General features: G+C 37.4%; 2 protein-coding genes across 11 annotated transcripts; both read right to left on the bottom strand.

Moving 5' to 3' along the window:
• Positions 1–16,027: 16,027 nt before the first annotated feature.
• LOC113322530 lies at positions 16,028–24,917 on the bottom strand. Of its 8 annotated transcripts, none has more exons than XM_026570632.1 (3): positions 24,599–24,917; positions 24,409–24,466; positions 19,973–24,330 (listed from the first exon to the last, which is right to left on the bottom strand). In XM_026570632.1, exon 3 carries the CDS (start codon positions 23,798–23,800, stop codon positions 22,823–22,825), a length of 978 nt encoding a protein of 325 aa, XP_026426417.1. In that variant the 5' UTR covers positions 23,801–24,330; positions 24,409–24,466; positions 24,599–24,917; the 3' UTR covers positions 19,973–22,822. The 8 variants fall into 7 exon arrangements, 4 of the variants coding, with proteins under 4 accessions (XP_026426417.1, XP_026426421.1, XP_026426418.1 ...); XR_003347202.1 differs by adding exons at positions 18,318–18,484; positions 19,268–19,352 and having other exon boundaries at positions 21,471–24,917; XR_003347203.1 differs by adding an exon at positions 16,028–17,046 and having other exon boundaries at positions 21,471–24,917.
• Positions 24,918–59,000: 34,083 nt separating this feature from the next.
• Positions 59,001–68,200, bottom strand: LOC113323001 (EH domain-containing and endocytosis protein 1-like). 3 transcript variants are annotated; one of them, XM_026571224.1, is made up of 18 exons: positions 67,758–68,200; positions 67,357–67,575; positions 67,160–67,252; positions 66,552–66,604; positions 65,546–65,642; positions 64,983–65,056; positions 64,132–64,246; positions 63,418–63,528; positions 62,560–62,636; positions 61,781–61,847; positions 61,315–61,380; positions 60,898–61,005; positions 60,661–60,791; positions 60,416–60,482; positions 60,183–60,250; positions 59,931–60,024; positions 59,691–59,761; positions 59,001–59,557 (listed from the first exon to the last, which is right to left on the bottom strand). In XM_026571224.1, exons 1-18 carry the CDS (start codon positions 67,905–67,907, stop codon positions 59,269–59,271), a joined length of 1,950 nt encoding a protein of 649 aa, XP_026427009.1. In that variant the 5' UTR covers positions 67,908–68,200; the 3' UTR covers positions 59,001–59,268. The 3 variants fall into 3 exon arrangements, with proteins under 3 accessions (XP_026427009.1, XP_026427011.1, XP_026427010.1); XM_026571226.1 differs by lacking the exon at positions 67,758–68,200 and having other exon boundaries at positions 67,177–67,252; positions 67,357–67,499; XM_026571225.1 differs by lacking the exons at positions 64,983–65,056; positions 65,546–65,642 and having other exon boundaries at positions 67,758–68,198.
• Between the last annotated feature and the right edge of the window lie 3,889 nt (positions 68,201–72,089).

Below are 72,089 nucleotides of genomic sequence, written 5' to 3'. Positions count from 1 at the left end.
AGATCGCCGTACAAAATAAACTGGGTACCATACTAAAACGGTTGTATAAAATAAATTAGGTATGACATTCCATGGTTGTTTTTAAAATGATTACGAGACTGTAATTAAAAAGAACCTACAGCAGAATTTAACTGTCTTAAAATAATTTCTGATCACTCAAAAGTTAGACTAAAGCACCATCAATAACCCGCTTTTGACATTGAATCATCCAATATAGTTTCATATCATAAACCAAAATGTATGTGTGTTCTTGATGCTGACCAGTGGGATTATGTACTTGGGCATTTCAAGGTTCCATGAACTATTCTATGAGAAGCCATTAGATCTCACTAACTGAAGAGTGCAATTATACTGGCAATGATTAAAGTTTGGGTTTTCCCTAATTTGGTTTATCTATCTGTTAGTTTCAAACCAAAATCAGTCGATCAAAGATTCATGGTGCCCTCTAAATGCAAGTTATTTCTCTAAATTTTTAAGGAACTTCTAGTACAGTTCTCTGAAATAGCTTGAGGCATCTGATTCTCCATCACATATGTTAAGGAACTTCTAGTAGACTAGTACTAATAAAATTCAAAAGTTTTGCCAACTACGGGATTGAAAGGCTTAGTTGGCTAGCTTAATGCAAGATAGACAATATTAGTGTAATCAACAACTACAAGTTACTCAAAATTTATGCCAAGCAGATGGAATAAATTCTTTAAAAAAGATTCAAGAAACACTTACAAGCCATCTTATATATTCAATCCGCAAATAAGGATCCTCACATACATCTGCATGATCCAGCAAGTGAGAAGAGTGCGCGATTAAAATTCCAATATAGGTCTTACACATACACTAAAAAAAATCAAGCTAAGTTGCGTTTCCATCTTATGATATACCTTCTAGTTATCTCACACATTACATTGCCTGGCATTATGATAATTTTTCAGTAATTTATTCAAATTGGACGAAATTGAATTCTGGGTTTTGCTAAAAATCATAACGAAATCGTGAAACTTGATAAGAATTCGAAGACTGGGGTTTTTATAAATTACCCAGACCTAGTTAATCCAAGAAAGAAGACAAAAATGAGTAGTTGTATAAAATCCTTCTAGTAAAGGTAAGATATAGACACATTTCATATCAAGATACACATGATAATACTCCAATACTAAATTTAGGTTACCTGAAATCGGTTCCCCTCTCATCGCACTCGAAACTCTATGCTAGATTTTGAATCCATGGAAGAATAAGAAAAAAAATGAGGGAGCAACGAAGAAGAAGACCGATAAATAAGTTGTCAACGAAAATTGCGTATACTTCACCCGTTCCAAATTTGGTTGAATCAAGGATGGAGGGAGACCAACGTAACTTTATCACGATTCAGTACTAACCAGGTTTGACGGATTCGACACTGTCCATCAAATTTGGTTGACTGAAACTTTGTCCCGACATAAGAAAAAACTGAAATCTTTCGATTTTAGTGATGTCTCAAGTGAAAACTATTAGTATGAGAGTGAATGTGTTGTGCACACGTGTGAGCTGAGAGTTGTGAGTGTGTGCAACACACGAGAGTTATGGGGGTCGAAAGATATAAAGCAGTCTGTCCTGTAAACACAAAATTATCTTTTTCTTAATCAATCTATTGATTCAAATCGTCTCCAATACAATGTAGACATTCAATTCTATTGAATGTTAGCATGGTATCAGTCCTGAAAAATCAATTTCTCAGGGGTATCGATCCATAGATTCCACTGTTTTTCGTCTTTGATTCATCTTCAAGAATTTTGTTCCTTAATATGATAAGGTTTTCAAGAAGTGAAGATATACAGGAATTGGTGAGGTGTTGGATTTGATCCTGATGCTTACTGCAACATCGTCAATTAGGATCAAGCATGTTTTTAGATCTAAAATTCAGTGTTAGGGTTTGAGCTCTTGGTATTTCAATTTCCTGTTGGTGTTGGATTGAAATCTCTTACCTCATCAACTATCATCTGAATCTCTGCTGGTAATCTCCAATTTCATGTTTAGATTACTTTAGATTTGATCTCATGTGTTCAATTTCTACATCACTATCTCAATAAAATTCAATTTTGTCTGCAAATTTTGTTTTCATCACAACTTGGTACGATTTTGACCTAGTTCTTTTATCAAATCCTACTGGTACTGATTCCTGGATCTATTCCGTCTGAGCATGCCTATTTCTGCTACAATAATTAGTTAGGAAGAGGTTTAATTTTGTTCCATTGAATAGTGGGGAAAGATTCTTCTTAAATCCAGTAGAATGTTGGGGTACGTGTGTGTGTTGATTGTTTGTTGCACCACTGAGTGCTTAATTTTACTTCGGTTAGCTCCTCCTCTCACAGTAGTGGTATGTGAGTGAGTTGGTTTGTGTGTGTGTGTAATGATGGAACTGAGGATGCTGTCTCGGGATTGAAATTGGTGAGATATATAGGTACAGATTGAAGTTCTCTTTGATGAGTCTACATTCAATTCTGATGTAGCCTGCTTTAGTTATCTTTCCTATTGTTTTTCATGTTGCTGAATAATGCCAGACTATCTCTTGTTTGCTGGTTTCGTTATTTCTTCGATTGCGAATAATATGGGTACTTTAATAAGTTCTTTCAATAAGTTGCTTCAGCTTTAGTTTGCTGAAATCAGTTGCAGTAGAGAGAGTAGAGGATCTCAATGAGTTACAAGATGATCAGGTGTTGTCAAATGTTGCAAGAGGATGGAATTTTCATTGTATTTCTTATTCTAATGCTTCTTCAGCCTAAGTGAAGAACCTACTTTTGATTTGGCTACCTATTGGTTCACACATTTCAATTATCTTGCAAGCAGTAATGTGCTGGTGATGGTCAAAGTGCATTCTTATATCAGCTGCCGCATCATACAATTGGTTAGCATGAGAGTGAGTGCGTTGTGCACACGTGTGAGATGAGAGTTGTGAGTGTGTGCAACACACGAGAGTTATGTCTATATTTATAGTATCTTCCAGTCTACATATTTTATATCATCTACTGCACTTACTGCGGCTACTGTGACATAATAGTATTATCTCTGTATTTTATGCCTGGATATCTTCACCAACAACTGCTATCGATGCTGTCTGCCTACTTCTGTTTTACTATATCACTTGCGTCGTCTCAGCTGAAATGTTATGCTTCAAGTTACTTAGTGGACAACTCAAGTACCATCTAGTGCTTCTACCAAGATTTTCAAGGCGGTGCTGGTTACAACAGTTCTTGTTCTTCATTTTACTATTGCATCTCCTGTTACAATCAGTATATCACTATGATCTGAAATACCAAATTGTGTGGTACCGGCTTGTAAAGGTTTGTCTCCCACTCATTTCTGCTTAGCTGGCGACCTTTCTTTTCCAGTCATGTATGGTGCCTGCAGTTTCTCTTTTGGTTATTGCTTCAATTTGCTGCACTTCTAGGAGTGCGTGTACTGCGGCATCACCTGCTTTTCATGCTCAAATATTTTGCTGGCGAGAACTATTCATCTTGGTTTTCTAGTTTGGTCCTTTTCTGCAGCCACTACCTTTTGCTTATGCTCTGCAACTGTTCCTGCATCAATAATCTTTGCTTTTATCTACAACAACTAATTGTAACCTGTTGTGACCAGTGCATCTCCTGTTTTCGCCTCCTACACCTACTCTCTTGTTGGTCTGCGCGATGTAGTCATCTTAGTTATGTCTACTTCTGTTGTTCTGTGCTTGTTTGTACTGAGAGTGTGAGCTGAGAGTTTGCAATCTCAAGTCCTCTGTTTTACATCCCACTTGAGATTGAGGGAGGGTATTAGCATGAGAGTGAGTGTGTTGTGCACACGTGTGAGCTGAGAGTTGTGAGTGTGTGCAACACACGAGAGTTATGGAAGTCGAGAGATATAAATCAGTCTGTCATGTAAACACAAAATTATCTATCTCTTAATCAATTGATTATCAAACCGTATTCAGTAATCATGTAGACATTCGATTTATCGAATGCTATCAAAAACTTCTTACAAAAACAAAAAAATAATAATTGGAAGTGATAAAGTTTATTGTGTCTAAGGAGATAAAGCTTGAACGGAGAAGAAACCAAAGTATAAGAGAAAGAGAATCAGTAAGTGTTTTATTCATTCTTTTGTTTCTCTTTAAGTACACAAGACAAAGAGGAGATGCAGGAAGTAGTGTTGCTACATGTGTTGGTGGTAATAGAGATAGTATTACATGTGTCAAAGCATGAATATAAAAGTACATGCACAATTCCACCTCAAGTGGTCAACCACTCATATTAGTACAACACTCCCCCTTGGATGACCACCATTATAAACTCATTGCTTTGTGAAAACCTTCCCAGAAAATGTTCGTTGATGAAAAACTGGTCGAATGAAAAAAGACACTTGAGCGTATGAATGACGTTGCTTGTCAAGAATTATCTCCTTTGTAGAACCGTGTCAGGAAAAATATTTTGCAAAAAAAACCTGAACACTCGTAAGGAAAAAAAACAACCTTAGCCGAAGTTGTATTTCTAGTGTTTTTGCTGTCTCATTAAAAACCTTGCCGAGTAACAAAACCCAGTGAAAAAAGTAACATCGGTGAAGGAAAAGAGTACAACACACTTTTGGCATCATCATTGCATCGTTGGATACTCCCCCTGATGATGACATATCCCCATGATTGAATTTCTTGTCTCAGAGTTGTCTCATTAAAAACCTTTCCAAGTAACAAAACCCTATGGGAAAAAAGTAATCTCGGTGAAGGAAAAGAGTTCAACATTCCACTATATGCTTTCCCTGACATATGACAATTCATTTAGTCCAATACATTTATGGCATCTTGGACAATACCATTAGTCTTATATGGTCGGACTTTTCCTTTTCCAATACATTCAGACATTTCCTTTAGTCTTCTGTATTCATGCAATCATGGGAGTCAGACAATTACTTTAGTCCGGTGCATTTGGTAAATTCCTTTAGCCCTCTTTATGTCAACATCACATCATTGGATACTCCCCCTGATGTCGACATCTCCTCATGATTTGCATTTATGGTATTACTGTTGTGTCGTTAAAAACCTTGTCGAGTAACAAAACCCAGTGGGAAAAGTAACCTCGATGAAGGAAAAGAGTTCAACATACCATCATGTGCTCTCCCTGACGCAGGAAAATTTCTTTAGTCTAATATAAATCATGGGAGTGGACAATTCCTTTAGTACCATGGAGTCATGGAAGTTCGGACAATCTCTTTAGTCATATACTTCTCACATGTTTTTCAAATGTGGACTTAAGTAATGACTTAGTAAATAAGTCTTCCACATTTTCGTCAGATTTTGCTTTACTGACTTGAATGTTTAGAAGACATTGTTGTTGCTGATTGTAAAAGTACTTCAGTGATATATATTTCGTATTATCACCCTTAATATACCCTTGCTTCATCTGTTCGATGCAAGCTGCATTATCTTTACAAATGCAAGTTGGCTCTACAGTGGTAGAACTCAAACCACGTATCCCTCGAATATGTGTAATGATAGACCTTTACCATATACACTAACAAACTGCCTCATGTAGGGAAATGATCTCAGAGTGGTTCGTGGAGGTATCCACAAGGGTTTGCTTGGTTGATCTCCAGGATATCGATGTATTCGCAATATTGAACACGTATCCAGTTTGGGATCGAACTTTGTGTGGGTCTCAGAGGCCCAACATCATCAAAACCAACCAAAACATTATTTGCGATTTCGGTGAAGGAGGCGCAATTACATTAGCAGCTCTCCTTTCGTCAATCACGGGGATAAAACAAACCCAAGTCAATGGTTCCTTTTAGGTATCTAAAGATATTCTTTATACCATTCCAATGACGCTGCGTTGGTGCTGAGCTATATCTAGCTAACAAATTCACTGAGAATGAGATATCTGGTTGAGTACATTTTGCTAAATACAATAATGCACATATTTTACTTAGATAGGGACATGCTTCTCCCAATACCTCTTCGTCACCTTCCTTTGGACGAAATGGATCTTTATGTACATCTAAATTTCAACCATTAATGGGAGTGCTAGCCGGCTGCACTTTGCCCATACTAAATTGCTTGACTATCTTATGGACATATGCAGACTGGTGAATTAATATTCAATAAGCTCGATGTTCTAGTTTAAGTCCTAGACACATCTGAGTTTTCCCAAGATCTTTCATCTCAAATTTGGATTTCAAATAACTTGCGGTTTCTCTTATTTCATCAAGAGTACCTACTATGTTCATGTCGTCGACATAGACATCTATAATAGCAAATCCGGAACTTGTTTTCTTTACAAACACGCAGGGCACAATTCCTTATTTGTATATCCCTTACCAATCAAATAATCACTTAAACGGGTATACCGCATCCGACTGGATTGTTATAATCCATAAAGTGAGTGTTTCAACTGAATTTTCAACACACTCCGTGGTTTAGAGTTACTTGATTTTGGAAATGAAAGGCCATCTATCACTTTCATGAATATCTCTGTATCTAGATCCCCATAGAGATATGACGTAACCACATCGGTAAGCTTCATTTCAAGCCCTTCTGAAAACTTCCAAGCTCATATAATTAGCAGAGCATTATGATATTCACTACACGAGAATAAACGATCCAGGGGTTTGTGAGAAACCTCGCGCCAAAAGGTGAGTCTTTATACTTTAAGACATCATTCCTCACACTACGCTTTGTGATAAATAATCATATCTCTCCCACAGGCTTTACACTTGGTGGGTTAGCACTACCATATAAAATACCTGTATATTTGTCAAAGAACTAAGTTTTTCATGGATTACGAAGGCCAAATATGCTCTTTTTGAGATTAATCAATATAAAGCATGGTTCGATCTTATTGTGCTCTACTTTTGGAGCAACTATGTATGAATTATATCATCAACATCCATGCATGATACTTCCATTGACTCATGCAATTTCTCATAATCCAATAGGACTTCATTGTTCTCTAGAACCATTTAGAACTTCAGAGCGTCCTCTAGTATGATTTATGGACATATTTAGAGACAATATCATGAGATGATTGCTGATGATATAAACATTATATTTTGCCTTACTCATCCACTTCCTTTCTAGGTGAGCATTAGTCGAACCTGGTGGTCTCTCCAACTTCCTTTTTGGAGCCACGGCCTCAACCACACTTCCATAAAATGTAGTTGCAACATCTTAGTTTATGGTGTATATCCTAGATTAAGGATTTCTAACCTTGAAGGTATGCTTGTAGTTGGTATGTGTGTTCTCGTCACTTTAGTGATATCAATAAATGTATCAGGTAATAGAACCTGCCACATTCAATATATTGATAATTCTTTTCACTTCACTTTCACAATGCGAAGTGTGGAGATCAATATGAGACAACGTGGGAACACACCACGAAAATTCCTGTCTTTCCCTTAGGAAATCCTTTTCCATTTCTCCCCCTAAAGACGGGAAGGCTGTCTCATTAAAGTGATAATCCGCAAATCTAACGGTAAAGAAAACGCCTGTTAAAGGTTCTAAGTAGTGGATAATTGTTGGGGATTCGTATCCAACATAAATACCTACTCGTCTTTGTTGACCCATCTTTGTACGCTGTGGGGGAGTAATAGGCACGTATACGGCACAACCAAATATGCGTAAATGTGAAATATCAGGATCATATCCAGTTACCAACTGGTACGCAGAAATAGGTTGGCTAGCAGTGGGCCTAAAGCGAATAAATAATGCTGCATGCAATATGGCGTACCCATGGGAAGTAATAGGTAGGTTGGAACGAATAACCAATGTCGTAGCTATCATCTGTAACCTTTTGATGGTACCTTCTGCGAGACCATTTTGAGTGTGTACATGGGGTACGGGATTCTCTACGTCAATTCCATTAGACATACCGAAATCATCAAATCCTTTAGATGAAATTCTCCATCATTATCAAGTTTGATAGACTTGATTATATAATCAAGGTAGTGAGCCCTTAATCGTATGATCTGTGCTGGGAGCTTTACGAATGCAACATTTCTTGTGGTCAACAATGCAACGTGTGACCAACAGGTCGAAGCATCATCTAGAACCATAAACTACCTTAATGGCCGCATTCTGGATGTATACGTCCACAAATATCACCTTGCTTTGTAAAAATGGAATATTTTGTTTGGTACCTTTAGCATAGGATGGTCTCGATCCTATCTTTTGCTAAAGAACAAGCTTTGCAGAATGAGCGATGTGCCTTCAATGAGGAAATCGAAGAAGATTGGGACAGGGGGTGCGCTTCAATTACTTTTGAAGACGCAGGTTGCGCTTCTCTTACTTTAGAAGGCATAAAATATGCATCATTTACTTTAGAATGCACATCGTTACTCTGCACTGTAACAATCTTTTGTCCCATTTTATTTTTCATTCGAAAGAAAGGATATACGTGTAAGTTCTTAAACGCACGGAACATCATATCATGACCTGGGTTCCTAGTCGATCGTGCCAAAGCTTATATATCTAAGTCACTGGCCAACAGTTCCTTGTTGGCAACCACATGGGATTCGATAATCCTAATAGTGGTGATATACAATCCACTAGAGTGACTCATTAGTTTCTCTAAGATGTGCTTCCTTCCGCATTCACTAGAGGTCACATGTATGTACTCAATTCCATTTCCACATTGAGTTTCCAAGTGATAACCATTTGCACGGATATCCTTGAAATTCAACAAAGTGCGGTGAGTTCTCGGTGCATATAGAGCTTTTGTGACTTTAATCATTGTGTCATTTGGCAACAATAATTGAGCAGTACCTCGCCCAATTATTACTTGTGATGATCAAATCATCATAGTCACATAGGTATTACAAGGAATAAGATCAACAAATAATTGTCTATTTCTTAGGATAGTGTGGGTGCTTCCACTATCACCTAGACATTATATTTCTCCTTAAGACATTCCTACAAGTACATTATGCAGGAATGTTATAAAAAGGGACAATTTATCTCACTTTCTTTAGAGATATTTGTCCCATTAGAATGATGTCCTTTCCATTCTAATATACATGCTAAACAATAGAATATCATAAAAAAAGTAAAATTCTACACAATAGAAAAACAAGTACTTATAGATAAACTACACATGCAACATTAAACAACCATGGTCTAAGACAACATAAAGTACAAGAGGCTAAATGTATTTAGGCCCAAGAAAATTCAGGTACTTCAATTGCTGGGGAAAAGTTCGAATTTCCCAGGAAGTATGAAATTGTGAGGTTGACTTCAGGGTTAAGATTATTTTCGTCCGTGTAGTGAACTTCTTGCTCGAGAGTTTCCCGGTACATTTTGTAGCTCGCAGCTATGTTGACACTAGCCTTACATTGATTTTATCCATGTCCTATAAATCCGTACTTGTAACAAGGCGCATTTTCATCTGCGGCCTTATTAGTAGAGGGATTCTTAGGTGTTTTCTCGAACTTAGGCTTACTAATACTATGGCCAGAATTTAATTCTATGTGCCCATTAATATGGTGCTCAAGTCCTTCTGAGTCCACAAAAAACGGCAAATTCCGGTACCATCTTCCCGTAGCCAAGTTTCTTTATGGATGAGAAGGATTATCAAAATCAAATTCCCTTATGGTTATGCGGGTAACACATATATGTCATAGTTCAATTTCTGATCATAACCTAGTCAACAAAATTAAATAACCAAATTTCTTTATGGTTATCAAAGGTGTAAAGAATAAAACAAATTTCGTTATGTCTATTAGAAGCGCAAACCATAAACCAAATTTCGTTATGGTTATTGAAGGAGCAAACCCGTAAACCAAATTTTGTTATGGTTATTGGAGGTGTAAACCGCTTGTAAAACAAGCGCTCCGTTTGCGAACCAATTTTCTTTATGGTTATAACAGGGACCAATTATTTGCTAACCAACTTTCTTTATGGTTTAAAAATTGCAAACAATTTGATAATAAGGATAACAAAATAGTCAACTGAAAATAACCAACTTTATTTATGGTTTATCATTTACATGTGCATAATTATTAGGATTTAATTTGCAATCCGTTTGCATGTTTTAGTAGCAAACCATTTGCGGGGGAAATATTTAAAGAAAAATTGATAAATTATTTTAGGTTAAGATTTGGAACATTCATTATTAATATCAAACCAAGATATAAAAATAAGCATAAAGTACATGTCGTGAATTACAAGAATCATAATATCACATCATTGTAAAGCATAACATATGACGGAGAAAATAACATGCATACATACATACATGAAATATATTTGATGGATAAAAGAAAAAGGTAAGATATTCATTGCATGCTTATAAAATGTAAAGGAAGTAGTAGTACAATAAAAGAATAGTACAACTTTCTTCTTTTTTTGGTCAAAAACAAACGATTTTAATTAATTAATTAATTAATAAAAATTATTTTAAATAAAGGTAAATAAACTTTTGTCTATTAGGATACATTAAAATGTTTCATGTGACAAAGGAAAGACATGTGATAAAAGTAGAAGAAGACAATCTATCATTATTAGGAGACAAGAAAGGCAATACACGTCATTTTCAAGATATGGACAAGCATGCATGTGATAAGACAAATAATGATTTTTATTTATTTATTATTTTTCAAGTTAGGAGACAAGCATGTGATATGGATACAAGACAAAATATCACTATCAAGAGCAAAACAAATTTTCATTTATTATTTTTCATTTGACAACGTGATAAAGTTTATTGTGTCTAAGGAGACAAAGCTTGAACGGAGAAGAAACCAAAATAGAAGAGAAGGAGAATCAATAAGTGTTTTATTCATTCTCTTGTTTCTCTTTAAGTACACAAGACAAAGAGGAGATATAGAAAGTAGTGTTACTACATGTGTTGGTGGTAATAGAGATAGTATTACATGTGTCAAAGCGTGAAGATAAAAGTACATGCACAATGCCACCTCAAGTGGTCAACCATTCATATTACTACAACAAGAAGTGCAATCTGAGACTACCTGACATCCTTTAACTAGAGCTACAATATCCCAATGTCTCTCATTTTGGAGTCTAATAGATCAGTTCATAGATATTATAGATATTATTATTATCAATGGAAAGAGCCATATGAGCGTAATAATATTAAGAAAAAGAGACAAAGCATTACAAAGGAGCAGTTGGTAGCCTAGCAACAAGCTGCGCACCAACCAAACTTAGCTTATGAAAAATAAAACTGCCATGACCACTACAAGCATCAAGGTTAGTCTGGAAATTCTTAAGTCTCTTCAAAAACACTACAAATTCCTCACCAAGTTCGCCCAAGGTAGTGAAGGCTAAAACCCCCAAACCATAACCATGAGATGCACATTTATCCAAATATTTTGTACGCTTACGCGAAACAACATTGGCAATGGCTTGACCTGGTATGAAGACATTCCCAGCAGCGGTATTGAAAGGTGAGACACCAGTAACATCGAAACACACATAATGTCCATTCTCCCAACCATAAACAAGAATGTCCATGGGTTTCAAGGTTTTTCCTTCTGAAAGAAAACCCAAGGACACTTCTTTTCTAGCATGCATACCAGATTTATAACAAATGTCAGCAACAACATCTCTAACAAGATCATGACGACATTTGAGCCCAATCACTAGCACAGTGAATCGCATGATCTCCAAAAATGTCCATATCTCGCTTACAACAAGAACACAAACCATATTTTGGAAAAAGCGGGATACCAAGTCGATAGCACAACACAGCTATGAACTTCCTAGGCCCAAGACACTGATGAAGCCTACTAAATAGGTAAAACCAAAAGGTACTCCTGCGCATGCTTAATTCTGTTAGATTTCCACAAAACTGAATCTCTCTCAGACATGATAAATTGGTTCGGGATTTTCTTCTTCACATCATCAAAGTAGGTAACTGCCAGGGTATGCATGGAAGGGGAGGAAGTTTCTTCAATACCAAAGGAAGAAGGTAAATCACAAACCCGAATGAAGGTCTGTAGAGATTGCTGGTAGGTATGACGCTTTATAACAACATACGGAGTACAGGTTGTTGAGTATTATACTCTGCACATACTTGGTCTGACTCTGAGAGGAGAGGTAACAGTAATGGCTTGTGTCCGACATCGTGTAAATCCCCAAACCCCCATCTTTAATGGAAAACGTGGAGATACGTTGTTGCAAAGGGCCAAAACCCGCACCATCTCCAGTCACGTTACTATTATTATTATAAAATTGAATTTATTATTTATTATAATATTCCGTATTACATTAACTAGTTGGAAGCCTAACAAGCTAAGGTCCAACAACGTACTACTACATTAATTGAACAGGTTGTCGTGCTAGCCTACCAGCGAGCCTTATGGGTAACCTAGCCAAAGGAGCCGAAGCGGATGGGGGGATGAGATTGTGTCACAAGTGGAGCAAGCTAACTCTACCTTCCATGTTAATTCCTTCAATATTACGCCATTGGGGGCTCGAACCTGGGACCTCCTGGAGCGCATGAAACTTTGGGAAACGGGCATGACCAACTGAGCTGGGTGCCCGTTTTTACGCCATTGACCAATGTAGTTTTAATTTATTATTATAATTTTTTATAAAAAGGTACCTCTGAGGGCATTTATTGAAATAAATATAGATCCGTTTATACAGAGTTTGTTGGTAGTCTAGCCACCAACTGGGCACTAACGCCTTTTTGAATTGCAATTCATATTCTATGAAACAAAAAGCAACCATTGTCACAGTTTGCATTGTTGTTGGCGAGGCAGTTCTTCAGTCTCTTCAAGAATGTGACTGTGTCGTCGCCTAATTTACCTTGGGTGGTGAATGCGAGAATACTTAACCCATATCCATGCGTATCACAAGTGTCCAGGTATTTATTACGCTTGCGAAGAACCGCTCTATCTATAGCTTGGCCTGGTTTGAAGTAACAGATGTCACCAGTGAACGGTGAAACACCGGTGATATCTAGGAAAGTGTCCTTTCCATTCTTCCAGTTATAGACGAGCAAATCAGCTGGCAACAAGGTTGTGTTGTTGTTGGAGGTGAAACCCAGGGCTGCTTCTTTCGTTACCGTAACAGCAGCTCGAAAGCATATATCAATGAAGACGTCACGTACAAGGTCGCCGCGGAATTTATTGCCGACTTCACTAGCGCGGTGAAGTGTATGGTCTCCATAGATGTTCATATCCCGTTTGTAACTGGTACAGTTACTTTATTCTGTAAAGAGGGAAATACCAAGCCGGTAAATGATTACACATCGAAATTGCTGTGGATTCAGCGCTTGATTAAGGCCACTAATCGGTATCGCAAATAGGTAATCCTGGGCATGTTTCATCTGGTTGCTCTGCCAAAGTACACTATCTCGAACTGACATAGGGAAGGTGGTTGGTAGTTCCTTCACAGCCTCAAAAAAGTTACGGCTAGGGTATGCTTTGAATGCATGGGAGGGGGGCAGCAACGTTAAAGATGAGTGGTGAAGATTCAAGCCCACACACCTGGATGTAGGTTTGCAAAGCCTTCTGAGTTACGATAGCGGGGTCTGTCGGAGCTATATTGTGTAAGATGATGTGCTGAACTGCTTGGGTTTGAGATTGCGATGCCAGTTAGCAGTATTTCAAAGTGTCTGACATAGTGTAAACTCCTAGTCCTCCGTCTCTGATAGGAAGAGTCGCCAAACGAAACTGCAATGGGCCAAATCATGCGCCATCAGCCGTGATTAGAAGCCGTAAGTATCGATATAAGTGAGTGTCAAAATGAGAAAATGCATGTTCCAATGCATCTGGGCATGTAGTCCGCATCGTGAAATATAGTTTATACACACCACAACAGTTACGTAATAGCAGCAGTTCACATTGGGGATCTTTGAGCTTCTTGACAGCGGTCATGAGCTTTGTAGTCTTCTCAACTCTTTGTAGAACCAAGTCTTTGCAAAATTTTAAGTCCAGGATAACAAGGACGCCCAGCAGTTTAACTCTTGATGATGGTCTACTAATATTGATGGGAAGACGTCGGGTTCGTAGCTTCTAGGGTCTTCAACCGGCCATAAAACTTCAGTCTTATGAACGTTAAAATGAAGACCCCTTGAAGTTCCTTCCGTCTGAATAATTTGTAAAGCTCTGGAGACCTCGACAGTGTCGCCGATAAGTGTCCCGTCGTCCAGGTAGCAGGCCTGCAGGTCCAGTTTGCAGTTGGCGACGACGTTTTTCACTATAGGATGGAGCGTGAGTGCAAAAAGCAATGGTCTCAAGGGGTCGCCTTGTTGTACTCCCTGTGCCGATGAAAGAACGAAATCATTGTAGTAGAGTCTGGCAGGGGTTGCGTAGAAAAATTCCACCCATTGTGAGATGGCCGGGCACTATGATCGCACTTCCTTAACCATTGTGGTTTTATCCACCAAGTTGAATGCATTTGTAAAATCGACGAGTAGCATAGTGGTACCGGGTTCGTGGCCTTTCATCTCCATTATCTTGTTGATAGAATGGAGAATGCCTTCTCCTCCACAAGGAACTCCTACTCCAAATTGGTAGTCTCCCATGTACATAGACATGTCTTTCCCAACTTTGTTGGCTGCCAGTTTAGAGACTAATCTCCTCCAAATGGTTCCTACGACGATTGGCCGAATGCCACTAACGGGCTTCTGTAGCGGGGTGAGAGGAGCGCTAGCTATGAATTTACCAAGCATAGATGGACACTTACCCGATAGCCATATATTAATCACCTTAGTAATTGATGATAACAGTTCATCCGCAACCGCGTTCGCTGCACCACTCATAGCATCGAGGAGATGTTGTGCACGCAAGCCATCTCTCCCGCACGACGTTCCTTTGGGAAAGCTTTTAATAGCTTTGAGGACTGTCGTTGTATCCACAGTAAGTGCATCACAAGGAATAGTATCGACTGGAATGGTAGGTGATACAGCAGTGGGGTGCTTGTCTGCTAATTCCATAAGAGTAGCCTCAATGCATGGGGCTATGCCATTTGATGAAAGCACTTTATTTGTTGCAGTATAGTGACCATGTGAGATCTTATTTCGACATGCTTGTAGAGTGGAAGCGTTTTGTGATTGCTTGCTCTTCGTTTCGCTAGGCATTTTGCGTTTTGGAATTTCCAGTAACTTGGCAATTAAGGTGAGGCAACCGTTAGATTCTCGCCAATCTTGTAAGGCTTGGTGAATAGAGGAAATTTGTAATTTTTTCTTGTTTCTAGACCTTTCCTCGGAAGAGTTTTTAGGGAGATATAGATTGAGGTTATAAATGGGAAACAACAAAAGTTTAATCCATGTAGATATATCTGCAGGGTTGTGAATCACAGCATCTAAGCAGGATGTAAGTGTTCTAGAAAAACTTAATATGCAAGGTGGAGGAATGCTGGAGATTGTAGTGAAGTGCCTCTGAAAACGTCATTCAGTAACTCCGGTGATAGAGATACAAACAACGTATCTGTCTTAGTGATTGGTGTATCACTGACTGTGGTTGGAGGACTGGGAATGTCTGAAATGAGAAATTTAACGTGTCCATCTTTGTCAACAGGCCCTGCTATGATCACGTTATTTTGGCTACAGGTTTTATTCCAAGCATGTATGATCATACAGTGACTACACAACCAACAACGCATATGTTATAGGACTGCTTCCCAAGCAATGTATGTACCCCTGTCTGTGGCAAGCCTTTCTCTGCATTGTTGCTTGGCCTGATCGGTCGGAAAATGCCTATTATTAAGATGTCTTTGGAAGGAACTGCGAACATATCCTCTCCCATTAATTCCATTTCCGCATTCATCATAATCCTTGAATGGACATGGAATCCGGCCATCTTTGTGTATAGGTGGTCTCGATACAATATTGTAAGGAGAGTGTGATCTAGATGTGACAGAATAAGACGCTGATGATGATGTTGTAGGTTGGGGTGAAGAAGAACACGCTCGCGTTCTGGGCATCGTAACTGCCAATAACTGCCTCAAGTTTATAGGAATAGTGAAAAAGAGGACGCCCAAAGGCTTTTATTAATCATAATCGAAATTAAGAACAATATCGATGGAGGGTAGGGTTGGGAGCCTAGCAACAAATTGTGCCCCAACACCTTTTTGAATAGCTACTCCAATCATTTAAAAAAGAGAACTTCATATCTTATAGTTAGCATCATAGTTAGATAAACAGTTCTTCAATCTATTTAGAAAAACAATAAAATCATCTCCCAACTCACCTAGTGTTGAGAAGGATAAAACACCAAAGCCATAACCATGAGTTGTGCATTTGTATAAATACTTGGTGCACTTACGACTAATAGCAGCAGAAATAGCACGTCCCGGTGTGGAACTACGAAGGCCATCGCCCGCAAAAGGTGAGACTCCGATGACATCATGGCAAGTATCTTGACCATTTTCCCAATTATATACAAGAATATTTGCCGGTTTTAGACCATTTTCATCATCCAAAAAGCCTAATGAGACTTCCTTTCTATCGACAACAACAGCTTTGTAACATATATCTATAACCACATCACAAACTAGATCATGTCTAAATTTAACACCAACCTGATTCGCACAATGCATGGCATGGTCGCCAAATATGTCCATGATACAGCTACAACATGGGCACACACTGTCCTTTGGAAAAAGAGGGATACCCAAACAATATTGAAGAATAGCGCGAAACTTTCGAGGGACAAGGTTCTGGTTAAGGCCTGCGATGGGGATAGCCTTGAGAAAGTCCAGCGCATGGGCCATCTGATTGCTCTGCCATAAAATCGCTTCTCTAGTGGAAAATGCAAAATTGTTGGGCAAATCTCTCTTGACAACAACAAAGTAACGTACTGCCAGTACTTTCATAGGTTGTGGGGCAGTATCTTGGATGTTGAAATAAGAAGATGTAAGTCCACAGGTTCGCATATAATGATTGAGAGCCGACTGGAAAACTAAGCTCGAAGATAGCACTTCTGTGTTGTTTAGAATAGTTTATTGCAAAGCTTGATACTGAACGCATGATGCTAGGTAACAGTATTGGATTGTATCAGCCATAGTGTATATGCCCATTCCGCCATCTTTGATTGGTAAGGTAACTAACCTTTGCTGAAAAGGTCCAAACCCAACAACATCACCTGTAATAAGATGTTGCAAGTATTTAAAGAGGTGATGATCATAGTGGATGATTGCAGGACCAAGGACTCGAGGGTTGGTAGTGCGAAGTGTAAAATAGAGCTTGGAAACGCTAGTGCAGCTGCGCAGGAGAAGAAGCTCGCATTGCGGGTCTTTTAATTTCCGAACACAGTTCATTAGGTGCACAGTTTTATCGACTCTGGCCAACACAAGCTTACAACAATATTCAGAATCAATACTGACTGGTCCACCCAGCATCTTAACTCCCCCATTGGCTCTACCAATATTGCTTGGAAATACACCATCAGCAAAACTCCTAGGATCCGGCGTAGGACAACAAAATCTAGTCACTAGCTGGGCCCCTATACACTTTTGAATAGCTATACCTATTCTATGGAATAAAAAGAAACCGGTGTCGCAGTTTGCATTGTTGTTAGCGATGCAGTGCTTTAGTCTTTTCAAGAATGTCACTGTGTCTTCACCAAGTTATCCTAAGGTTGTGAATGCTAGAATTCCAAATCCATAGTTGTTGGTTTCACACACATCTAAGTACTTGTTTCCCTTGCGGAGAACAGCTTTAGCAATTGCTTGGCCCAGAATGAAAGTGGGAAAATCACTTGTGAATGGAGAGACACCCGTAACACTAACAAGAAACTATTAAATATTTTTATATTATTGGATAACGATTATAATATGAAACTAGTTGGAAGCCTAACAAGCTAAGATCCAATGACGTACTACTACATTAATTGAACAGGTTGTTGTGCTAGCCTACCAGCGAGCCTTATGGGTAACCTAGCCAAATGAGCCGAAGCGGATGGGTGGGGCTGAGATTGTGTCACAAGGGGGGAAAACTAACTCTACCTTCCATGTCAATTTCTGCAATATTACGCCATTGGGGGCTCGAACCTGGGACCTCGTTCCCCAAAGTTTGGACGCATGAAACTTTGGGGAACGAGGATGACCAGCTGAGCTAGATGCCCGTTCTTCTTATTATTATTATAAAAAGGACACCCCAATGGTATTTTATTAAGAATCGGAATCGAAGTTACAAGAAATGGTTGGTAACCTAGCGACCAGCTGGGCACCAATACCTTTTTGAATAACAATCCCTAACCTATGAAAAAGAGAATTTCCTATCTTAAAATGTGACGCCCCAACTCTTAAACCTGTTTAACTATAGGATTACAACCTAATTGAAGTATCGAATCCAGATTATCAATCTTAAGAACCATATTCACATAAAGTGCTAACAAATAAACCCAAACTCTCTGATACAATATGTTTGAAAGTCTCTCATGTTATATAAATGTATAAATGTGTTGTTTACAGTATAAAGAAAGAATAATAATACAGATACATGACAACACTATATTCTGTAGAGCACTAAGATACGAAAATGGATATCTTCGCACGCTTCATTCTTTCTGATTACTGAAACTGAAGTGGGAACAAGTGAGCACATCGTCCCAAAGGGTGCCCAAAGAAAACATATAACTTCCAAGTAATCACTAACATGTTCCACAGTTCTAAGAACAGAAATTTAAAAGAAGAGTAATGAATCTAAGCATTCATCAATTCATGCAACAAGAAGCAAGTGTTATCCTAACCTCGCCAAACTCATTGGAGAAGACGACACAAGAACAACCTAATCAATAAATAATAACATCATCCACACAGAGTGCCCATACAAACTATGATTCAGAATATTACCATCAAGATCAGAAAGTTAGACAAACAAGTATAATATGCACACGAGTGATTTCCCTCAAATAAAATAGTATATATAATATCATAACGGATGAATTACCGCCCTACTAGGTAATATTCAAACGGATGAGTTACCGCCCTACTATATTAATAAGCAGTACTACTAAGACGGATGAATTACCGCCATACTAATGAAATAGTTATAATACTATTAAAACGGATGAATTACCGCCCTACTAGGTAATATTGTCGACGGATGAGTTACCGCATTACTTAACTTAGCTAAGAGCCGTGGGGAAACACAGACACTCCTCGCAGGGAAATCTCACAATGCATATCATAAAAATACATAGAAGTAAACATCGTACATACAAATACAACATATACATCATACTCAAAGATACATGAATAGTACATCAAAGAACATGTAATCATGCACACTGATAGTAAGGACTCATCATGCTCGCAGCTAAAGAAATCTTAATGATTACAAGAAGGTTACAGAGTTCCCACCTGTTTTGATGACAAGCCACGCCTACCTTGAAATCCACAATCCACTAGTTCATCCTTTGAATCGTTCGTTGTTAATACAGACTAACTGTTAGTCACATAAGCACTCTAAGAAGTTACCCAAAAGGCTCACACAAGGTTCGTAACATAATCTCAAACAAATCTCTAGTTATAGGCTAAGTGAACTATCTAATGATTCTAAGCCCATTTATGGTTCTACACCTTTCCTTTTTATCATCTATCTTTAGTACATCTAAGAGTTTACTAATCCAATTGGGTTGATTGTATAGTCCATTCGGCAGATCTTATGAATATCTACAACTTGTAAAAGGAACCAAAGGTTAATTCGGACTATAAAGGGTCCAAACATCAAACTAAGAATACATGACACTATGCTTAAGTCCACTAAACTCGGACCAATACACAAGGCCCAGTCCACTCGGTCAACTAACGGTCTATAACAGTCACAGGGTCAATTAAAAGGTGAAGGTCCAGTCAAGGTCAAGTTCTGGTCAAATAGGAATCGGTCAAGGTCAACTCGGTCAAACTAAACAAAGTCTGGTCAACAAGTTAACTCAGTATACTAACTGAGTCAGGTGAGTCACTACTGAGTTCAACTGATTCAACTCAATCAGACCAAACCAATCAAATAAGTCAGTTTCGCTGACTAAGATGACTAACATGCATACTTCTAATGCACGAACAATATGCAAACAATCTTAGAACCACTCTAACTGTAGCCTTCAATATCAACCATCAATTACAGTTGCAATTCCAACTTCATTTTATTTCATTCAACAACCATAATCAATCTTCTTACAACTCTGTAATTCAACTACAGTCTAGACTCAACCATTACAAAGATGTTCTAAGCCATAACTCCCTCACATTTAAATAAAACTTCTACCATATCCTCTTATCCTCAAAATAACATAGTATCTCAACTTCTCTTCATACAGACCACTCCAAAACCATCTGCACTAACATTTCAACTGCAATTTCACCCCCAATAGCTGCCATCACAGCTACATAAACAACACCATCTCTAGTACCAACTCCCACTGCCATAGCTACAACCCCATATCATATGTAAATGCATACTCAGAGCATAAACCAAATGCACCTACAATTACCCTTACAATCTATACTACATCATTTTCACTTGAGCCACAACACCTTTATATAAACAAAGTAAACTCAATCTCAACCGCCACAGTTCAACTTATCCATTTCAGGTCCACCATCTTCGTATTTGAAACTTCAATTTAACCTCAGCAACCCATTCATATTTCTAACTTTCTCCTTCCTCAGAAATCACCACCAGTTCAAACCACTAACAAAATACATAGTTCATCTTATATCTTCAACACAGCCAATTTCCACAGCAACTATGTGCAATTCCAACACCAACTCCACCTATGTACCATCTCCCCTAAGTCTACCAGTTACACTCAATCTGCAACATTAGAAATCTTGTTTACTTGCTCAACATCAACACATCTCTTTCTCAACTCTACTGACAATCCCATCGCTAGTTCACTCCAAGTATCTCAGACCTCTTCCCTGCATTTATAACACTAATTCTTCTAATTCCCTTAACCTAATTCATAAACCATATCCATTTCAACTACCACTGCATATCACCAGCACTGGTTCATAACCATCACCTTCATTATCATTATCACAATTTAAAACAACTCAGCAATCATTTCAGCATCAAAACAAACCTCACTTAAATATCTTTATTTCTTGTAACTTGAGTTTCATCAACTTCATTACAACCAATCACTCCACTGCTGCACATCCTGCAACCCTTTCTACTTTCAGACTTATACTCATATATATCAACTACAACATCATCTTCATCTCCACTGCAAACCCATATCACCAATTCAATTCAAAATTAAACTTCACATCCCCTGTAACTCAACAAGACTTAAGCTATAAACACAACTCCATCTTTTCCGTTCTACAATTCTCATCTTCACTCATCTCTATCCAATTCATCTCCTTCATCTGTAATCTCCGACTCAAACAAACTAAATTTCATGAACCTTAATTTCAGATTTGATTAACTAAGAAACTAAAATTGAACTCCATAAACCTATCTATACTTCAATTAACAGCAAACCCATCACTATAATCAATTAATTTAACATCAAATTATACAAAACATCAAATCAACAGAAACCCTAATTTCACTTACCACTTCTCTGCTTTTCCAGAACTAAATCAGCTTCGGTAACCTCGTCTTCTCACTTAGTTCATTAAGATAACAAGGTTTAAAAGAATTTCTCGAACCGAAGAGGTTCGAATCTCTGAAATTGAAATCAACAGAAAGGAGAAGAGAAGAACCAGGGAAAGAAGAAAGAAGAAGGAAAGAGAAGAAGAAAATAGAAATGATTTTCTCTTCGGCACATTTGGTGATAAGACCAGCGAATATTACTGAGGTGCCAGGTCGGTTTAAAATAAAATTACTATTTTTCCCTTCATACCCATCCGATGATATCTTTCTCGTCCGGTATCCGAATGACACGATCGAGCAGTCCATCTCGCCCAACTTTTCAAGATTTATCTAGTGGTACTAGTTTCGTATCCAAATCGTTATCATATTAATTTCTATTCATTAACATCTTTGTAAAACTAATCGAATGATTAACGAGTAATCATCTCTTGATCGTTTCTTGACCGGTCAAATAGCGTTGACAAGCTTGGGGGTCCTAACATAAAATTAGCAACGTGTCTAGCCATACAATTTCTCAGTATCTTTAGGAAGGATATGATATCAACACTTAGCTCACCAAAGGTGGAAAATGCTAGTACCCCAAAACCATAGCCGTGTGAAGTACATTTCTTTAGATACTTATTGTTCTTGCGAGTGACAGCAGCAGAGATAGCGTGTCCTGGTGCGAAGTTGCGAGTCCTAGCACTTGTGAAAGGAGAGACACCTATGACATCCATACAAACATCTCTGCCATCTTCCCAGTTGTAAACCATGATATCTGCCGGCCTGAGCTCATTGTTGTCATTAGAAACAAGCCCCAAAAAGACTTCTTTTCTAGCTACAACACTTGCCTTATAACAAATATCAGCCAAGATATCTTTGACCATATCATGTCGAAATTTAAGCCCCACCTCACTAGTACAATGAATAATATGGTCTCCAAAGACATCCATTAGCTTCCCGCAACAAGGACACTGACTGTTTTCTTCAAAGAGAGGAATGTCCAAGCGATATTGCAAAACAGATTTGAACTGTCTTGGTCCAACTACCTGATTAAGTCCAGGTATCGGAACCACTTTAAGGAAATCCATTGCATGATATGCTCGATTGCATTGCCATATGTTAGACTCGTGTACAGATAAAGAAAAGCAAGAAGGTAACTTTTCCTTAACAACACCGAAATAAATAACTACCAGAGACTTCATAAAATGGGGGGCAACATTATTGATGTTGAAACCAGGTAAAGGAAGACCACAAGCTTTAGTGAAACCCTGTAGAACATGTTGAAAATCGTGCGAAAAATATGTTGTTGGTGGCAACTTCAAAATTGAGTTCTACAAATGCTGAGTCTGGGCTTGGGATGCTAGATAACAGTACTTCATAGTATCTGCCATAGTAAGAATACCAAGACCCCCGTCTTTCATGGGAAGGGTAGGTAATCGTTGTTGAACCAAACCAAAACCAGCACCATCTCCAACCACTAATTGACGTAGATAACACATAAGATGTTCATCAAAACGAGATCCAGCAATCTGAAGCGCCTCAAGGCATGTTGTACGAAGAGCAAAATATAACCTAGAGACCTCAGTGCAACTACGCAAAAGTAAGAGTTCACACTGGGGGTCGTGCAATTCTTGAATTTTATTCACGAATTGTATGGTTTTATCCACCCTGTTTAAAACAATGCCACTGCAAAAATCCATATCCAAACTGACTTGGCCACCAAGAAGTTTAACACCACCCACCGGCTTGCCAATATTGGTAGGGAAGACATTATCCACATCTCTTCTCGGATCATAAGAAGGCCAAAATATTTTCGTCTTCGTGATGTTCAAATGCAAACCACATCTAGGACCATCTTCTTGGAGAATTTTTAGAGCTCTAGATACCTCTATGGTATCCCCTGCAATGGTGCCATCATCTAAGTACCAATCATGTAGGTCTAAAGTGCAACTAGCGGAAATCTTCTCAACAAGTGGATGAAGAACTAGAGCAAATAATAGGGGACCAAGGGGATCACCCTGTTGAACACCTAAAGCCGAATAAAGAACACGATCCTGGTAGTATAGCCTGGTTGGTTTCGAATAACAAAACTCTACCCAATAAGAGATGCTAGGACAATGAGTTCTCAGTTCCCGAATTATAGTGGATCGACTAACAAGATTGAATGCATTTGAAAAGTCTATCAACAACATAGTCTTTGTATTATCTTCCCCTTTCAACTCCAATAACCTATTGGCAGAGTGCAAAATACCCTCCCAACCACAAGGAATGCCAACACCATACTGATAAGTCTCCAAGTAAGTTGTCATTTCCTTATAAACAGAAGTGGCGGCTAGTTTCGAACATAGCCTGCGCCATATGGTGCCAACAACAATTGGCCTCAACCCACCGCCGGGTTTGAGTAAGGGAGTTAAGGGAGCACCAGCTACAAACTCACCAAGAGTAGGAGGGCATTTACCTGCAAGCCAGAGTTTAACAACGCAGTAATAGTCACCAACAAGTCGTCAGCAACAACAGCACCGGTACCACTCATAGCGTCTAACAAATGCCGAGCCCTAAGACCGTCCCTTCCACAAGAAGTGCCTTTAGGAAAGCTTTTGATAGCAGCAAGAACATCCTTCACCACAACAGATAATGCTGGTGCTGAGATATCTTCACTTGGTATAACAGGGGGCCGATCAAAGGGGTACTTTTGTTGAAGTTCAAAAAGAGTATCCCGAGTTGGAGGGGCAATGCCATCAGACGAAAGAATACGGACATCTGCATTGTAATGACCATGACTCATCTTCCTTGTACAGGCCATCAAATTCTTGTTCTTCTTTTTCTTACCCGGTGGCCGCTGTTTAGGGGTTGTTTTAGTCAGTCCAAGAAAATGTTGAGCCAAAGTTAAATATCCTGATGTTTCTTTCCAACTCACCAAAGCTGTGTCGATTGCAGCTGCCTGTAGCTTCCTTCTACATCCAGAACGTTCCTCCCTGGAGTTCTTAGGCACATACAAGTGTAATGTGCAGGCAGGTAATAAAAGTAAACGAATACAAGAAGCAAGATTCATCGGATTGGAAAGAATAGCATCAAAGTCAGATTTCAGAGTGCGAGAGAAAAGTAACCTGCAATGTGGTGGAATGCTAACAGTCGTGACAATCTGCTTCTGCAAAATTTTGTTAAGTAAATCCACCGTGAGACCTGCAGCTTCGTCATCAACTGAACTCGGCTCAGCATTGTCAATTGCATCAGGAATCACAACAAGTGGTTTCTCAGCACATGAATGAGAAAGTCTACCCCTACTCCATTGGAAGGACCTGCTATGACATCTTCCGGATGAACTTTGGATCTGCAAGGAATTTTCCATGCATGAATTGGCATACATTTAATGCAAAGCCATCCCTGCATGTCCCGCAAAACACTTTCCCATGCAACAAAGCAATTCTCTATAGTTTTTATCCTCTCTCTGCAAATTTATTTGTCACACTCAGTTGGAAAATTTTGATCTGTCAGGTGTCGATAAATGGCACTCTTAGCATAGCCCAATCCTCCCCTCCCTCCCAAATAGCCACCAAAGTTTTTAAACGGACAAGCAATCTTGTCCCCCTGAGAAGAACCCTGAGATGATGATGGACCTTGAGAGGAATCCTGAGAGGAAGGACAAGAGCCAAGAGAATCATGGCCATGGTGGGTACGAACCGATGATGCAGCAGATCGGCGAGTTCTAGCCATACTTCCTCAGAGCAAAGCCTGTATCAATGAAGAAACAAACCCTAAAAAGAGAGAAGCGATTGCCAGAAGAAGCATCCCTGAATGCAGATAAACAATAAAACGGATAGGAAATTAGGATGGTGCAGTTGAAATCACGTGCAATAGGGTGAAAATGAATCTGGTTTTCAATCGCCAGAAATCGCCATTCCTGTCGTCGGAGCTTTTCTTTCCTCTAGGGTTTATTATAATTTAAAATGTTTTTTTATTTTAGATAATGATTATTACATGAAACTAGTTGGAAGCCTAACAAGCTAAGCTCCAACGACATACCACTACACTAATTGAACAAGTTGCCATGCTAGCCTACCAGCGAGCCTCATGGGTAACCTAGCCAAAGGAGCCGAAGTGGATGGGGGCTGAGATTGTGTCACAAGAGGGGCAAGCTAACTCTACTCCATGTTAATTCCTGCAATATCACGCCATTGAGGACTCGAACCTGGGACCTCTTGGAGCACATGAAACTTTGGGAAACGGGGATGACTAGCTGAGCTAGGTGCCTTCTTTATTATAAAATGGATGCCACAAGGGCTTTTATTATTATTATTATTATTATTATTATTATAAAGAAACTTTAATCATAAGATAAAGGAATTTACACAGAAATTATTGGAAGTCGGGCAACAAGTTGTGCCCCGATGTCTTTCTGGATAGCCAACCACCCTTTGAAAAACAGAACTACCTAATTTGCTATTAGCATCGTAACTAGCTAAGCAATTCATCAATCTCTTCAAGAAGACAATAAAATCATCACCCAACTCACCCAATGTAGTAAAAACCAAAACGCTAAATCCATAACCATGTGTGGTACATATATCCAAATATTTAGTATTTTTACGAGAAAAAGTTATAGGAATAGCACGACCTGGAGTGAAGCTTCGAGTACCATTTCCGGAAAACGGCGAGGTCCCCGTGATGTCAAAACATGTATCACGGCCATTCTCCCAGTTGTACACCATTATGTCTGCGTGTTTCAAAGGAACGTTCTGATCTGACAAGAATCCTATTGATACTTCCTTCTGGCAGCAACACTTGCCTTGTAGCATATATCCATCAACACGTCATGTACTAAATCATGACGAAATTTACCCCCAACTTCACTTGCGCAATGGACTGCGTGATCACCGAAAACATCCATATGCCGCTTACAGATTGTACAAATTCTTTCCTCGGGGAAGAGTGGGATTCCTAGTCTGTATTGAGTGACATCACGGAACTGTCTGGGAACAATAGTTTAAAAGTATTACATTAAATAGTTGGAAGCCTAACAAGCTAAGCTCCAACAACGTACTACTACATTAATTGAACAGGTTGCTATGCTAGCCTACCAGCGAGCCTCATGGATAACCTAGCCAAGGGAGCCAAAGCGGATGGGGGATGAGATTGTGTCACAAGGGGGGCAAGCTAACTATACCTTCCATGTTAATTCCTGAAATATTACGCCATTGAGAGATCGAACCTGGGACCTCCTGGAACGCATGAAACTTTGAGAAACGGGCATGACCAGCTGAGCTAGGTTCCCGTATATATATTATGAAGGATGCCATGAAGGCTTTTATTGAAAACCAAGAGTGAATTTACACAGAGATGGCTGGGAGTCTAGAAACAAGTTGCACCCCCACACCTTTTGAATAATATTAATGCATTAATTTTTTTTATTACAATATGAATAAATTAAATATCAAAAAACAAAAGTTTGATTACACTGGGTTTGATGGCAACCTAGCCACCAATTGGACCCCAACACCCTTTTGAATAACCATTCCTAATCTATGAAATAAGAGACATCCAGAGTCGCAATTTGCGTTGTTGTTAGCAATGCAGTTCTTTAGAAGCTTCATAGAGTTCTCCTAAGGTGGTGAATGCAAGAACTCCAAATCCATAGCCGAGAGTTGTACATGTGTCTAAGGACTTGTTTCGCTTACGGATAACAGCTCTAGCGATTGCTTGGCTTGGAACGAAATTGTGAATGTCACCCGTGAAAGGAGAGACCCCAGTAACATCTAGGCACGTGTCCTTCCCGTTCTCCCAATTATAAACCAATAAATCAGCCGGTAGCACAGTGTTGTTCCCATCTGACCGGAGACCAAGTGACACTTCTTTTCTAGCTGAAACACCGGCGCGAAAACAAATGTCTACATAAACATCTCGTACAAGATCATGTCTAAATTTCAGACCAACCTCGCTGGCTCAGTGTAGAGCATGGTCTCCAAAAACATCCATATCCCTATTGCAAGTCGTTGTACTATTATTTATTATTATTGCTATTAAACAGAAAAATCAATATTACTATTAATGTATTACTTTTTTTTTAATGTATTACTTTATTATTATTATTATCAAAAAGAGCCGCCGAGGGCATATTATTGGAAAACACAGAAGATTCATTACACAATGGTAGTAGGAAGCCTATCTACGATCTGTGCGCCTACACCTTTTTGAATAATAATACCTAGTCTATGAAATAGAGAATTACCAAATTTAAAATTAGCATCATTGTTAGATAGGCAGTTTCTCAATCTTTTGAGAAGCAAAACTAAGTCTTCACCCAATTCTTCTAGGGTAGAAAAGGCTAGGACTTTGAACCCATAGCCCAGGGCAGCACATGTATCTAAGTACTTGTTGCATTTGCGGCTCACAACAACATTGATTGCATGGCCCGGTGTAAAACTACGGGTTCTGGCAGTGGTGAACGGAGAGACTCCCGTGACGTCAAAGCATACGTCTTTGCCATCTTCCCAGTTGTGGACGAAAATGTGTGCCGGTTTCAGATCTTTTGCATCCGTAGAGCGCAATCCTAGGGAGACTTCTTTCCTTGCCGGTATCCCCGCCTTGTGGAAGATATTTATGCTGTCGTACCGTGCCAAATCATGTATGACCTTCAAACCCACCTCGCTTGCACAATGGACTGCATGGTCTGTGTAGATGTCCATAGGTTTGCGACATGCGGAGCATGTACTGTTGGCCTCAAAAAAGGGTATGCCTAACTTGTACATGAAAATGGAACGAAACTGCCTCGGTCCAACTATTTGGTTTAACCCGCTAATAGGTACAGCCTTGAGAAAGTCCATAGCATATTCTCTACGATTACATTGCCAAATAAGTGTTTCTCGGTCATTCATGTTGAAGCAATGAGGAATGTTCTCTTTGACAGCAGAAAAATATAACATCGCCAACGATTTCATGGGATGGGGGGCGATATTTTTTACGCTGAAGTTGGAGGACGATAATCCATAAGCTTGCATGAAAGTGTGAAGAGCATGGTCGTACCTGGGGCTCGGATCAGGTGGATATGGTCATTGTAGAATAGCCTCTTGTAAGTATGTAGTTTGAGTGTAAGAAGCTAAGAAACAATACTTGGAGGTGTCTGCCATTGTGTAGATGCCGAAGCCACCGTCTGTGAGTGGCAAGGTAGCCAATATTTGTTGTACCAGGCCGAATCCTACACCATCACCAACCGTCAGTCGTCGCATATATTGAAGAAGATAGTTGTCGTACCGACTGGTGGCTTCCTGTAATGCATTAGAGATAGTAGTGCGGAGTGAGAAGTAGAGTCTCGAAACACCGGTGCAGTTCCTAAACAAAAGTAATTCACACTGAGGGTCTTTCAGCTGCTGTACTTTTTCCATTAACTGGACAGTTTTATCTACCCTGCTTAGCACGATATCACTGCAAAATTCAGGATCTAAACTGACAGGTCCTCCGAGAAATTTTACACCCCTAGATGATCTGTCAATGTCTGCTGGAAAAACACCTTCTTGACAGCACCTTGGATCCGGTGATGACGTTTAGGTCCTTCCGACTATATGAGTTTTAGTGCCTTAGCCACTTCTAGTGTGTCACCTGCAATGGTGCCGTCATCCAGGTACCATGCATGGAAATCCAAGTTGCATTGTGCGGAAATCACGTTGACAAGAGGCTGCAGAGTTAGTGCAAATAATAGGGGACCAAGAGGGTCTCCCTGTTGTACACCTTGAGTAGAGAATAGGATAGAGTCGTTGTAATATAACCTAGCTGGCTGTGAATACCAAAACTCTACCCATCGAGCAATGTCAGGGAAGTGTGTCATAACTTCTCTGATTAACACAGTTTTATCAACTAGATTGAAGGCATTGCTAAAATCGATGAGCATCATTGTACTTGTGTTACACGCACCTTTAATTTCCAGTAGTCTATTAGCAGCATGTAATATACCTTCTCCCCCACAGGGTACACCGACGCCAAATTGATGTGTGCCTAAGTAAGAAGCCAATTGTTTACACGCCTTAGTAGCAGCTAGTTTTGAGCAAAGCCGCCTCCATATTGTTCCAACTGCAATTATCCTTAGTCCTCCTCCTGGTTTAAGTAATGGGGTCAGCGGAGCGCTTGCTACGTATTCACCGAGTATAAGAGGACATTTTCCACCGAGCCAAAAATTGATTACGCCTTCCATCGATTGTAGGAGTTCTTCACTCACTTCTGCTGCAGGGCCACTTAAGGCATCTAACAGATGTTGCGCTCTTAAGCCGTCTCTGCCACTTGAGGTCCCTTTAGGGAAGATCTTAAGCCGTCTCTGCCCATTATTATTATTTTTGGGGCGAGACGGGATGTGGTGTTTGATTTTTGCTATGTTCTGCCAAAAAGTATAAATAAATTTTATTTTGTTGTTCTTTAGCCCCGTTTGGGGTTGTTTTTTTCTATAAAAGTTTATTGTAATAAATTTTTATTAAAAACTGTGTTTGGTCAAAAAAAGTTTAAAGGGGTTTTGGAGAGAAGCACTTCCATTTTATGTCTGGTTTTAAAAGTTACACAACACTAGATTTTAAAAGTTGGAAAAACAGAAGTTAGGGGCCCACATAATTTAATCTAATTGATTCTTTGTTATAACCTTGTTATTTTATTATAACGACAAAATTTTACCCTAAAATATTGTACACTTATCATTATGTTTCTAATTTCTATTTTGTTCCTCTATCTTTCACTATTTCTTTTGAAATAATATAATAATAAAAAATATATTTTTTTTTGAAACAAACCATAATTAATACAATACGATAAGTACGATATTATGCCTATTTTTTAAAAGAATCATACAAAGCTATTGTTTGGTAGCCTAGCAACAAGCTGGGCTCCAACTCCTCTCAGAATATCAATGCCTAATCTATAGAAAATAAAACTACCAAATACACTACTAGCGTCATTATTAACAAGAAAGTTCTTCGGACGCTTTAAAAAACATAAAGTGTCTTCACCAAGTTCCCCTAAAGTAGAGAAAGCTAGGACACCTAGACCATACCCAAGCGCAGTACACTTATCAAAATATTTAGTATGCTTTCTTGAAACCGCATTAGAAATTGCTTTCCCTGGGACGAAAGAGCATATACCATCACCAGTGAAGGGAGAGACACCAGTGACATCCATGCAAACATCTTGCCCATTTTCCCAGTTGAGGACTAGAATATTTGCAGGTCTCAATTCTTTACCATCATCTGAAAGAATGCCAAGAGAGAATTCCTTGCGCGCAGGTACACCAGCTTTGTAACAAATATCAACAACAATATCACGGACAAGATCATGTCGAAATTTACTTCTAACATCTTTATCACACTGAAGCCCATGGTCCCCAAAAATGTCCATAGATTTGTTACAACTTGTGCATAATCCATTCTCAAGAAATAGTGGGATACCAAGACGATAGCAAAGCACAGCTCGGAACTGTCTAGGCCCAATACACTGATTAAACCCACTAATAAGAACAACGAATAAATAATTCTGAGCATTCTTGACCCGCTTACACTGCCACAAAATGGAATCTCTTGCAGACATAAAAAATTGGTCTGGGTTTGCTTCTTACCTGTATGAAGGGGGGGCAGTATCATCGACACAATAAGAAGGAGGTAATCCACATACCTGTATGAAGTTCTGAAGACCCAACTGATAAGCAAGGACTTTGTTTGATGAGAATAAACTACCAAGAATCATCTTTTGAACTGACGATGTATGATTCTGAGAGGCAAGGTAGCAGTAGGCATGGGTATCCGCCATGGTGTAAATGCCAATGCCACCATCTTTGATAGGCAAGGTAACCAATCTCCGTTGTAAAGTACCAAACCCTGCTCCTTCACTAGTGACTAAGAGTCTCAAATACTTAAGTAGATGGTCATCAAAAATATTACTGGATGGTTGCAAGGCTGCTGGGTTGGTAGAACGCATTGCAAAATATAATCTAGATACACCAGTGCAATTGCGAAGTAATAACATCTCAGTTTGAGGGTCCTTGAGTTTTTTGATTGCATTCATTAGTTGAACAGTCTTATTCACCCTGGTCAACATCATATCACTAATAAAGTTCAAATCCAAACTCAGAGGTCCACCCAAAAAGTTTAACGCCATTAGAAGGCCTACCAATTTCAGGGAGGGAAACACCATCAGTTGTACTTCTGGGATCAATAGAAGGCCAAAAGACTTCCGTTTTGATAACGTTAAGATGTAACCCCCTACTTGGTCCTTCATCTTCTATAATGCTCAGGGCCTTGGCTACCTACAATGTATCACCAATGATGGTGAAAAAGTGGGGGTCTAACAACACCACCCAATATTTCGCTTAGCAATATGTATGGACTAACTCCGAAATATTTTCTAGAGAATCAACTAGACAATTAGACTCAATCTAGGTAAAAGTATCTCAAGGAGTTAATATCTCCTTCTCGTTTTGATTTACTCGAGCTAATAGAAATCAGCGAGTCTTTAATCAAACACAAGGAATAACTTGGATGGTACCAAAGACCAATATCCAAGGATCAATTGATAGGTGTTTAAAACACCTAATTTTATAGCTAGTATTTATGCTTTCTTTGCTACTTTTCTTGTAAATTATGTATCTTATGGTTGCTTTTGAGTATTTAGGTACTTTGGAGTCATTCGGAGCAAAAGAAAAAGAAATTGCCCATTTGGAGCAAAAAGGACAAGGCATATTATTTCTCATTATTTGCTTCTATTTCTTAATTTATGTCTGAAAAACATGTCAGCTTTAGTGATGCGAATTCTGTCTGAAAAGCATGGCAGCTTTAATGTTGAAGAGAAATTAGAGAGAAAAATTAGATCTGAGAAGTAAGGGACGATCGCCGTTGGTGGAAGGATTAGAGGAAAAGCTTAGTGGAGCACGAAGGGGAAAAAGCGTCAGCAATTTCTATCCGGAGCAGACCCAAGGTTAAGGGGCAACTCTCTCAGGGGAATAATAAAAACAGCCAGCTGAGGTTAAAGGGTGACCATCTGTTATAGGGAATCCACTGGGGTATCTAATGAGTGGGGTGTGATTATCTAACCCTAATTCCTACACCCTAAATCGAGAAACCAATTCTCAAACTCAATCATTTCTCACCTGAAATTGAGAAACAAAGTCATCAGCTGCTGCTACTGAACTAGATCGAGAAATTGAATCAAGATAATGAAGAGAAGGAGCAACCGCTGTTGTTGACGATCGAGAAATTGAGTGAATTGCAGCTGAAATACAGAGAGGAGGTGAAACCATTCAGAGAGATGATTGAGATCGATGGGGATCTGATGTTGTGAGGGTCGAGATTCAGAAGGGGATTTACAGACAGAGATCAAAGAGACATGACCTAAGTTTTTGTTGCTGGGTTGAGAAGAAATTACAGAAGATGGTGGTCGATGTCGCAGATTTGAATTTGAGAGATTGAAGTTAAGAAATGGATTTGGAGTTCTGAAATTAGGGGTTGGAATGTGATGAACAGATCTAGATGTGTTCGTCTCAGGTTTGATTCCTAGCTGCAGCTACTAAGAGAGTACAATGATGAGATGGTGATAGACGATTGTGAGAAGGGTTTCCTGTCAAGAGTTGTTGATGAATTGCAGACGAGAATAAAAAATTGATTCAGATTGAAGTCTAGGGTTTGTGTGATGCCATGGGATCTGAAGTTGTTATTGAGCAACAATGGAGAGTAATGAACTGCGGGGAAGGCATTGTGTTGTTGCTGTAGGATGAGCTGAGATGCTGAATGCAAAAGAGAAATTGGACCTAATTGAAATGGATGGCTAGAACAAAGATTGTTGTTGTTGATTTTACAGGGAGAAGATCTAGCTTGCAATCAGGTAAATATGTGAAGAACAACTGGGTGCTGTGTGTTGACTGAAATGGTGAAATTGAGCTGAATGAAAAATTGCAGCTGGTGGTGAATAAGAATGGAAATGGACCGAAAGGTTACTAAAATTGGTTGAGCTTTGTGCTGCTGAAGCTGAAGATGGAATTGCAGGGCTGTATTTGCAGTAATGGATTGGTTGTGATGATTCTGCGTATGAAGTGGAGATGGAGAAGTTCTTGATGATTCAAGTGAAGATAGAGCTGAAGGGTGCTGCAATGCTGGTGTGAAGTATGGCCTGAGTCTGAGAGGTGGAACTGATGAGGAGAGTGGAAAGCTGCAAATGTATGAAACTGATGTTATTAGTGACATGGTTGAGCAGATACAGGGAGGATGATAGATTTGCAGTTCAAGTTGGTGCTGCGACTGAGAGCCTGAGGTTGATTGATTCAGATATGTAGCCTGATGTGCAGGTGATCTAGTTGCAGTTACAAGCAATGACAAATGGAGAATGGGTTTCTATCAGAGTTCAAGTTGGAGCTGTAGAGATGAAGTGTCTTAGTTGTTGCTGCTGGAGGACTTGGATGCTGTTTGTGCAAGGATCTGAGCTTGTATACAAGGTCAAGAAAATTGTAGGTTTTGTTGTTACTAATGGCTAAAGAATTAGTGCAAATGAGGAATGCATGAACTGCAGGTGATGGATTATGCGAGATTGCATCTATTGATGCAGAAATGTTCGCCTGTTGGCAGCTATATGGTAGAACAAGGTTGATGCTGCTGTGACAGTGTGACTAGCTGAGATGCAGAAAAGGAACTGTGGTTTTTTTGTATAAATGAATTATATATATGCTAGTTGTCGAGACAGGGAAGATCATAGAATGGAGTTGTGGCTGCTATTGAAGTAACTGAGAAGAAGATGAGCTACAAATAGTGGTTTGAGATGGAGGTTCTCTGTAGGTGGTGTACCAGAAGATATTGAGAATATCTAGAAAATGAAATGGTGTTCTGAAGTGTGAATCATTGTGTGATGTGAAGGAGACTGCGAATGGGAAGCAATAGTGATGTACAGCTGCAAATGAAGCTACAGGAAGAGTTGGAGGTGCTGTTGTTATTGTTATATGATGATTAAGATGGGTCTGATGGCATTGAAGAGAAGCTGCAGAATAGTCGAGGTTGATGTTGTTAATGGTTATTGGTATCGCAATGCTGAGATTGTAAGAGCATGATTGTGCAATTGCAGTTGCAGGTGTCGTGGCTGGGAAATTACAAAGAAGAATGTTGTTCATTACAGGGAAAGGAATGATATTGTGTTGAAAGGATGTTGTTACAGAAATGCAGAAGTGGTTGTGTGCAGTGCTCAAGTTGCAAAGCTGAAATGCAAGAATGAAGCATCAACATGGCGCATAAATGAACCAGCCTGTGCAAGATGGCATTGGCCTAGCTAAGTTAGCCTCTGACTCAGACATTACTTATTTGACTAGAAGCTGACTCATCCTAGACTGAGTTGACCAGATGACTCAGTTGATTGGTCTTGATTTGACCCATTTGACCGGTGACCGGGTGGACTTTGCCGGTCACCTGAGCTGTTTTCCGATCACTTTGCCGGTCAATTTCCGGCGCTGGTACCAGCTTTCCGGCGACATGATTTTGGCAGAATTTCTACATGGGTTTTTCTCACATATGGGTTTGGTGAATTTTTATCTAATGGACTTTGAAGACTAGACCTAATTTTGGGAAGCAAAGGGTTATAAAAGAAAGACTTCTACAACTTGGATATCACGTATTATTTTCTACTTGGAGATTTGGAGAGAACTTCTTCTAGGGTTTGCTTTCGTTTGTTTTCATCTTCTTTATTTTATTGATTATGATTATGATGAGTAACTAAATACTACTATTGGTTATGGGATAAAAGTTGATTTCTCAAATATGTTATTTGAATCTATGGATTAGTTTTGTCTCAATATTTTATTGTTTATGATTCATGGTCTATATTGTTATAGGATTTGGTTGTTTGATTGGTTGAGTCCGGAATCAATCCGATTTGCATTCATCTCTAAAGCTATATTAGGGTTTTCAATACGAAAAAGATGTTTGTCTCTGATTTTAAGTAGCATAATGGTGGGTAGTGCTTATAGCGATATATCCTACTAGTCACATATGAATCATAACCTTAGTTAAATTGAATTAGTGCTTTTGCACGTTTGATTGCTTTGATTAGGCTTATTCCATAAATCTTAAAGCTTTTAGGGAGTTAAACTTAATTGTGCTTTTACACTTTGGGTTACTTTCTAGGAAGAATTCACATATGCATCTTTTAATGTGGTTGTGATGAAATTAGGGAATTAGCGGGATATTCTTGCGATCAAGGTATCCTAAGGCTTTTAATAGATGAGAGATTAAAATATCAATTCTAGTCGTTGAGAATATACATGTTTGTGAATGATACTATCCCGTGACCAATATCTTCTCCTTATTGATTATTCCAACTATTTTCTTTGCTTTACTTTATTTTATTTTATTTTCCAAAACAAAAATCCCCATTGGTTATCTTAGAAACTGAAAATTACATAACAACAAAAGACTCTCTGTGGATACGAACTCTTTCTTACTACGTACTTCATGGATGGTACCAAAGACCAATATCCAAGGATCAATCAATGACAATCAACAACCAAAGTTTAGATTACTCTAATTGATGATCTAACACACAACATGTATTATTTCAATTATAAAGATAAAACAATATAATGCGGAAATTGAAATAACACAGAAAACAGAAATTTTGTTAACGAGAAAACCGCAAATGCAGAAAAAACCCGGGGCCTAGTCCAGATTCAACACACACTATATTAAGCCGCTACAGACACTAGCCTACTCCAAGCTAACTTCGGACTGGACTGTAGTTGAACCCCAATCAGTCTCCCACTGATCCAAGGTACAGTTGCACTCGCTACGCCTCTGATCCCAGCAGGATACTGCGCACTTGATTCCCTTAGCTGATCTCACCCACAACTAAGAGTTGTTACGACCCAAAATAGGCTTTGACAATAAATAAATCTGTCTTACACAGACAAGTGTATCAAAGGATCAATCTGTCTCCCACAGATAAACCCTAAAGTTTTTGTTCCGTCTTTTAATAATAATCAAGGTGAACAGGGACCAATTGATAATCCAGTCTTATATTTCCGAAGAACAACCTAGATAAATCAATAACCTCACAACAATCTTAATCGTATGGTAGCGAAACAAGATGTTGCGGAATCACAAACAATGAGACCAAGATGTTTGTGATTACTTTTTATATCTTTCCTATCGGAGTCATCAATATCAAGCCAATAAATCTGATTGTTCTCGTACGATAGAAGATGCAAGATCAGGTCACACAACTACGATAAAAGTAGTATCGGTCTGGCTTCACAATCCTAATGAAGTCTTTAAGCCGTTAACCTGGTTTTAGAAGAAGAAAACCAAAGGTTAAAGGATAACCGACTCTAGCACGCAAACTAGTATCACGCGTAAGGTGTGGGGATTAGTTTTGCACAATACTAGATGTCTCCTTTATATAGTCTTTCAAATCAGGGTTTCGCCTTGGTCACAAAGCAAACAATATCCACCGTTAGATGAAAACCTGATTTAGATTCAAGCTAATATTTCTCAACCGTTATATCGAAAAAATAGCTTGTTATACACAAATGAAATGCACGCTTCTAGGTTTGTTAACCGTACCCAAACATGCACATTGTTGGTTCAACAATAGTTAACCAAAAGGTTATCCATATGAGCATTTCATACCAACCATATTCTTCTTCACCATAACTAGTTTAAATGATTCAAATGAACTAGTTAGAGAGTTGTTCAATTGCAAGGAAATATTATGTACTACACAAGACATAATTGAAGCAAAGATGATTTGATTCACTCGAATCGGTTCATGAAATTTATAGCCACGGTTTGCAAATTGCATTCCTTAGTCTTTATAAGTTTAAGTTCATAAATCATCTTCAGATATATAACCTTTTTAACTTCGCAAACTAGGTTCGCGGACTTAAGCAACCGGACAGAGTTTACAAACTCCAGCAAAAAATCTCGGCAAAGACTTTCCGCCGGTTCGTGGACTGGTACTCACGCAACTAGTTTGTCAACTCCAGCTGAATTTCTCGGGATGAGAAGTTCGGCAGTTCGCGGCCTTAGCAACAAGCCATTCTTTTGGTTTCTCTTGATCAACAAAGTTCGCAAACTTTGGTTCAAGGGATATGACTTATGAACATATGTGTTACCACAACAATACTTATTTCCATCATTGGTTATGTAATCCAAACTCTCATTCCAATCATTGAAACATTCTTAGAGGACGTTATATAGTTGTTACACTATTTCTCGTCAAAGCAATTTTAAAAGTGATTGAAACATATCATGAATTTCGTCACTAGGTAAAGATAAACATGGTCGAAGCGAAAATCTTACCAACACATATTTCGAGATATAGATAGGCGAGGTATACTCGGCTCGAAATATCAAATGTGTATAATCCAAGTCTATATATATAGCATACGACTCCTTGTCTCAAAGAGTAGGAGATAGAGTAGATAGACTTTTGAGTGACAGATAAGTTCAAGTCTTCACATACCTTTTTGTCGAGAAGTTCCACCGGTTCCTTGAGTAGTTCTTATTCTTGTATAATGAATCGCCATGAAGTCCTTGAGCTCAACTACACTTTCTATCCTAGTCCGAGACTTAGCTATAATATACTAGAAATAAAGACTTATAGTTTTGATCACTAACATTGACAAACATGCTTGAGATAGCAACACATGCGATTTCGACCGAGCAATGCTCTAACAATCTCCCCCTTTGTCAATTAGTGACAAAACTGTCAATATATATGGAATAAAAAAAAGATAAAGAAACTTTAGTAGCTTCTATTCCATATGTCTAATCTTCAAGTTTCCTCGAAATCTTCGTCACTTCCAAGTACTCCAATGATCCCAAAGGTTGTAAGTTTAGTATCACTGTTGTTGAAGATACGTAGCTATAACAATGAGAAAGCATCGGTATCGATCATTGTTATACAATGTCATAGTATTATTACATAGTGTCAAAGTCCAATTGTATCACAACTTCAACAATAATACTACGGTGATATGTATCACCCCCCTTAGTCAATACTCCATCTCACATGAAAACCACTCCCCCTTACACAATGATCCGAAAACCATATGTATTTGTAGTGTGAACTACATATTAATTCTCCTCCTTTTTGTCAATAAAATTGGCAAAGGTACAAGAGCGGGATCATAATGAAATTTCCGAAAGAGACATTTTATGACTAAAAGAAAAAAAAAATACATACCAACTAATTTAGATGCAATCATAAAGCCTAAGCTAAATGCATTCATCAAGGAGTTTAAAGATACAAGATAACCCCTCTAAAATTCCACAGCCGCACACCCCTCAAGATATGACCATTAAGCACAAGTTCAAAAGAACTCTCCCCCATTTGATGTCATTCCCGAAAGAACAACAACGAGCGACCTTAATTTCAAAAGAAAAGAAGGATCTTTATTGGACACCAAAAACCATGAGAATGATTTTCTATATCCAAAAACTCAATCAAATTAATCACAAGTAAACCCATGATTAATTTAATCAGAATTCACAATCAAACTAAACACAAAAAGTAACTAATTTAATTGATTATGCTCAACATAAGTAAACTTACGGAGCATACGACTAACTTAACCATTAGAAAATGATTAGCATAGCCGTTCATATACTCAACATAAGAGGAATCTTACGGAGTAATAACTAAATAATCAAACAAGATGATTAATTTAGTTCAAAATGCTCAGCATATAGTACCTTACGGAACAACCAATAAAACCAATCATAAAATAATCAACTTAGTTGTATCGTGCTCAACATAAGATCATTACGGAGCCTCACAGTAATACATAAGATATGGATCAGGGATGATCAATACTGCGAAATAAACAAGGATTCATTCTATCTTCAATCACTATTCGCATAACGACAATAATAGACATAATCCTTGAAAACAAAATATTTTAACCTATCTTCCATCAAATAATTGACAATATAGGCTTAACTTTTGTATTTGTCGAAAGTCCATTCATTCTTTTACTAGTATGTGAATACCGAACACGAAGGACTTTACTTTTGACAAAGTATGGGACAAACATAATTCACGGACGTAAACACCAATATCCCATAAAAATTGCAATATATCAAATCATAAAGATTAATAATGCAAAAACATCATCCTCCAAATATTTTTAGAATTTAAACCAATAAACCTAAAAAAGAACAAGAAGATAAAAATAATAGCTATGTGTAGTCACAATCATTGTTATTTAAGCACTAGTTATTCTTCCAACTAAACCAAAAAGAAGACTTACTAGGCATTGTAGATCTTTCTCAGAGCATCTACAGAAAATTCCTTCTCATTATTGAAAAACCCATTGATTATGGGATCGTTCAATTCCTCTAGATCTTCAGAAATATCAGTTAACTCACTAAGTTCTCTTTTTAGATCACGCAGGGTATTCTTGGTCAGAGACAACCTTTATTCATAGTGAGTTATCTCTTCCAAAGAGGAAATAGTTCGAGATTTTAAATCATTTTGCTTGTTGATGAAAACTTTCACCATGTCTCTAGCACGACAAACAGAAAAGAGACAGTTAGAGGATGAACCTTCTCCATTGGTTGTTACCTTCTTCTTTATCATTCTCGAGGGAGTGATTCCTTTGCACGGATGTACATTGACTGCTTCTACTGCATCTCTTTTGGTATTACCTCTAGTTACAGGAGCCATGAGAATGTAATTGAAAGAAGGAGAAAACATACAATAAAAGGAGATTTATAAGTGTCAAACCCTAGACCATTTTGACACAGTCTTCCAAGAATCTAAAAATAAGATTACCTACACAAATATAAAATGAAATTCACGAACATTGAATTGAGCCACTTCTCAGCCACTTCTCATCTTTCCCAAGTTAAAGATGAGAGGGAAAACGTCACCATTCAGTTGGTGACTAGACGGGCCAAATGCCCACTTCCCTTGTTTTTTCGTGGCTTGTCACTGTTGGTTGTGCTAACAAATTTATTACTTCTTCTGGAATATTTACCTTGCTTATATTTATCCAGACTCACTCTTTGCATGTTCTTTTGAAGTTTGGTGACTCTTTTGTTGCTTTTCTTGAATCTCCAACATGTATCTTTATCATGCCTTGAGTGTCCACAGAATGAGCAGATCAATGTGGATTTTTCATCTCCATGTAATTTTTCCTATTTGACACAACACCCAACCATTGTTTCCTGATTTGCAGAATCCATCACTTTTGTTGTTTTTCTTTTGAATCATAAACCATGATTGTTTCCAAAGGATCTCTGACCAAACAACATTGCTTCAATTTTGTCAGAGCTTCCAGATAGCCTTTGCAGGTCATCTCTGAGATAAATAATCTCTTATTCCTTTAGAGACATGTTTTTGATGAATTTAATATGAAGATGCTCTATCTCAATATTTTTCGTCTGGAGTGATGATTCAACATTCCTCAAGGAGGTTGTAAGACGAAGGTTCTCTTGAAGAATCTCTTTATTCAGGAGATCAACCAACTCAGTGTCAAATTCAAGTTCCAAATCAGAATTTGAAGTTGAAAGAGAATCTGAAGTAAGGGCAGCAAATCTATTGCACCAGTTAGACTCATCTGAGTTATATTGAGAAGTATTGTCTTATGTTGAATTATTTTCAACAACCAGAGAAGATGGAAAACCTGCAAATATATTCTTCCTTTTATTAGATTCTTGACCTCTTTGACTACTATTGAATGATCACATTCATTAGCCCAGGACAGGTGAGAGGAAGACATCTCAGGTTTGTTCACAGCGTTGAGTGCGAACGTTTTTCCTGTCTCTTGATCAAGAATTCTTAACTTTCCAATTAGTCAAGTCTTGGAAAGTGTATGAGGGTTATTTCCCTCAGTGATGGCATGCTTCTCCGAATCGTATCTTGGTGGCAGCGATCTGAGGATTTTCATCACAATGTCCTTTTCAGGAATGGTCTTACCCAACGCAAATGATGCATTAACAATTTCAGACACTTTGTGGTAAAAATCATCAATCGATTCATTATCTGCCATACGAAGATTTTCCCATTTGGAATTCAGATTTTGAAGTCTGGCTTCCTTTTCACTAGTATTTCCTTCGAATACGTTTTCTAAGATATCCCAAGCATCTTTAGACCTAGTGCAATTTGACACATGGTGCTGAAGGTGTGGGGTAATGGAATGTATGATGGCATTCAAATCGTCGGAGTTTTGCTTTGCCGCAAGTAGCTCGGCAAGACTATATTCACCAATATTCTTGGGAACGTTTATATCTCCAACTTCCACGACGGTAACATCATAGCCATTAACAACATATACCCATGATTGAAAATCACGCGCTTGAAGAAAAGCTCGCATAGAAATTTTCCACCACAAGTAATTAGATCCATCAAAGACTGGTGGTACGTTAATAGAGATAGCACCTCTGTCCATAGAGTCAGATCGCTACAAACACAAACTTGTAAGGTCTTAAACGTGTTTGCCTTCTCTGATACCAATTGAAAAAGCGGGGGTCTAACAACACCACCCAATATTTCGCTTAGCAATCTGTATGGACTAACTCCGAAATACTTTATAGAGAATCAACTAGACAGTCAGACTCAATCTGGGTAAAAGTATCTCAAGGAGTTAATATCTCTCTCTTGTTTTGATTTACTCGAGATAATAGAAATCAGCGAGTCTTTAATCAAACACAAGGAATAACTTGGATGGTACCAAAGACCAATATCCAAGGATCAATTAATGATAATCAACAACCAAAGGTTGGATTACTCTAATTGATGATCTAACACACAACTTGTATTATTTCAATTATAAAGATAAAACAATATAATGCGGAAATTGAAATAACACAGACACCAGAAATTTTGTTAACGAGAAAACCGCAAATGCAGAAAAACCCCGGGGCCTAGTCCAGATTGAACACACACTATATTAAGCCGCTACAGACACTAGCCTACTCCAAGCTAACTTCGGACTGGACTGTAGTTGAACCCCAATCAGTCTCCCACTGATCCAAAGTACAGTTGCACTCGCTACGCCTCTGATCCCAGCAGGATACTGCGCACTTGATTCCCTTAGCTGATCTCACCCACAACTAAGAGTTGCTACGACCCAAAATCGCAGGCTTTGACAATAAACAAATCTGTTTCATACAGACAAGTCTATCAAAGGATCAATCTGTCTCCCACAGATAGACCCTAAATTTTTTGTTCCGTCTTTTGATAATAATCAAGGTGAACAGGAACCAATTGATAATCCGGTCTTATATTCCCGAAGAACATCCTAGATAAATCAATCACCTCATAACAATCTTAATCGTATGGTAGAGAAACAAGATGTTGCGGAATCACAAACAATGAGACGAAGATGTTTGTGATTACTTTTTATATCTTGCCTATCGGAGATATCAATCTTAATCCAATCAATCTGATTGTACTTGTACGATATAAGATAAAAGATCCGATCACACAACTACGATAAAAGTAGTATCGGTCTGGCTTCAAAATCCCAATGAAGTCTTTAAGTCGTTAACCTGGTTTTAGAAGAAGAAACCCAAAGGTTAAAGGAGAACCGACTCTAGTACGCAAACTAGTGTCACACGTAAGGTTAGCCAAAAGGTTAACCGTACCCAAACGTGTACATTGTTGTTTCAACAATAGTTAACCAAAAGGTTAGCCATATGAGCATTTCATACCAACCATATTCTTATTCACCATAACTAGTTCAAATGACTCAAATGAACTAGTTGGAGAGTTGTTCAATTGCAAGGAAATCTTATGTACTACACAAGACACAATTGAAGCAAAGATGATTTGGTTCACTTGAATTGGTTCATGAAATTTATAGCCACGGTTTGCAAATTGCATTCCTTAGTCTTTATAAGTTTAAGATCAGAAATCATCTTCAGATATATAACCTTCTTAAGTTCGCACACTAGGTTCGCGAACTTAAGCACATGGACAGATTTTGTCAACTCTAGCAGAACTTCTCGGGATGAGAAGTTCGGCAGTTTGCGGACTGAGTTCGCGGACTTGGCAACAAGCCATTCTTCTGGTTTCTCTTGATCAACAAAGTTCGCGAACTTTGGTTCAAGGGATAGGAATTATGCACATATGTTTTTCCACAACAATACTTATGTCCATCATTGGTTATGTAATCTAAACTCTCATTCCAATCATTGAAACATTCTTAGAGGACGTTATATAGTTGTTAAACTATTTCTCGTCAAAGGAATTTTCAAAGTGATTGAAACATATCATGAATTTCATCACTAGGTAAAGATAAACATGATCGAAGCGAAAAGCTTACAAACACATATTTCGAGATATAGATAGGCGAGGTATACTCGGCTCGAAATACCAAATGTATATAATCCAAGTCTATATATATAGCATACGACTTCTTGTCTCAAAGAGTAGGAGATAGAGTAGATAGACTTTTGATTGACAGATAAGTTCAAGTCTTCACATACCTTTTTATCGAGAAGTTCCACCGATTCCTTGAGTAGTTCTTCTTCTTGTATGATGAATCTCCATGAAGTCCTTCAGCTCAACTACACTTTCTATCCTAGTCCGAGACTTAGCTATAATAGACGAGAAATGAAGACTTATAGTTTTGATCACTAACATTGACAAACATGCTTGAGATAGCAACGCATGCGAGTTCGACCAAGCAAAGGTCTAACAGATGGTACCATCATCTAGATACCAAGCGTGTAAATCAAGTTTGCAACGAGAAGCAATAATCTTCACAAGAGGATGAAGGGTCAATGCAAACATCAAGGGACCAAGGGTGTCCCCCTGCTGAACCCCAAGAGAAGAAGACAAAATATATTGGTCATAACAGAGTTTAGCAGGTCGCAAATAACAAAACTCTACCCATTGAGAAATACCTGGACAGTGAAGGCGAACTTCATGGATGAGCTGAGATCTGCTCACCATGTTGAAAGCATTGGAGAAGTCAATAAGAAACATTGACATTTTATCAGACTGACCTTTCATTTCCAGTAAGCTATTTACAGCATGTAAAATACTCTCCACCCACCCACCCACCCACCCCCACCCCCCGCAGGTACTCCAACACCAAATTGAAAGTCACCTAAATAAGAAGTCATGTCTTTTCCGATAGTGAAAGCAGCTACTTCCGATACCAGTCTTCGCCAAACCGTACCAACAACAATTAGCCTAATACCACCTCCAGGTTTAAGTAAAGGAGTCAAGGGCGCACTGGCAATGAACTCGCCTAAACTATTGGGGCATTTACCGGCCAACCAAGGATTTAAAACCCTCGTAATCGAAGCGAAGAAATTATCCGCCACTGCGGCTGCAGAACCACTCATCACATCAACTAGATGTTGCGCTCGTAAGCCATCACGTCCACATGAAGTACCTTTTAGGAAACTCTTTATAGCACCCAAAACATCCCGAGAATCCACCGTGATTGGGTCAACTTCCACAGCGTCAACAAGAATGACAAGAGGGGATGCTGGTGGATGTTTATCTTGCAAATCAAGGTATGTAGTCTCATTGCGTGGAGAAACCCCAGATGAAGAGAGCACCCGTATTGCAGCCGCGAAATTTCCACAACTGATTTTCTCCTAGCAAGCCAAAATATTGGCAGCACCTTGCTTCTTAAAATCTGTCTTCCCATTGCCCATATGAACAGGCTGCTGGGCTCACGATAATCATAAATTCTTTATTAAGTGATAATAATAATTATAAAATCCCAACTTGTTGCCCAGAAGCTACCCGGAAAGGCGTTGAGGCACATCTTGTTGCCCGACTCCCACCCATTCATATGTAAATACTACTATTTGTTAATAAAAGCCCAGGGTGACATCCTTTTAAATAATAAATAAAATAACAAATAAATATTAGTTATATTTTATTATATATATTAAAAGTGAAAAATACTAGAACCACTCTACTATATGGGTTCAACATATAGAAGCCCCATTAAATGGATCATTCATTGTCAACTCCATATTTTAGGAAAATGATATTGCTAGGCCCAAAAAATCAATTTTTCTTCAGATCTGGCCCATAATTAATTATTAGGAATTTCAATAATACCAGGAATACCCTTTACTATATATATCATAGGAAACTCATTAGATATTTTCATTTCTAATTTCATTTTCTCTCTTCAGTTCTTGCGAAAAACTTTCTAGGGTTTCAAAAATTATTTTTTGCAGAGACAATCGATTGATTTTGAGCAGCATCAATTGATTGTGTTTTTCAGTTAGATTAAATTGATTAATTTTGATGTTTTTTCTAGTTTTCATCGTACGATTTCGCTGTTGTTATTATAACAATTGTTCTTGGGTTTTTGTTCTCTGAAATTTGAAAGATCCAAAGGTTTGAGCAAGTGTTTCGTCGACGACGACGATAAAGATTATAAATCGACCACCATGAGAAGGAGGAGCATCAGTTGCAGTAGAAAAAAATGAATTCGAGAAACATTATCCAATGAGTTAGCATAAATTCATCAACAATCTAAGTATATAGATAAGTATCCTCTTCTATTAGTGATGATGCTTCGATTGAGAGATTTTAGTTTGTTTATTTCAGAAACAAATCTCAGAAAAACATTTTATAGTTTTCAAAACCTAATTCGTCATACGCTTTTTAATTAACTTATTTGAACCGAAATTAGATCTTATATTTACAATTAACTTCTCTCTCTAGTTGTATCAATGTAATTTTTTTGAAGAATCTTGAACAAAATTTTCTGATATGTTCTCCGTCAAAATCATCGTAACTATTAATTTCAAGATGAGATCTGAAAACTAATTAGATAATTGATATCAACGACTCATCATCTCTATTACCCAAAGGTTTGATTTGAATTGAATTTCATCCACTTTTAATTTTCGATCTCATATGGAAACGACATTCAGATGAGGTTTTTGTTGCTAGAAAACTGTTTGCTTTTGTTAAAATTTTGGGGATTTTGGTTGAATTGGAAACTGTAATCGATTATTTACTAGATGCTTTGATTTGATAAAAAAAATTTAGTGGAAGATATGCCGATCTTTTGCATTTTTACTTATCCCAGCTGATTTGTGAAGATCTGAATCCCCTACCTCCTTAGAAGCTTAATTCCTTCAGAAAATGACCTTGCACTTGAAGATAAATATGTTGGTGTCCATGCCAAAATTTGGTACTAGTACTTATGCGTTGGGTTTTCCTTGGTGGAATTCTTTCAGTTTGGCGATAAATATTTCATGTTGTTAGTAACCTCTGACCTATGTATTTCAGGTATAACCTACTGCGTAAGAAATTTCCAGCTACATCTTTCACTGGATCCCCAATCCTGTCTGATTTTGGACTGATTTATTGAATAAACTTCTCACATATGACCTGGAGAAGGTAATTCCCTCACTTTTCCAGCATACTAAGATGATTATATTTTTACCTCAAACCTAACATGTCAAAGTTCAACTTTGTGAAGTTATCTTGTTTTATCCTTGCTTTAAAGTTAAATTTGCTTACTGGCATATACTTGTATCTATTATTTGATGTTTGCGAGTCTTCACTTATATCTGTATAGGTATTTCCTTAGCCTTCTACAACTGAAGTATCTAGTATTCATGTATCGGAGATGATTTGTGTATGAGCATCTATAACTCTCATGTGTAACTCTTAGTTACACTAGGAAAATGCATGTACACGAGCCATACTACTGATGAACAACTGCGGCTCACACATGCCATACTTATGTTTAACTTCCGATTACACATGCCTATGATATGTGTAACTGCTACTTACGCATGCCATATGAATTTGAACTAGGGTTGTATTTATGGCTTGAACATTGTTGAGTATTTGGCTGTTGAATCTAGATGTGAAACTCAGTGAACCAGGTGGGTGCTTGTTCGTGGAATCTGGAAGTTCTGGGATGAATGTTAAACAGAATGGAGCTTCAAGTTGCAAAGGTCAAAGAGGAAGCTTTTAGCAGAAAATATATACTTGAAAGAGTAGACAAATGGATGACTGCCTGTGAGGAGGAGGCCTGGCTTGAGGAGTATAATAGGTTGGTTATTATGTCTATTATTTGGTGAACTCTTAGGGACTTGTTATTTTTATCCTTTTGGCTGGACTGATATGGACTGGATTATTCCAGGATGATAATCGACTAATCGTTATAATGCCGGAAGAGGTGCACATCTGACTTTGAAGCGCGCTGAAAAAGCTCGTGCAGCAGTTAACAAGCTGCCAGGTAAATACTCAACACTGTCTATTTCCATTATGGGGCTTGTTTAGTTAAATGAATAGATTGTTCTGAACTCATGAGTGAACTGTGGTATTTTGCAATGGGGGAGAATGAAAGAGGTGTCGAGTTAACTTATAATGGCGTAAGACCTTACATATTTCCCTTTCAAATCTTCCCATTATTTATTTTTGAAACACCAATTAGGGCCAAAAGCAATTTCCTTCATTATTTGAGATTGTTGCAAATCTCAAAAATCTATCTGATTCGATTGGTTTTTATTTTCCATCAAACTAAGGCACTTTCTTCCTCGTGTGCATGTGTAATTGCAGCTTACACATGTCATATGCATGTGTCACTGCCTATTACACATGCCTATGACATATGTAACTGCGACTTACACATGATATATGCATGTGTAACTGTCGATTACATGTAGAACAATTTGCTTGTGTATGAACTTTTTCCAGGTTTTTTAGATGTTTTTACTTCTTTTAACTGTTGTAGCATTCAAAATGTTCTTTTACATTTATTTCATGAAAATATCCAACTGAAGAAAGTAACTAGATTTCCGATGAAGGATGTGGCATCTCGCTTGGCTGAGAGGGGAATTGCACTAGCTGTGTCTGATGCTGCATTGGACATTATACTGACTAAAAGATACGATCCGGTATGTGATCCACTCAGCAATGTGCTCTTTCATCCTGAATAACGAAATAAACTAGGATTATAAAGTTTTCTGCGAGGTTATTCTTATGTTCCTGTTATTGCTTACAGAAGTTGCAAAATCTTCTTCGTCGATTTTATAGGTATATGGCGCTAGGCCAATTAGGAGGTGGCTAGAGAGGAAGGTGGTGACATAGTTGTCAAAGATGCTTCTAAGAAGGAGATTGATGAGAACTCTACCGTGTATATTGATGCAAGTATAGATGGATCTCCCAAATGGTGGATTGGTGAATGCCAGCACCGGGGAGAAGGCCGATATACTCATTGAGATCCCAAATGGTATAAAAACTAATGTAACCTCTCAGGATGTAAAGAAGATGAAGATAAAGGAGATCGATGAGGACGAGGACATGGAGAATTAAGGTACTTTTCAATAGAAAGTTTCAATTGGCACATTGTAGCTGTGAGAGGACATGGTTTATTAGTTCTATACTGGAAATGCGTAATGCAAGGTCTAACCTTGTTTATTATTTATTTATATGTGTAACTTCTAGTTACACATGTTATATGCTTGTGTAACTCTGAATTACACTAGACATATGCATGACTAACTTCTAATTACACATGCTAAAATGAATAAACCTAATTGCTTAATTGTGAAAAACTAGATACAAAAATGGCCAGTTCTTTTGTTGCTAACTCATACTCTGCATTATGTTACCAGGTCAACTCATCATGAACAATGCAACTGAACTAAAGCAAGAGAACTTAATGAAAATGAAAACAGATAAAAAGAACAAATCGAACGAGAGTTTCAAGTACACAAAACTTTCAGAAGTGCCTTGTCCTTGTGATGTTTCTATGATTTGGAACAATAAGACTTGGCAGGATGCTATGAATAAGTAAGGTTAACGTTCATTAATTTGATTCCACTACAAGGACAATACAGGAGATCTAATGGAACATCAACTACAAAATAAAAACCAAACAAAATCAGAAACGAATTGAATCCTGCACTACTTTATTTCAAGCCTTTGATTTATGTCGGACATTACAGAAACCTGTAGAGGTTGACACTATTTTGATAGACATTACAAGACCTTCTCATGGATCAGCTCTCGCGTGGCACCTGCAAATGAAAATTGCGGTTGATGCTACTGCAAGGTTAGTCCAGCATGCCTCAGTCTATATTTTGTTTCCTATTCTTCGTTTGCCCGGAAATGTTGAACCTTTAACTCATAGCTTTATCGCAAAAATCAATGATTTGAACATTATACACTTGGTAATCATGCTTATGTTCTTGCCTTTATTGATTCGTGTGATGAATTCCAATATGGATGTGTAAATCCTAGTTACACTAGTCAGTTGCATGGGTAACTGCTAGTTTCACTACTCAAATGTATGTGAAATTGAATATACATTATTTTTCATTTTATTTTATTAGAGCATTGCTCGGTTGAACCCACCAAGCGTTGGTATGTCAAGTTTGGTTGTCATATTTTAGTGAATCAAAACTCATGTTAAGAGTCGCTTGATTATATACTAGAGTCAACTTTGTATAGGTTAGCTTGAAAGTATTAGGATACGAGACATTACAAGTATTGCGAAGTCTTGAAGATATGAAGAAGCAAGGAGCTACAACGACAACAATCATCCTTCCACTTGAGGTTAGTGATATTTGACTTGAGCTGTTTCATTCCCTAACGTATCTTTCAAGTCGTGCATATTGAAAACATAATTGCGAAGCATATTTGAACTCTAGATAGATAGAGTATTAAGGAATACACTACGAGGTTTATTGCTTAACCATTAAACTGTGTAGATAAGACATCGCCATAATCATTTGAATGCTATTGTGATTATGTATGGGTATGAGGTGAGGATTTCATCCTAGGGAACAATGTTTACATGTGTTCTAAGGAAGTAAGTTCATAAACTTGTATGTGAACCGAAAAGGAAATTTCCAGGCATTATTGGTTTTGTTATTCATTGCATATCTTATGAACAACCAATATGTGTGATTGAGTATAACCGCTCACAACTTGTTGTGTTCTTGGTAGAACGATTCACAAAGGCCTGACTTATGTATTGGTATAACTTTTGTTTATAAAACCGATCTTAAATAATCACCTGTGGTATGATCGGGTTTGTATGTCTGACAACTTTTAGGAGAGGGGAACCGATCCTTGTAAGGGGTGCAATACATCAAAGGGAACTGATCCTTGTATGGGGTGCAACAAGGTTTATAGCAGAAAGGGGAACCGATCCTATGGACATGTGCAACACATATAAGTTAGATACCATATATATGTGGGGAACCGATCCTAGTACCTAGTCAACTGAATTTTTGGAAAGCTAGTGTGACTATGCACAATACTCACATGGAGGTAGAACTGAAACTTATTTTGTGTATAACCGTAAACCCATGATTGTGATTTAATGTTGGTTTGATCAATCACATAGTTCTTGAAAGTCAGATGAACCAATTCTAAACTTTTTTGGAAGTGTGGCAAATCGGTTTCAAGGTTGTAAGTGTGAAAGAGAACTTACAAAGTTAAGATGTCGACAAACTTTGAACACGTGATGTGAATGTTTATTTCTTTAATTGTTCAAAGATATTCCTCGACGGCTAAGGGAAGAGAATCCCATGATCGAAACATAAGTAAGTTAGGAATATTTTAATTAAGGTTACTAATTTCATTTTTTAGGGAAATTACAGAATTAGTAATGTGCGTTTACTAATTAGATTTTCCGAGAGATTTCGATCGTTATTTTTGGATAGAGCATTTCCAGGAATTATGGAAACCGAATTTGTGCTTTAATGAATATATTGAGAATATTTTCGGTTTTGAAAATTCCTTGGTGTCCAAACTTCATTGTCTATAAATACTTGAAGTTTGCCTTTCTAGCAAACTAATCACTCGTAATAACAGATTTACTCTTTTGTTGTTGTTACTGGTGTAGCCGCCTATTCGGAGAAGAGAGTAACCTAATTAGGTGAAATCTCTTACGGCCGCTCAATTTAAAGTCTTCTTTGGGATTGAGAAGCTCTAGCGCGACCCGTTGGTGGGAAACTAGATAATTGCGGTTTATCTTTTGTTTTCGATTGATTTGATTGACTAACGGTGGTTGAAATCTGATTGCACCTAGTTTGTTTATTCTTGAGAATCTTCTCTTATGATATAAGATTCACTCAAACTAATTCAGAGTTTCGACAGGGATCTTTAGACTGTTGTTAGTTCTAAAGACGATCATATGATAATCCATTGTTAACAGACTCCGTTATGTTCTTGATTGATCACAAGAGATTCAAGTGATTGTGTGCAGGTGTTTATTGAAGATTTAAGAAGATTTGAAGAAAAAGAAGATATTGAAGATCTGACTTGGGTTTTATAATCTTTGGTGTGCACAATACTTGTTTCGGTAAAAGAGGATCCAATTAATAATCGGTTTATCCTTGTGGTAGATTGGATTGATTAATTGAGTAGATCGGCATCAATACGGTTCTTCGGATTAAAGGTGTTGTTGGCTTAATCTTAATCGATTACCTTTGGGTGATTGAATATAAGATAGATCTAAGGTCCTGACGAGGGAGTTTATGTTGAGATAAACGGAAGAGCCTTTGTTTGACTCATTATCACTTGGTTGAATAGAGTTGATACCAAACAGATTTGTTGCTCCTTTACTGTTTGGAATACGAATCAAAGGAATTGTTCCAAGTATGTGACTTATTTATAAGTTGGAGGCGTGGGAATACAGAAGGAACTAGGTGAACTATAGGGTTAGTTACTTGGTCTCAACTATACGAACAAAAAATGGCTTTATGCAATGAAGTTCATCAACAAACTATAGAGTGTGAAAATCTTACCCATTCGCTGGAACACTCACAGATAAGGAGTAAGGTCCTTATTGAGAAATTTCTTACTGAAACATGTCAAGAGATATATATCTGAACAATCGTTTAGAAAAACATTTCCAACAAGGGATGAAAACCTTAAGAGGACATATATAACGTCTTGAACAAGAGACATTAGCAAACTGTCGACTGGCAGATCTAGGTAAAACGGGTTCAAGTCCAAGGAACATACCATCCTGGGAAAAAGATGTGATTAAGGATATTGTATCTCGCAATTCCCTTAACAAAAAGGATGGGTTCAGAATCCACGAAGAAGAACATGATTGTGTTCAAAAGGGAGAAAGATCTCCTACTGAAGTGTATGATGAGGATTATCCTCATCCCAGTGCTTAACCGCATTGGAGTATGCATCCTTACCTTGCCCAATCCTCGGATGTAAGGAAGCACACATACCCGGACAACTGGTATCCAACTAATATCTCTTATTCAACATAGAGAGATTACACAATCTACCTTGAGTATTTTTTCATCTTTATGTGTAGAAAGGTTGTCTTACAAAAACTTGTGTAAAAAGGATAAGCTAGTATCTATTGATACCTATTTTGGAGATAATCTCTTTGAAAAATATTGTGTTGTTGTAACACATTAGATGCGAAAATCTTTTTTCAAGGCTGATATCTATGTTTGGAATGTGTTAAAGGTATTCCTTGTATTAGTACTCAAAGTGTCAGGGAACTTATACAAAAGGATGTACTCTCAAACCAGATCTCAAGCACATCTTCTGAAAGCCTTGAGTGGAATGACTTCTAAGGAAAATTTACATCTTGATAATGCCTTCAATAAATCTGGTTGTGAAAACATCGATAATGAAAAAGATGATATGACTCATCTTCTTGTCCAAAACAGTTTGGATGCTAAGGTTGATATTATCAATCTTCGACAAGTCCTCCTCAGTACCATCGAAACTCATCATAGACAGGCAGCATTACTAAGAACTGTTATCAGTAACCAAAGGAAGCTGATTAAACTTGGAATCGGTAATAGGGAGTATGCTAGGAATATTAATCGAAAGGTTAATGCTTTAGCCTGTGAACATAACCAAGGTATTGTGTGCAGAATCTGAGATATCAGTTGAGATGTTGTTGATGAAGATCCTGAAAAATTTGAGGAAATTGAGGATGACCTTTGAAAATCTCTTGTCATAAGGTCATTAGAGATTAATTTATTTGTCGTAATACTTAATCTAGTTTAATAGACATCAATTTGTGATTTCTTTCATTGATTGTATTGGTCTATTATGAATAAAATTATTTGATTAGTAATGTTTCTTGTGATAGTTTTCAGTTTACATAGCCTGTGCTTAATTGCTTTTATCTTATTGCTATGTATGTTTATGGGATGTTTGATTTCGGTTTTACTACCTTAATATTCGATCTCATATATGGTGAACCCTTATGGTTTGGATGACTTTTTTGATTTAGCGGGATTAAGTTCTAGCCCTAGTAGATAGGCTTTATCAAAGGATCATGAGGAGTTCTGGTAGAAACAATGTGTGAAAAAGTCACAATATGTTGAATCGATTTTGGTTTAGCATAAAAGCATATGTGTTTCGACGGTTTTCAACTTTTGCTTGCAATTGTTAAAACCGGTTTTCAACCTTTCTCTGGTAAAGGTTGAGGTGTGTTGTTATTCTTTTGTTTATGCATAAGGATGACAACGTGGTGATATTTCGATAACAATTCTCCCTGGACGAAGATGCTATCATATTGGAGAAGTGGATGCGAAATTTGAGGTAACAATCTTGTTAGTTAATTGTTTTCCTGTTTAAGAAAAGCCTGAGTTTATATTATATATATTTGTTGCTTTTGCTTAAAAAAAATTCGGTTCAATTTATATTTATTCCATGATATGTGTGTGGATGTGGGTTTCAATTGTTTCCGGTTAAGAAAACTATCGTTATCTTGCTTTATTGTGTGATATCAATTGTTTAGGCTTACAAAATTTCGGTACAATTGATATGTGTGTGATTCAATTGGTTCCGGTTAAGAAAAACTATTATTATCTTGCTTTTGTATGGTATCAATTGTTTAGGCTTACAAAATTACGGTGCAATTGCGGTGCTTTTAATATCTATGATTGTTTCAATTGCTTCCGGTTGAGGTGAATAATTATGCAATTTGATTTATTTTGGTTTGTATGAGTTATTTGTGGCTTAACAAAATAATTTGCGTACGGTATGAGTTTTTTAGTCCAATTCGATTCCGGATAAGAAACTAAGTTAATTATGATCTTAGTTTTTCTTATCAAAGTGAGGTTTCGGTTATTCAAGTCTAATCGAATGCCTAAACAAGGAATGCTAGTTAACTAAACTAGTACTTGTCTTGTTTAAAATTGAAAGGTCTAAGTTTATGGATAATTAGAACCCGATGAGAAAAATGGATTTTATCTTTATTTTGGTCTTATCGAATTAAGTTGTTGTTTTTGAACAATCGGTTTAGCTAAGGGACTAATGCGATTAGTTGTTTTTGGTTTGCTAAACTAAATTGGAAAAATTGTTTCGGATAATTATTTCCTTGGTAACATATCAAAATAAGACTACTTGTAGTTTCGGTTTTGATATTGGTTATCAGAACGTGATGTGTGTAACCCTCGTGCCCAACTCTACATGTTTTCAAGTTTATTAGATTTGTAAGATTCTTTTCGTGTTGTCCTTTATTTTTTCGTTTCTTTGTCATTTTTGTGATAAAAGGGGGGAGAAATATATGGATTAAACATGTGATGCTGGCATTGATTTTATATTGATTGGCATCGCTAGGGAAAAGAACATTGGTACTTGAATGTTTTATCTAACGAAAGAGTGAAAGCACAGACTAAGGAGGAGCAACATGTCATATAAATTGGTATAACAAAGACATGCGGATTGAATATCTACCTATCTTCCTTAGGGAGAATATTAGCTTTGTTATTATAATGTCAACAGTTTCATTTTCAATGATTGAATGTAAGAAGTTTTCCTGTGTTGTTGAATCGGGAATCAAGCGGATTGTAATGAATTCTTGTAATTTGTTTATCCATATGATGTAAGAGTTTTGTCACTAAAATTGACAAAGGGGGAGATTGTTAGACAATTGCTCGGTTGAACCCACCAAGCGTTGGTATGTCAAGTTTGGTTGTCATATTTTAGTGAATCAAAACTCATGTTAAGAGTCGCTTGATTATGTACTAGAGTCAACTTCATATAGGTTAGCTTGAAAGTATTAGGATATGAGACCTTACAAGTATTGCGAAGTCTTGAAGATGTGAAGAAGCAAGGATCTACAATGACAACAATCATCCTTCCACTTGAGGTTAGTGATATTTGATTTGAACTGTTTCATTCTCTAACGTATCTTTCAAGTCGTGCATATTGAAAACATAACTGCGAAGCATATTTGAACTCTAGATAGACATAGTATTAAGGAATACAATACGAGGTTTATTGCTTAACCATTAAACTTTGTAGATAAGACATCGCCATAATCATTAGAATGTTATTGTGATTATGTATGGGTATGAGGTGAGGATTTCATTCTAGGGAACAATGTTTACATGTGTTCCAAGGAAGTAAGTTCATAAACTTGTTTGTAAACCGAAAAGAAAATTGCCAGGCGTTATTGGTTTTGTTATTCATTGCATATCTTATGAAAAACCAATATGTGTGATTGAGTATAACCGCTCACACTTGTTGTGTTCTTGGTTGAACAATTCACGAAGGCCTGACTTATGTATTGGTATAAATTTTATTAGTAAAACCGATCTTAAGTAATCACCTGTGGTATGATCGGTTTTGTATGTCTGAAAACTTTTGGGAGAGGGGAACCGATCCTCGTAAAGGGTGCAGTACACCAAAGGGAACCGATCTTTGTAAGGGGTGCAACAAGGTTTATAGCAGAAAGGGGAATCGATCCTATGGACATGTGCAACACGTTTTTAGGCAAAGGGGAATCGATCCTATGGACATGTGCAACACATATAAGTTAGATACCATATATATGTTGGGGAACCGATCCTAGTACCTAGTCAACCGAATTTTTGGAAAGCTAGTGTGACTATGCACAGTACTCACATGGAGGTAGAACCGAAACTTGTTTTGGTAGAACCGTAAACCCGTGATTGTGATTGAATGTTGGTTTGATCAATCACATAGTTCTTGAAAGTCAGATGAAACAATTCTAAACTTGTTTGGAAGTGTGGCGAATCGGTTTCAAGGTTGTAAGTGTGAAAGAGAACTTACAAAGTTAAGATGTCGACAAACTTTGAACACGTGATGTGAATGTTTATTTCTTTAATTGTTCAAAGATATTCCTTAACATCTAAGGGAAGAGAATCCCAGGATCGAAACATAAGTAAGTTAAGAATCTTTTCATTAAGGTTATTTATTTCATTTTGTAGGGAAATTACAGAATTAGTAATGTTCATTTACTAATTAGATTTTCCGAGAGATTTCGATCGTTATTTTTGGATAGAGCATTTCCAGGAATTATGGAAACCGAATTTGTGCTTTAATGAATATCTTGAGAATATTTTCGGTTTTGGAAATTCCTTGGTGTCCAAACTTCCTTGTCTATAAATACTTGAAGTTTGGCTTTCTAGCAAACTAATCCTTCGTAACAACAGATTTACTCTTTTGTTGTTGTTACTGGTGTAGCCGCCTATTCAGAGAGGAGAGTAACATAATTAGGCGAAATCTCTTACGGCCGCTCAGTTTAAAGTCTTCTTTGGGATTGAGAAGCTCTAGCGCGACCCGTTGGTGGGAAACTAGATAATTGCGGTTTATCTTTTATTTTCGATTGATTTGATTGACTAACGGTAATTGAAATCTGATTGCACCTAGTTTTTTTATTCTTGAGAATCTTCTTTTCTGATATAAGATTCACTCAAACGAGTTCAGAGTTTCGACATGGATCTTTAGACTGTTGTTAGTTCTAAAGACGATCTTGTGATAATCCATTGTTAACAGACTTCGTTCTGTGCGTGATTGATCACAAGATATTCAAGTGATTGTGTGTAGGTGTTTATTGGAGATTTAAGAAGATTTGAAGACAAAGAAGATATCGAAGATTTAACTTGGGTTTTATAATCTTTGGTGTGCACAATACTTGTTTCGGTAAAAGAGTATCCAATTAATAATCGGTTTATCCTTGTGGTAGATTGGATTGATTAATTGAGTAGATCGGCATCAACACGGTTCTTCGGATTAAAGGTGTTGTTGGCTTAATCTTAATCGATTACCTTTGGGTGGTTGAACATAAGATAGATCTAAGGACCTGACGAAGGAGTTTATGTTGAGATAAACGGAAGAGCCTTTTCCCGACTAATATCACTTGGTTGAATAGAGTTGATACCAAACATATTTGTTGTTCCTTTACTGTTTGGAATACGAATCAAAGGAATTGTTCCAAGTACGTGACTTATTTATAAGTTGGAGGCGTGGGAATACAGACGGAACTAGGTGAACTATATGGTTAGTTATTTGGTCTCAACTATACGAAGTTAGTGTAATTTTGTGTAACGGCTTAATCCTGAGAGTATTCATATCTGTACTAGGTCCCGGGGTTTTTCTGCATTTGCGGTTTCCTCGTTAACAAAATCTTGTTGTGTCATTTACTTTTATATTCCTCATTATAATTGTTTTATTATGATTAAAGTAAATTACACAAACGTTAATTCTTATTTACTTGATAAGCAATCCTATTGTGTTTGGTTAAGTCCGAACCTTTGTATCAAGTAAACATACTTTGTTGTTGTATTGTCTCGATCTCGTATCCATAGACGATCACACGAAGTTGAACCGATTAGTTGTATTGTCTCGACTCAGTCCATAGACTATCACTTTCGGAGAAAGGACTTATAGGTAGGAAAAGTTTTAGCTTGAGGTATATTTGGGTACCCTCGCCTTTTCAAATCTTATAAAAACTAATTGCTTGTTGTTATATTTTAGGTCTCGCTGGAACTAGAGTTGACACTGAATACACAAGTCAGACGCATGTGTAACTCTCAATTACAATAGATAGATGCATATGTAACTCTCAATTACACTAGACAGATGCATGTGTAAATTCTAGTTACACATGCTAAAAAATTGTTGTAAATGAATATTAAAGTAATACATGTATTTTCCGTATGTGTAGTTTTGATGTATAATTGATGAGTAACTTGTAGATAAACATACATATATCATGTGTGATAAAAAGTTACACATGTATACACATGTGATAAAAAGTTACACATGTATACACATGTGTAACTTCTGGGTACACATGTATAACCGTTTCTTGCCATACGCATGTGTGAGTCCACACATATATACACATATCATAAGGATGTGTAACTTATGGATACACATGTCATATGCATGTGTAATTTCTGTTTACACATCGCACTATACTTTAATAATTTTGGACCTAGATTTAATTTTATTTAATTATGGATTTGACAATATGCATAAGGGTATCAAGACCTTTTAATAATTCGGGACCTAAATTTAAACTTCTTTTAATTAAGGGCCTCATATTATGGATTATCCATGGATTGGGGTTAGCCTAATTTTGCGAACAGAATCAATCTCCACGGATCTTTTCCAAATGTATCGGAACAGAATCAATCTCCACGGATCTTTTCCAAATTACAAAGATTTTAACCCGCTTTTTTCTGGACCTCCCAACTTTGGAGGAAATGGCAAGTTAAATCAATCAATATAGCAAAGTACAGGGTTTAAATATCACCAAAGTTCGATTCCCATGCGATGGACTAGGTAAGAAAAGCTCACTCAGGTGCTCTGTTTCAGTCCCAAACACCAGGACTCACCCTTGATCCTCAAACATATTTTTTTGTAGGAAATAATGTATATTTGCTTGATAATTTTGACTGGGGAAATAAGTTTTGTGCACTCTAATCTAATGGTATTTGATCAAAACTTAGCCATTAGTTTGGCCAAAATGTGCACTTCAAACAAGCATAGATGCCGGTGAGCTTAATTTGTGTATACAGGGGGGACTTGGTCATATGATGGTACAAAGATACCTCAGTACCTTATTGAATAGTCTCGGCTAGTCTTGTAGAAATTCCAGAGGTGCCAATTCAGCTTCGGAGTCTAATGACCTTCGGTCCTTCACCAAAGAAGAATGGGGATCTTCGTCCTTCTCGACGGGTACAACTTCGATTCTCTGAGCAGGTAATTCAGAAAAACTCCTCTGCAACCTTCTTCTAGATGGGGTCACAGCCTTCGGCGTCGAGACTTTCTTCTCAATTTGAAGAACTGGCCTCTCAATAGACTCAAACTCCTCTTTTATTTGATTAATCGCAGCAAACAACTCTTTAACCCTTGGCTCATTTTTCCTGGACCATCACATATTATGATGAACATTTTATAAATGGGTTTGTCTTTGTAAATCTTGAGAGTTGAGAGTAACACATAATTCATTAACAATAGGATGCTAGTTCTTGTTTATATTAAAATCAATAACGATACCATGATAGATTTTCCTGTTGGGCAAAGAACTGCTCTTTAATGTCATCCACAACACTGAAAGTTGTCACCATCTGCGAAGAAGTACAGAAGGTGCATTAAACATATACATTAGAAATCAATTTTACAACGGGGAATATGAGCGTGAACTCTCAGAGGTAGCAAAAGGGGAAGTTCACATATTGAAGACTAGAGAAAAACAATTCGAACTTCCTTCAGAAGTAGGAGAAGATGGCAATGTACCTTCGATTCAAAATCCAGATATTCCTCTTCAAGTCTTTTGCGTGAGCTTGTTACTACAGGATTGTCACTATTTCCCCTAAGAGACTTCTCTTCCCTGCAAAAGAACAGGACATAAAAATTTATGTAAGATGAGGTCGTCTCTTCTGTCTTCTCTATTTCTCTTTTTCCTATTCATTTTTGTCTATTAGCAATATAAAGAGGTTAGCATATCGCCTTAACTTATGAGACCACTTGGGCACGAAAAAGCATTACCCTTGATTCAAAACCTTCAAGTTATTCACGACAATCCTGATATTGTTGATAAGAGGCCCCAACTCTACCTGTTAAGGAAAAAATGTGGCATAATAGTAAGATAAAAGAAAGAGAATAAATTGACGACATAATGACGATAAGCAATTTTATTTTATTTTTTAAAGCAATGATAGGCAATTTGAAAAAGATTACAGATCCAAGAAAATTGATACTTTGATGGTTTAATGGAGTACCTCATATGCAGAAAGATAACGAATGACCAACTTCAGAAACTGATCACCATATTTCGCCAATTCCTCACTTCGCATGTTAAAAAAGTAAAGGATCAGCGTATGTGCAAGGATACATTAAATAGTGAAACATGGTTGAAAATATGTCAACTAGAATTGAATACAAGACTTTCACTACATAGCAGGGCTTAAAAGAACATAACCACCGATAATTGCCAAACAAAAAGTAGACAGACTATCAGGCATACTTTGCCTGCTCATCCTTTTGCTCTGTATGTGATGTCTGCAGAACCCAAGTCTCTTCCAGGAAACTGATCCATGTATTGACAACATCAGCTTCTGCTCTATAAGAAGATATTGATCTCGATAGGTCATCTTCCTAAGATCCAAAGGAATATTTGAAGGGAAAATCATCAGATCTTTAACAATGCAAAGGGACACAAAATATTACTCACTGATATTTGTAACATAGGCACGTATCAGACCTTTGTTTTTAAGTGCGCAACAATTTGATCGCTAGCTTCATCAAACTGCTCTCTCTCTTCCCTGACATTGCGAAGGCGTGCACGAGTAGCAGTTAAGGAACCATTGACCTGTAATCGGTGCCAATTATATATTATGTTTCTACCCCATCATCTATATTGGTGGTACATACTTAAGTTTCTTTATACTAGCCGTTATCAAATCGTAACAGCAAGTATAGAGTATGCATGCTTCATGGTTGCCCTTATGTTAACCCATCTAAACTCACTTGCTAAGAACAATGAACTATACAAAATCGATTGCCACTGGAGTTCGCTCTTTAAAGGACATTTTCAAACATTAACAATAGCTTTAAGCCCGTCGTCATCAAGTGCATCGAAACTTGCACTATATAAGATGACTTGAAAGAGGAGATATACCTTTTGCAATTCAGCTTCAAGTTCTTCCTTTTGCTTCTCAAGAGCTGAAATCTCAGTAGCCAGTTCCTGCAAAAGAGGCATGAAATGTAGCTCTGAGTATATTTCCTATGGACCAAAAGACCACCAAAGCCCAGAAAAGGGACGCAATATAAGTGGCGCCAGGTTTATATCCTTGGTAACAGAGCCCCCAGTAAAACAACATTTAACTAGCCAACCATAGAGACTTTCTTATTTACCATGTAATCTTTTTGTGAATATAAAGTAAAAAAATTAAGAAAAGAAGTGGTTGATCCTGAATTCCTGATGAATAAACTCACAACAGATGCATAGACAATCAGTTCCTACATCTAAAAAGTGTGATCGTACACTCAGGAATGGTCTAATGCAATAATCAAAAAGCAAAACCAAAAAATAACTCATGGCAGTCAAAACTAAGACGGAAAAACTACTCTACAAGAACGTGTACCTTCTCAGCTTCACTAACTTCACTAACTTTAGCCACACGAAAGCTAAGGGCCTCTTCTTTGTGAATCCTGCTTAAAACAAGGCAAAGAAAGGGTCACAAACTTCTAGATTGTCAAACTTGAGAAGGAAAATATTATCATCTTTAAACAGCAACAACTTATGAAACTACTACAAATTAACTTCGACTACGTTTCACATATTTATAGAGTTTGACTACACAGCCTAGCACATAAAGACAGAGTAACAATACCATTATGCATGTTTATTAGAGGTAGAAAGTTCAAAATGTAAATTCATGATAAGGTAAGTCATAATGTAAATAAAATTTTAGGATTATTCATGCTATCAGATCATACTTCTACTTTCTTTCTTTTTCTTTACTTTTATCATTATTCTAAACTATAAGTATTGCCTGCTCACAGTATATATTTGTTAGAGGCAGAAAGTTCAAAAAGTAAAGTTATGATAAGGTAGGTCAGAATGTCATTAAGATCATTCGCGCTCTGAGATCATATTTCTAATTTTGTTTACCTTTTTTAATCATCAGATTTTTTTTATTTCAAATTATAGCACCCTTGCACATTCAGATTGTTTTAAAGATTTTAGAATTTTTCAATCTTTAAATCATACTTCAACATTCTTATCGTTTTTCCTTCTTTCAATCATATTTCTAATTCTCAAGTATTTCCACCCAGTTAATCTATATCTGAGAAGAAACAATTTGCATCACGCAAAAAGAATAAAAAAAATTGAAGGTTACACGATTTACCAACTTCAGACCTGTGATCAGATATACGTTTTTCAGCTTTCATGGTTGAGTTAGCAAGAGATTCTGATATGACCTTCAACTTATCAATCTGTACAGCAATCAGCAAATAAAATTTACCAAACATAACCAAAACAATGAAATTCTCATTAACAGGATTAGTTAGGATTAATACTTTTGCCATTCAGAACTTGTTGTTTGTAATTCACAGTGGGCTTTACTTAAGATGTAACAATACCCCTGGTAAGATATCTTTTGTTACAATAGAAGCAGAAGTATTCAAGTATTGAAGTATTTCTTTCTTGTACCAGAGTCGTTATTAATCTTTCCGTCAGTGATAAGAATAGAAAACTATACTGAGAACAGTCGCATGTCCAGTGAAGATGAGAAGCAGTCGTCAAGAAAAATAAATGTAACCTTATTTGAAAGACTGACTACAGGAACTACTGGGAAGTACAGTTCACTCTACATCTTAGTTGAAATAATAACTACAGGTGAGAGCAGGTGATACCTAACCAGCAAACAACTAGCAGGGTTATTCTTAATTCAAACTCAAAATTTCTACACTTGGCCGTGAAAATACATACTAACAGCCTAATTGGTGTTACAGCAGGAATCTTTGTGATTGCTAGATCCACCTGAGTATTTTTTTTACATTATCTTCGCAATCAATAAAAATAGAGCCCTGGACTCTTATAAAGGAGAAAAACTTCCCTACTGCGATGAGATGGTTGGAAGGATGCAAGGACCACTCTCTTACAACACAAAAAGATAGGAGAACAGAAATGTACAAGGTCATGAATACATGACTTAAGAAATTAAATTACAAGATTAATGTGAAAAGGAATGAAAAAAGGAAAAAGAGAGCATGCCTTTTGAGAATGAGTCACAGGTGAGTCCCCATTGTTTAGGGATTTCTTCTTTAGTAGAAGAGTTTCCATTCTGGAACAAAGTCGGATATCTGCCAGTGCTTCTTTTAGCGCCTGCAGAGGGAAGCATGTGGATATAACCATTATCAAGCACAGCTTTAAATCAAATAAGTTGGACCAGCTATAAGGTCTTCCATGATGGAATAGTGTGAAGCTGAACTTCCGGAAAAGTATACCTATAATGGTGTTATCTTCCAGAGCTTCTTACCAAATTGTATGTCTCAAGAATAGAATATCTATACGAACACCATTTTCTTTCATACATGAAACATAATATTCAGTTATTCACTAAATGTTAGAGCTGTAATCGTGTTTTCTATTTTTATTTTCGAAAAACAATGTTGTATATCAGTCAATAAACTGCAGAGAAGACAACCATAACAAGCAGATGCGAAAATTGGATGTAAAATCATACTTGTTATAGCAAAACCCTCTATTTATTATGATGAGCATTTAACAAAAAACACTAAAGCATGCTAAAAAAAATCTAGGCATCGGAGAGTTGGATTGTAATTTCCACAGAAGATTATATTCCTATATAATCTAACATGATAAGAAACTACAAGAAACCTCAAAGCATGTGCAACAACATGTCACAAGAGAACCTGGTCCATCAAAACAGTCGCATTATGCTGTGGGTGACTAAATCCAGCTTACCTCAACTGACGCAATAGCTGTTTTGTCAGATGATTCATCATCTTCATTAGGAAGCAAGGCGGAAACTTTCATTGACTCGAGCTTTTTTTCTAGATTTGAGGCTTCAGCATCTATTCTGAGATCAAGAAGTAAACTTAAAAGAAAAGTAGAAGAGGAACTCAACATTAACAACCTAACCACGAACACATCCGCAAGGCACTTTATTTAGATTTAACTCGGCCATGTATGTGCAAAGCATAAACAAACTTAACCAGCCAAAGAACGGACACCTGAACCTTGATACAATTCTTGATACGTACAAATCAGCCTCACTCATCAGTGTTCAAGGAAGATTGAGTTAATAAGACCGTTTAATCAAATTATCAAGTAAGTATCGCCTACGCGTTCTTGCACAGCCATTTGCTATAATCTGGTCCAGGGCCACCTTAATCATCTACATTTTTGATATAACTTTTTACTACATGGTACTTGTTACAACTAAAACATTGTGATTTAGTGTTAAAGGGTTAGAGGACTTCACACCTCATTCCCTTGAGAAATATCAAAATAGAGAAGTGACCTAAACTTCATATTTCTACTTATTATGCGGATATTTCAGAAAGCTTACTGAATATATAACTTTCGCAAAAATCCGTTTGTATTTTGAAAGATATAAAGATGTAAAGTTTTTTTAATTTATTTTCAAAATAATGAAATTTTTAGACTTAATAGTTAATACACTTTTCACCTCAAAAGCATATGCAGTGTTAGTTGTTATCAGTTGATGATGTTGTAAGTATTTTGTGGGGGACCAAAAATCCCCCTTGACTTTAAAGTAGTTCAACTTCTGAAAAGAGAGAATTTTTAAGCACCTCGCAATATCAGCATTTAACTTCAACCCCGATATTGCACTCTGTGCAAATTGAAGCAATTCTTCCCGCTTAACCTAAATAAAAAATATTGACAAACCCATAAGACTTCACGTACCACGAAATTGTTCGCAACATTTTTGAGTAATAACTTACATGTTATATATATATATATATTGCACTCTATCTATTTAAAGGGAGAGATAGAGTGCTATATATATATATATATATATCACATCCCTGAATAATTCTCCACGGGAAAAACAGATACTTTTATAAAATGCTTGAACTGGAATACCATCAATATAAAACTCTCACAAAAAATTGCATAAACCATATGTACGTGCATCAAGAAAATTAATCGGCTTATGAAATGAATTTTTGCGCTATATTTGCAACTTATCACAGTATTAAAAAAATTGATCAGTCAAGTTGGTGTTGTTAGACCTATTTCATAAAATATAGGGACGCTGACTTGTGGTTATGGAACTATCATAGAGGATCTAATACTACATAATCAGCAAAAAAATCAGTGACATCCTATAAATGGTTCAAGTAATATTTACCAACACTTCATCTTGGTAGCAAACAAATGCTCTTGCCAGTTCTTGTATGTTGTGCATGATTGCATTGTGAACCTCCTTCCCTCCTGTAAGGCAAAGACTAAAGCCAACCCAAGGTTACACTTTATAAACTATTTTTCTGGCTCAGAATCACTAAAGCCATACGCACTCCAATTCCGAGTGAGATGAATTACTGAGGAAGTAAATACTAATACCAAATTACATGTAACTATTTTTCCCAGCAATTCATTGCATAGGCTGTTTAGTGTTGGATAGGGGATGTTCAGAGTAAGGCAGTGTAGGACTATAACAGAGATATATTGTGGGGAATGATTTTGTTCTTTTACCAAATCCTTTTCTCTTTTCACTAAAACTATTGCTCTGTTCCAAAAGAAAATTGAATGAGAATTGATAAGGATGATTGATGAGACCTACCATGGGATTAGAGTACACTCACAAAAGAAAGCAATGTGTATTTGTGTAAAAACAACAAGAATTGAACTCTACCAGAACTCCGATTCTAGGTGAGATTACTGAGGAAGTATAGACGAGTTTCAACCACAGGTTGTGACTTTACCAAGGTACTAGAATGGCACCTACTAAACTAGTACCACCGTTATTGGCATAGAAATCCTTTAACTGCACAATTGAATTGGGAAACCGTGAAGACAAGGGTCCAAGAACATTAACTCTTTTTTTTTGATAAATCAGGATTTATTGTACTATAAGACCTAAAGCTATGGTGTATGCTATGGCCTTCCTGACCTTCAAATGAACAAGTACATAGTCCAATAGATGTTAAATGTAGAAGTGTTAATGACATCTAGCAAAGATTTGTTTCCTTCCCTTAACATATCTGTATATATAATCCAGTTTGCATGGTGTGGACATTCATCTAGCATTAAACACACGAACAAAATTTACAACAGATCCTAATTCTCTAGCCAGGAAGTTTTAGGGCCGGCGAAGTGCAAATATAAAACAGAAAAACGAAATTGAGGAAACTCACCCAAAAATCTCCAAAAGTAAAGTAACTTCTTCCTCATCTGGTTTTTCAAGTATCTGAATAATAGAAAAGATTTAACCTGCGGTTAACCTCCGTCATTAGCAAGTACAAACTCAAATGGTTGTCCAAAGAAACAATTTCAGTCCCCGTTCTTCAAAATGTTTTCTAATAATAATATAGTGCCTTCATTACCAAAAGAATGCAAATGGTTAAGATGTAGTGCATGTCGCCGTTCCCTACCAAGGCAAGTTTTCAAACTATAATGCTTTGCAAACAAGTGTGCATGGGTAAAAAATACATAAAAATGGTACAACTCTACAGCATCTGCAAAAAAATACAGCATAACCTTTTCTGAAGGCTGGGCCGATCTGAAAACGAAATCCTGAAATCGTCAATATATATACAAGGACTAACCTTGGCTTTTCAAGCTCGTATGAAAACAACCAGCCAAAAAATGCCATAAAAGGGACAACATCTCTGTGTTGGGTCATGTAGCAATTGCACTCTAAGGGTACCCTAAGATATCATAGAGACATTACACAATGCTACTACCAACACAATTCCATCTGTTTTATATCATACTGAAGACCAACCACATGTACACAACTCACCATAGACAATATCATACCCTCAAGAGCTTGACTATGCAGAAACACATCTTGGAAATTCACAGGTTCTACCATATCAGAATCATAATAAAGAACCTATCCAAAACAAACAAATGCAGCGGATATTAGCTACACTGGACTTTTCAACCAAAATGGAAACAACCAGAGTAAAAAAAACAAGGCAAAGAAACTTTACCCACCAGAGTAGGTCTTTTAGGAGAACCCCTGGATTCATTATAATCTTGAGGTTCACTACTTGTTGGCTTTTCATCAAGAGAATCTCCAGATATTCTTTCAATTTCTTTTAACGCAACCAACCATCGTCTCAATAGTTGTACTCTCTCAATCCCTCTGCACGAAACGGATATCTCTTCTAATCCCTTTATAGTTTGCTTATAACTTTTCAAATTTCGAGTTCCCTGCAACATTTTAACATTATAAGCCTGATATAATGGTATTTTCCCGACTAATTACGAGAATTAATTAATTTTGACAAGAATCAATGCTTTTGAGGATGATAATGCAAGAAAAATCATTACAATGCAATCTTGGACAGATTAAGAAATCCGAAAGAGTAATAGAGTTTTAGAAGGATTATTACAATGCGATCCTGAAAAATTCTCGCTCCACCAGCAACAGCTTGACCAGCATGTTGAACAACAGTATCGGCGTAATCACGAACATGTCGAGTTAGATTGTTTTTGCCACTAACCTCAACAGCTTTATTAACAGCAGTCCTAAGCCAAGACATTACCACCACCACCGCTTACCACAATCTGTATCGATTTCTAGGCAAAACTTTGATTACGAGACGGTAATGGAGGAGACAAATAATTTTGATTCTTCACAAAAAAGAATATGAGAGAGAAAAGAAATGTTGAATGAAAAATGAATGGTTAATTCAAAGAAGAGAAAATGGGAATTCTTCTCCATCTAATCTAAATCTTCTAATAAATTAAAAATGGGAAGTAGATGAAGAAGGAGTCAGCGATCTCTCCCGCGTTATCGATGTCCTTCCTTCTTTGGATGGAATAAAAAAACTAAACTCAGATGCTCTTGAGTTATTTGCGTCTTCTATTTCGGAAGCGGGTGCTTTGTAGTCCGACACCAAAAGTTTAGAATTTTAACCATGGTTCGCACCGTACTAGCTGTCACGCCTGCGATGCACATGGCAGATTTCTGGCACGAGCGTAACGTGGCAACTACGTGGTTTAGTGAATTAAGCTTCGTCCACAATTGTTCCAGTCTTATAAGTTTGTATCGGTGCAAACAACACTCACACAGTTCTGCAATGGAAGTTTTTCGGCCTTTTTTCCTTCTCTTATCTTCTCAAATGCTTACCATACAACACTCAAACATTGTCATACATTCAATAACACAATCAGCCAACCAAAAATACTTAGAAAATGAAACAGTTAACCCATTTTATTGCATCAAAGGAAAGATATATGAAATTTGCCCACTTAGGGAGTTACAGAGACTTGTTCCTCTTGAACCAAGCCTTTACCTTACCAAAACTCTCTCAATTTGAGTCTCACAATCAACTCCGTAAGCCTACTGAAATTCTAATGCCTTTACACTATTTACACAATGGTTACAATGGACAAAAATTATGCACAACACCTACACACGCATGGGACAACCATTTGTCTCATAAGGCAGTTCCATAACTGTCAATAATTGTAGCTACTGGCCAGTTTCTTCTCTAACTCGAGCCAGCCTTCTATACCTATTCCAAAGCAGTTATGGATACACATTTTAGGTTAAAAACTCTTTCTATAACCGTTCTCCCTTGTCTCACACCATTAGCATGCTTATAAAGCTAATAACCAACTCATAACCGTCACTTGGGCCATAATGTGCAATCCTTGCCATACTGAACCTGGTCTTGAGTCAATACTCAGACAACATGGAACTGTAGTCGTATTTGTTAGATCATAGCTCGGTTGAACCCACCAAGCATTGGTATGTGAAGTTTGGTTGTCATATTTTAGTGAAGAGATATTTTGTAAAAGGGTCGCATCTTTATAGTTTAATTAGGGTCTGGGTCGTAGAACACGCATCTAATATGTTAGGGTCGAAGACTTATTTTGACCGTTTAAATTTTTTACTATATTGCCCTTGAGAAATTGCTAAAGGACATAGTGGCCTAATACCAATTAAAAACTTAACTGGGTCTAACAGAACCGCCCCATTTATGAAATGACCAATATTTTTTAGTTTATAATCGTGTGATTATGGTACCGTAGAAACCATTATCACGAAATTATTCTTAGTTAGGTCATGGAATGTTTAAGACGAAGTAGGTAATGGAATACATCTAGAGTTAGATTGGAACAGATTCCATACCAATAAACTTGGAGAATTGAACTATCAAGATTAACTACCAAAAATAAATAGGCTACAGGATGAAGAAGATGATGAAATCCATAAATACAAAGGAAAAGATATGCTTCAAAAAAAATTTAATATACATCCATATGAAGCTAGCATACTGGTCAAATTAATCCATCTCAGTTAAGATTCAATTCCGAATGATGCAGATAAGGAAGATGATATACCTAAAAATTTGTCGGAAGAAGAATAACGGTGAGAAGGTTAATTAATAAGTTTATATATTTAATTAGTGATGTATATGGGATACGAGATTGCTGAAGATGGAAATCCAAGGAGAGCAGCTGATGTTGCTGAGATTGTATTAGGGATGGAATGGGATATTTTCATAGACTTTAAAGAGTATCCCAATAACTTTTCCAAATTAACGAAATCAGGGATGAACAACAAAGGACGCAAGAGCATGTCTGAAAAAGCGGGGGTCTAACAACACTATCCAATATTTTGCTTAGCGTTTGTATGAACTAACTCCAATATACTTTGCTAGAGAATCAACTAGACATTCAGACTCAATATAGACTAAAGTATATCGAAATATCTCTCTCTTGTTTTGATTTACTCGATCTAATAGAAATCAGCGAATCTTTAATCAAACAGAAGGTATAACTTGGATGGTACCAAAGACTAATATCCAAGGATCAATCAATGACAATCAACAACCAATGGTTGGATTACTCTAATTGATGTCTAACGCACAACCTGTATTATTTCAATTATAAAGATAAAACAATATAATGCGGAAATTGAAATAACACAGATACCAGAAATTTTGTTAACGAGGAAACCGCAAATGCAGAAAAACCCCGGGACCTAGTCCATATTGAACACACACTGTATTAAGCCGCTACAGACACTAGCCTACTCCAAGCTAACTTTGGAATGGACTGTAGTTTAACCCCAATAAATCTCCCACTGATCCAAGGTACAGTTATGCTCCTACGCCTCTGATCCCAGCAGGATACTGCACACTTGATTCCCTTAGCTGATCTCACCCACAACTAAGAGTTACTACGATCCAAAATCGCAGGCTTTGACAATAAACAAATCGGTCTCACACACACAAGTCTATCAAAGAATAAATTTGTCTCCCACAGATAAACCCTAAAGGTTTTGTTCCATCTTTTGATGATAATCAAGGTGAACATGAACCAATTGATAATCTGGTCTTATATTCCCGAAGAACAGCCTAGATTAATCAATCACCTCATAACAATCTTAATCGTATGGTAGCGAAACAAGATGTTGCGGAATCACAAACGATGAGATGAAGACGTTTGTGATTACTTTTTATATCTTGCCTATCGCAGATATCAATCTCAAGTCAATCAATTTGATTTTATTCGTATGATAGAAGATACAAGATCACATCACAAAACTACAATAAAAGTAGTATCAGTCTGGCTTCACAAACCCAATGAAGTCTTTAAGTTGTTAACCCGGTTTAAGAAAAGAAAACCAGAGGTTAAAGGTGAATCGACTCTAGTATGCAAACTAGTATCACACGTAAGGTGTGGGGATTAGTTTTGCACAATACTAGATGTCTCCTTTATATAGTCTTTCAAATCAGGGTTTTGCCTTGGTCACAAAGCAAACAATATCCACCGTTAGATGAAAACCTGATTTAGATTCAAGCTAATATTTCTCAACCGTTAGATCGAAAACTTAGTTTGTTACACACACTTTACAACACACACTTCTAGGTTTGTTAACCGTACCCTGCACTTATTGGTTCAATAATAGTTAACCAAAAGGTTAGCCATATGAGCATTTCATATCAACCATGTTCTTCTTCACCATAACTAGTTCAAATGACTTCAAATGAACTAGTTAGAGAGTTGTTCAATTGCAAGAAAATCTCATGTACTACACAAGACACAATTGAAGCAAAGATGATTTGATTCACTTGAATCGGTTCATGAACTTTTATAGCCACGGTTTGCATACTACATTCCTTAGTCTTTTTAAGTTTAAGTTCAGAAATCATCTTCAGATACATAACCTTTCTCAATTTCGCATACTAGGTTCGCGGACTTAGGCAACTGGTAGAGTTTACAAACTCCAGCAGAAAATCTCGGCAAAGACCTTCCGCCGGTTCGTGGACTGGGTTTGCGGACGCACCTAGTTCGTCAACTCCAGCAGAATTTCTCTGGATGAGAAGTTCGGCAGTCCGCGGACTTGGTAACAAGCCATTCTTCCGGTTTCTCTTGATCAACAAAGTTCGCAAACTTTGGTTCAAGGAATAGGACTTATACATAAATGTGTTTCCACAACAATGTTTATGTTCACCATTGGTAATGTAATCTAAACTCTCATTTCAATCATTGAAACATTCTTAGAGGACGTTATATAGTTGTTATTCACAAACCATTTCTCGTCAAAGTAATTTTCAAAGTGATTGAAACATATCATGACTTTCGTCACTAGGTAAAGATAAACTTGATCGAAGCGAAAATCTTACCAACACATATTTCGAGATATAGATAGGAGAGGTATACTCGGCTCGAAATGCCAAATGTGTATAATCCAAGTCTATATATAT

Source organism: Papaver somniferum, chromosome 11 (genome assembly GCF_003573695.1).
Source record: "Papaver somniferum cultivar HN1 chromosome 11, ASM357369v1, whole genome shotgun sequence".
Lineage (NCBI taxonomy): Eukaryota > Viridiplantae > Streptophyta > Magnoliopsida > Ranunculales > Papaveraceae > Papaver > Papaver somniferum.
This window is presented reverse-complemented; position numbering and strand designations above follow the sequence as displayed.

Coding starts and splice junctions, on each gene's coding strand:
- LOC113322530 (XM_026570632.1), bottom strand. CDS start 23,800: ATGACAACTTACTTGGAGACTTATCAGTATGGTGTTGGCATTCCTTGT.
- LOC113323001 (XM_026571224.1), bottom strand. CDS start 67,907: ATGTCTTGGCTTAGGACTGCTGTTAATAAAGCTGTTGAGGTTAGTGGC. Junction 60,251..60,415: donor GTTATCTTTCTGCATATGAG/GTACTCCATTAA, acceptor TTTCCTTAACAG/GTAGAGTTGGGGCCTCTTAT. Junction 59,762..59,930: donor ATCTGGATTTTGAATCGAAG/GTACATTGCCAT, acceptor ACTTCTTCGCAG/ATGGTGACAACTTTCAGTGT.